At 39.0% G+C, this 72,089-nt stretch overlaps 1 protein-coding gene across 1 annotated transcript; it reads left to right on the forward strand.

Moving 5' to 3' along the window:
* The first annotated feature begins 27,028 nt into the window (after positions 1-27,028).
* LOC128664872 (uncharacterized) lies at positions 27,029-41,988 on the forward strand. Its single transcript, XM_053719669.1, is given in 3 exon segments — positions 27,029-30,112; positions 30,199-30,480; positions 41,977-41,988. Coding segments are annotated over 3 exon segments (3,378 nt in total).
* Positions 41,989-72,089: the final 30,101 nt, after the last annotated feature.

The raw sequence follows: 72,089 nt of genomic DNA on the forward strand, positions 1-72,089 counted from the left end.
ACAACCTAAAACGCGACCATATCTTCTTGGCTACACCCCCAAGCTACCTAGTCAGGCCCTCACTGACTCTACAAGGTGCACACATGATCCACTTTGACTCCACCCTAGGGTTGCCTAACCCAACCTGTGCACCTCCAAAACTCCCCTTTCCAGCTTCCAAGTCCCTGATATCAGCTGGGAAATTATGTAAAGTAGTATCAAGTTATTAATAACTGTTTGATAAATATTACTTCCATTTTTTTTAATAGTGAGTTTCTATGAGCCATCACATGTGGAATTAAAGTCCAGGAGGAGGCAAAATTACCCCACATAACAGACCTTTAATCCCTCCCACTTTCCCATGATTCCTTAGTCAATTTTTTACCTTGAAGTGATGATCTACTCATTGATTGAAAGGGGTTCTCTAAACATATTCGAGACCCATTATCCTCCTCAAAGTACTTTTAAACAGGGCAGATGAGTGTACAGAAAAACTCCCAATGTAGAAATGCCACTAGCCTGCTAGGTGAATTATGGCCATGCCGGCCAATCCCCTGGTCTAAAGTGTGCTGCTCCTTTTACAGATCCTTGACACCATGCTTGCACTGCCTTGGGTTGGCCCATCTATTGGTAATTGTATATATATTTTATAATACAATATTTATAATCCTACTGGTATCTTCTGTTCCTCTATACCCCTTCATTTCCTCTTTTGGCACAAAATAGCATGGCACATTATCAGTTGAGCTCACTTTATAATCTAGGCCTAAATTTCCTATCTACGTCCATTTTTGACAATGCCTTTTTGATTGAAGCCCATGTCTCCATATTAAGCATCTTCTAGCCACAGAGGTCTCCTGAAGTAACCCACTTCTTGTTCACTCCACTGAGATTGTGGGAAAAAGCTTTTTGAATTTAATAAAGGACCATTAATACACTAGATCTGCATAATCATCAAATGCAAGATAAAAAGACAATGCAATAGCACATAGTCTAAATGAGTAGTGGATTTTCTTTCTGACAAATTTCAAGTTATGTATATTCCTCTCCCACTGCATCATGTGACAGCCATTAGCCAATCACAGATGCATATACATATATTCTGTGAATTCTTGCACATGCTGAGTAGGAGCTGGTGACTCAAAAATTGAAAATATAAAAAGAATGTGCACATTTTGTTTATAGAAGTAAACTGGAACGTTGTTTATAATTTGCTGCTCTATCTGATATGAAAGTTTAATTTTGACTTGAGTGTCCCTTTAAGTTTCCTTTCAAATTTCAGACAAGTTGAATATTTAATTCAGGGATTTTGCTATTAATTTTTGCACCAATTATTTTTTACACGGTTGCCAGTACTTACTAGCTCAGTCACAGATTTTTGCAGCTCGGGGGACAATCTAGCCTTGATTTTTCTCATTTGTCATTGAGATGAAAGTCAGAATCCTTATTTTATCACTAGATGTTTCTTTCTTTAGAGAACTGTTTTTAAATGTAATTTATATCTAGCAATGATTTATATATATTTGTATGGGAATATATGCTTGATTTGTCAAATGTTTCATTTTTTTTTTAGGGTCTCCGTACGGAGATACAACTTTGATACCACATGATATATTGTCCCCGTATACAGATACAACTGTTATGCCACATTGATATAGCGTCGCCGTACACAGATACAACTGATATCCCACATGGTCTGACTACATATTATGAAATTATAGAAGAGACTCAGGTAACATTTATTTGAATATTGTTTCAACATAACAAGATAAGTTATATTTCATGTGCTAGGGCTAGATTCAGATTTTCAAGATATAATATAAAATCTCTCAATGATGAAAATGTTTATTTACAAAATACATTTAGTAACAATAGCCAATATGTAATACTTGTATATGTATATATATATATATATTATATATATATATATATATATATATATATACACAACACACAGAGAAAACCTAGCACTCACTTACAAGCTCTCAGCTAAGATTTAAAAGCAAAACTTGTGTTGTATTAATTTGTTTTGTAATTTTCCCTATGGTTCTTGCACCCAGACCTGTCTGGGGTTAACTGCTTGCGGCTCTGGGGACAGCACAGCTTCCTGTGAGTGCCAGTGGCACCCAGGGCTGAGCATGTTGCAGGGATATAGGATGTGTACCCGGTCCGGTATGAGAGTGCAGTTCCCTTCCGTGTTTTGTATATGTCTAGGGTGATTACATATTCCTGTGCACCTTTTTTTTTTTTTTTTTCAGTTTGTTTGGATTTGAAAGCTTGCATTGTGTGGCTGTTTTAGGGTCTCAGGTATTGGAAAGGACCTTGACGTAGGTACCTGAGCTTGTCCCATTTGGCCAGATGCGGTAACTAACCTTTCCAGTTTTGCCTTTTAAATCTTAGCTGAGAGCTTGTAAGTGAGTGCTGGGTTTTCTCTGTGTGTTGTATTAATTTGTTTTGTAATTTTCCCTATGGTTCTTGCACCCAGACCTGTCTGGGGTTAACTGCTTGTGGCTCTGGGGACAGCACAGCTTCCTGTGAGTGCCAGTGGCACCCAGGGCTGAGCATGTTGCAGGGGTCATAGGATGTGTACCCAGTCCGGTATGAGAGTGCAGTTCCCTTCCGTGTTTTATATATATATATATATATATTATATATACTGTATATGTATTCCATATATTGCACGGTTTGTGTCTATCTTTTGCACAGACACTGGCAGTTCTGAGCCTATGCTGTCTGTCAGAGGCGTAACTAGAAACTGCAGGGCCCAGGTGCAATAATATAAGAAGGGCCCCCCCACCCCCCTACCAATTTGATACATCTTTTTTTTATTATTATTATTTACATTTATACACAGAAAAAAAGTGTGAATCAGACTACATGTCTGCAAAAGGAGGTACCCTGTGCCCACAGTCTGTGAGATGGTCTGACCCCCTATTACTGTAATATAGTGAAATTGTTTAAACCCACCAATACTGTATATAGTGGAGTTAGTGACATAGTCTGTAATCTGCTGGTGAGATGGGCTGGCCTGACCCTACCCGCCCAGGTACTTTATAAAGTGACCACAGTAGTCAGTAACATGGTCCAGCCCCCCGTACTGTATATTAGGGTTGCCACCCGTCCCTTAAAATACAGAACACTTTAAGTTACACATGCTGCAGGGTGTGCAGGGAGGAATATGAGTAGTGCTGTCCAGAAACACAATACATGTTCCTCCATGCACACCCTGCAGCATGTGTAACTCATAAGTGTCCAGGGAAACATGGCTGAGGTGGCAACCCTAACTGTATATAGTGGTACTGTATAGTGACACTGTTTACCCCCTGCCCCCAATTCTGTAATAACAAGGTCTGTAATTTGCTGGTTCCACAAACATACACCACACACATACATGCATAAATACACACATAAACACCAATGGGTAAAACCTGAACACTAACCCTTGTAATCAGAGACACTAGTAAAGCATCATGTCACACTCACATGATATCAGTGCAGGCAGTGGCAGGTCAACATTTTTATATAAAAAAAAAAAAATTAAGCTGGGCCCCCACCCTCAAAACCCAGTTGCAGTTGCAAACTCTGCACCCCCTGTAGTTTCGCCCATGCTGTCTGTTTAACATACATATGGCTAAATTACAAATGTACGTCTATATATTGCTTTAATGAAATTGATATTAGCGCTTCAATGTGTAATACCAGCGCACGATAATGTGCACTGGTATTACAAGTTCACAGCAGTGTGAACGTGACTTCGCATTCGCATTGCTAGGAATCATTGCACTCACGAGAACACGCTTCCATAGGCTCCTATGGGAGCCTTGTTCTGATGAACTTCAGCACTAGCAAAGGGGGGTAAGTGGTGCAGCGATGGCAGCAATCAAGTATATATGTATATGCTGATTATATACTTATATTTATGTGTTAATATGTGTATACACATAATATATATGTATATAAGCATATACATATATATTTACTGGGAACACACAGTCCCCATAGACCGCAATGTAAAGGCACTTTTTCTAACCCCCACTCCCACCAACTTTAACCCCAAAATACTGGCTAGTAAATTTATTAAAAAATAAAGACACTGCCATCTTTATTTTTAATGAACTACACTAGACAGTATTTTAGGGGCATTTGGGGCAGATCTATAAAATTAACCAGAGATCAGATCTCTGGTTAATTTTATAAGCGCTAATTACTACCGTGAGCTTGCAGTAGCAATAACAAGCCACTTGTAATCTAGCCCATAGCATTCTACTGTATCGTCACTAGGAAGGTGCAATTTTAACTGCACTAATAACTGCACTATTAATATTTAAAGTTCAAATCTGAACCTGGTCAAAGTACAGACATAGGGGCCGGTTTATCAAGGGCCGAATGGCCCCTGATGCCCCTGTTTCCGTGCGAGCCTTCAGGCTCACCGGAAACAGCAGTTATGAAGCAGCGGTCTTAACTGGTCTGTTGCCTCTGAGGCTGCAGACATCAATCCGCCCGATACTATACTACTTTTTTTTATTAGTTGATTTGTTTTATCTGGTACCTCCTATAAAAAAATAAAAAAAAAACAATTGTTTGGTTTAACAAGTTATATATATTTGTATTCAAATGACAGTAACTGAAGCAGTGAAACATTAAATTGAAAGAATAAAATAGATAAGACACATTTTTTGTCATTATTATTAATTGAGGTATCACCTTAAAGGGGCAGTATACACACATGTTCATATAACTGCATGTAATAGACACTACTATAAAGAATAATATGCACAGATACTGATATAAAAATCCAATATAAAACCGTTTAAAAACTTACTTAGAAGCTTCCAGTTTAGCTCTCTTTAAAAGGTTACTGGAACATCCACTGCAAGTGGGAAATAACAGACACTCCCCCCTCCCTCTTCCTTTGTATATGAAAAGACCCTTTACACAACAGAAGCAAGCTGGAGTAGGTATACATCGGTATTCTCCTAAAACTTTGGGGCTTGGATAGGAGTCTGAAATCAGAGCAATGTTATTTAAAAATAAGCAAAACTATCCATTTAAAAAACCCAAAAAAAACTGTATGGACTATATAAATGTTGCATCTACAAGACATTTATGCAAAGAAAAATCTAGTGTATAATGTCCCTTTAAATGATGAGAGTTTTTTCTTAGAGAGAAACCCTAGATTTGCAAAGTACAGGAGTGTCAGAATGGATTAGCAAATCTGCAACAATAAAAAATGCTTTCTTTTTATTTATTTTTTTATAATTTTTCTCCCCTCTGATCCTCCATCTTCCACTGTGATCCGTCAATCACAATGCTGTTTACATGGATGGGTGTGAGTGTGTCCAAGTGTAGTTGGTGGTTAGACTGAGACTGTGCATGATATAAGCATTGCACTTCTCTACACTCCCCTACTAAGGAACCGGGGGCGGGGGAATACCTTCTTAAAATATATTAGTATTTAAAAGTAACATGACATATAGAAAGCCCTGGGTGCTCATCAGCACTCACAGACAGCTGTAAAGTTTTCAAGAAATTAAGGAAGTTAACTCCAAACAAGCCAGGGTGCCAAAACAAATTTATTAACACAACACATAAAAAGTTTGGCACTCTCTTGCAAGCGCATAGCTAGATTAAAAGCAAAATGGAAGGATTATTTACATTAATTTGGCCAATGGTGATAGGCCCTATACCGCTCAAGGTCTCTACCTCGCTGGGTCCCTAATCTACAGCCACACAATGCATGCCTTTAACCAAACACACTGAGATACAAACAAGGGTGAAACAGGCCTTTTTCCCTAGACACATGCAAAACATGGAAATAAACTGCACTCTCAAACTGGGCTAGTTACACATCCTATGATTCTGCAAAATACACAGCCGTTGGTACTCACTGGCACTCACAGACAGCTGCACAGCTTTTCAGCTTTTCATAGAAAGTCTGGCACTCTCTTGCAAGCACACAGTTATATTAAAATCTTTTAATTTAGATGTGTGCTTGCAAGAGGGTGCCAGGACTTTCTATGTATTGTGTATAATTTTCCTTATGGGCTTTGCACATAGACTTGTCTGGGGTTAACTGGCTAAGTCCCCAAAAGCTGTGCAGCTGTTTGTGAGCGCCGGTGAGCACCCAGGGCTGTGAGATTTGCAGGATCATAGGATGTGTACCCAGTAGGGTTTGAGAGTGCAGTCCCATTTCAGTATTTAGTATTTCATAGTAAATATCCACATTCAAAAATTGTAAACATGTTTTGGACCTTTCCCCCCCCCCTGGTTTTTTTTTCCGATATGCATTAGTTCTGTAGGTAAGGTTGTGATATTCTTGTGGTCCTCTGTTTAACTTTCTGTCAGCCAGTACCAGTTCAACAAATGCTAGGATTGCTAGAGAAGCTTCAAAACAAAATGGTTAATTTAGTTTTTTTAGAATAAAGGCACATGTGTGCTCTCTTTTTGTATTTGCAGTCTTTTAATGCTGATCAAAACTTTTAAACACGCATGAGTTGACCACAGTCCTTTAGAAAAACATATTGAATTATCTTTTACAAAAATCCCCATAGACTTTAATGGTGAATTTTGAATACAAATCATTAGATAAACTTACTACAGGATTTTGATCACCCCCTCATTTAGTAAAGAGCAAGCATGTGATATCATGCACTTACATTTGAATAAAAAAGATTAAAGAAAAAATTAAGATAACCCTTTACTGGAACTAAGGGGCATAGCCTAAACCCTGAAAAACAGCCACAGACCATTGTCCCTCTTCCACCAAACTACTTCTGGTATCTGCAACACATGATTCTTCCATCGGTCTGCTGGATAGTGAAGAGTAATTCATTATTACAAAAAGTAGTACATTTCCACTGCTCCTGAGTCCAATGGTGGTAGGCTTTAGACCACTCTTGTTATGTTGATGTAAGGCTTGGGTACAGCTTCTCAGCCATGGAAACATATTTTATGAAGTTTCACCACACAGCTGATGTTGCTTCTATCTAGAGGCAGTTAAGAACTCTGTAGTGAGTGATGCAACATATCATTTTTAGTGTGCTACGCACTTCAGCACTCAACTGCCCCCACTCTGTGAGTTTGTGTGGTCTAAAACCTAATAGGGAAAGAGAGATGAAATATCCCACAGCATACAAAATGGAAATAGGTAAAAGTGTGAGTACCTGTAAAGACGCAAACCTACACAAACACTTGTTAGGTATCCCGGTCTTAATGTAGCCTACTCACCCCTGGGAAGTCCAGAGTCTCAACGCATCATATCAGGATAACAAACAGGTTGTCACTTCTATCATGTAGCTCTAGTAAGCCGTCAGAGGAAGCATCCTCTGACGGCTATCCAGTGATCTGTATGCCTTACTGGGCTGAGCACTTACTCAGCACAAAAATCCACTTCCGCCCTAGGATTAGAGCCCTCTGGGGCCCATTTATCAAGCTCCGAACAGAGCTTGTGGGCCCGTGTTTCTGGTGAGTCTTCCAGACCGCTGCTTCATAACCCTGTCCACCTGCTCTGATGAGGCGGACAGGAATCGTCGGAAATCAACCCGATCGAGTGCAATCGGGTTGATTGACACCTCCCTGCTGGTGGCCGATTGGCCGCGAGTCAGCAGGGGGCGGGCGTTGCACCAGCTTGTGAGCTGCTGGTGCAATGTTAAATGCGGAGAGCGTATTGCTCTCCGCATTCAGCGAGGTCTTGCGGACCTGATCCGCATGTCGGATCAGGTCCGCAAGACCTTTGATAAATAGGCCCCTCTGTCTGAGATCCAGTATATGGCACTAAGCTGTAAGGAGATGACGTCAAGGTAGGCGTGTCAGCATGTGGAGAGGGGTGGTGGCTTTCTTCGCCAGTTCAGGTACTCACAGCAAGAGTTATAAAGCAGGAACCGAGTAGCTGGTGGTAATCACAGAGAAAAATATGAAGAAGCGGTCTTGCTTGAAATAAAAGTTCCTTTATTAAGCATAAAAAATGTTTTAAAAAAAACATGCAGGTTCAGAGTGCAAAACGAGGGTGAAAGCACTAGACGGTTGACATGTTTCGGTAGTGGGCCGTAATCATAACCTGTAGTGCTTCACCTTACAAGTGAATATAAGGGATAAGACTCATTCTAATTGGTTAAAACTAATTGATTAAAACACCCTCAGGTGTTGTGCAGTGAAATAAATTAACCCTAAATGCTGCATGAGCAAATGAAAGGACTGGTAAATACATACATAAAACACGTAACAGGAGCACAAAAGCTATAATACAATATTTAATGTAGTAATGCATAGTATATGTTAATAACAAAGATTGGATTACACACACCGTCATGAATATGAAGAATAAATAGATAGACAGTGCACAGTGTGGCATATATATATATATATATATATATATATATATATATATATATATATATACTAAAACAATAAATAAATAAGAGGGATGTAATGCTGGAAATGAAAATAAGATAAACAAGAGAAAAGACAGAAGGCACTAGATATCATACTGTCCATCACTGAAGTAGTAAGGAACAATAGGGGCACAATAATCTAATCATAATGGATATATGTACATAACTTAGTTTAATGATATAAATTGATATAAATTGTAAGGTGAAGCACTACAGGTTATGATTACGGCCCACTGCAGAAACATGTCAACCGTCTAGTGCTTTCACCCTCGTTTTGCACTCTGAACCTCTTTTTAAAAACATTTTTGATGCTTAATAAAGGAACATTTATTTCAAGCAAGACCGCTTCTTCATATTTTGCTCTAAAACTAAATAGCACTTACAGTTTACCAGGGCAGATCTAGCAGGGCATAAATTTCACAAACTGACATGGCAAAGGTGGCATTCAATGGCAATGCCATATTAAAAGTCATTGAACCCCTCAGTACGACCCATTGTACTGCCAATGTTTGTCAACTGAGATTTCATAGCTATGTGCTGGATTATATGCCCCTCTTAGCAATGGGTGTGGCAGAAACACTTGAAATCAATAATTAGTAGGGGTGTCCACATACTTTTGGCAATATTGTGTATGTTTATAAGTAATTTATATAATACTTCATAAAATGTGATAGATATTATGTGAGTCATTAAAATGTGCCAGCATGTTTTTCAAAGCAAGTGCATTTTAGCAGGTTAAGAGTAATATCATACGGAAGGATCACTTGTTATCCAAATATGAGCCAGGTCAAGGAAGGAAGGCAAGGAAGACTACAAGGACCATACAGCCAGATTACGAGTTTTGAGCGCTATAGGGAAATTAACGACCACCACAAAAGCTGCGGTATTTAACCTCCCTATAGCGCTGCTATTACAAGTTTACAAAAAGCAGGCTTGGCTTGCTCAGCTGATATGGTGGCGTTGAGCTCCATGCTTCAGCCAAATAGAAGCGCTGCTTTGACATGCTTGTGCATGATTTCCCCTTAGACATCAAAGGGGAGAGCCAGCAAAAAAAAAGCCTAACACCTGCGATCAAGGAAACAAAAGCTCCGTAACGCAGCCCCATTGATGTCTATGGGGAAAGAAAAAGTTATGTTTAAACCTAACACCCTAACATAAAAAACCACGTCTAAACACCCCTAATCTGCTGCCTCTAACATCGCCTCCCACTTACATAAAACTATTAACCCCTAATCTGCCGCTACGGATATCGCCGCCACCTAAATACACTAATTAACCCCTAATCTGCCACCCTTAACATTGCCGCCACCTATATTACAGTTATTAACCCCTAATCTGCCACCCCCAATGTCGCCGCCACTATACTAAAGCTATTAACCCCTAAACCTCTGGCCTCCAACATCACTAACACTAAATAAATATATTAGCCCCTAAACCGAACCCTAACCCTAACGTAACCCTAACCCTAAGCATAACCCTAACCCTAATCTAACCCTAACCCTAAGCATAACCCTAACCCTAATGTAACCCTAACCCTAACACCCCCTAACTTAAATATAATTAGAATCCATGTAAATAAAACTTTAAATTATTAACTAAATAATACCTATTTAAAACTAAATACAAACTTACCTGTAAAATAAACCTAAGCTAGCTACAAAAAAACTAATAGTTATTTTGTAGCTAGCTTAGGTTTTATTTTTATTTCACAGGCAAGTGTATTAAATTATTAACTATTTAATAACTACCTAGCTGAAATAAATACAAAGTTACCTGTAAAATAAAACCTAACCTGCCTTACACTAAAAGCTAACATTACAATAAAATAAATTTAATTAAATTAATTAAATACAATTATCTAAATTACAAACAAAATAAAAACTAAATTACACAAAATAAAAAACAAATTATCAAAAATAAAAATGAATTACTCCTAATCTAATAGTCCTATCAAAATAAAAAAGCCCCCCCAAAATAAAAAAACCCTAGCCTACACTAAACTGCCAATGGCCCTTAAAAGGGCCTTTTGCGGGGCATTGCCCCAAATAAATCAGCTCTTTTACCTGTAAAAGAAAATACAAACAACCCCCCAAGAGTAAAACCCACCACCCACACAACCAAACCCCCCAAATAAAAATCTATCTAAATAAACCTAAGCTAACCATTGCCCTGAAAAGGACATTTGGATGGGCATTGCCCTTAAAAGGGCATTTAGCTCTTTTACTGCCCAAACCCTAATCTAAAAATAAAACCCACCCAATAAACCCTTAAAAAACCTAACACTAACCCGACGATCCACTTACAGTTTTTGAAGACCGGACATCCATCCTCATCCAGGCGCAATAAGTCTTCATCCAAGTGGGCCGAAGTCCTCATCGAAGCCGGCAAGACGTCTTCATCCAGACAGCATCTTGTACCTTCATCCATCCGGCGCAGAGCGGGTCCATCTTCAAGACATTCGGCGCGGAGCATCCTCTTCTTCCGATGGTCAACATAGAATAAAGTTTCCCTTTAAGGTATGTCATCCAAGAGGGCATCCCTCACATTCCGATTGGCTGATAGAATTCTATCAGCCAATAGGAATTAAGGGGGAAAAATCCTATTGGCTGTTGCAGTCAGCCAATAGGATTGAGCTTTCATCCTATTGGCTGATTAGAATAGCCAATAGAATGCAAGCTTAATCCTATTGGCTGATTGGATTAGCCAATAGGATGAACGCTCAATCCTATTGGCTGATTGCAACAGCTAATAGGATTTTTTTCCCCTTTAATTCCTATTGGCTGATAGAATTCTATCAGCCAATCCGAATGTAAGGGACGCCATTTTGGATGATGTACCTTAAAGGGAAACTTCATTCTACGTTGACCATCGGAAGAAGAGGATGCTTCGCACCGCGCCGGATGGATGAAGATACAAGATGCTGTCTGGATGAAGACTTCTGCCCGCTTGGATGAAGACTTCTGCTGGCTTTGATGAGGACTTCTGCCCGCTTGGATGAAGACTTTTGCCGCCTGGATGAGGATGGATGTCCGGTCTTCGAAAACTGTAAGTGGATCGTCGGGGGGGTTAGTGTTAGTTTTTTTTTAAGGGTTTATTGGGTGAGTTTTATTTTTAGCTTAGGGTTTGGGCAATGTAAAAGAGCTAAATGCCCTTTGAAGGGCAATGCCCATCCAAATGCCCTTTTCAGGGCAATGGTTATCTTAGGTTTATTTAGATAGGTTTTTATTTGGGAAGTTTGGTTGGGTGGGTGGTGGGTTTTACTGTTGGGGGGTTGTTTGTATTTTTTATTTACAGGTAAAAGAGCTGATTTCTTTGGGGCATTGGCCCGCAAAAAGCCCTTTTAAGGGCCATTGGCAGTTTAGTGTAGGCTAGGGTTTTTTTCATTTTGGGTGGGCTTTTTTATTTTGATAGGGCTATTAGATTAGGAGTAGCTCATTTTTATTTTTGATAATTTCGTTTTTTATTTTGTGTAATTTAGTGTTTATTTGTTTTGGTAATTTAGATAATTGTATTTGATTAATTTAATTTATTTTATTTTATTGTTATGTTTTAGTGTTAGGTTTTAGTGTGAGGCAGGTAAGGTTTTATCTTACAGGTAAATTAGTATTTATTTTAACTAGGTAGCTAGTAAATAGTTAATAACTATTTACTAACTAGTCTACCTAGTTAAAATAAATACAAACTTACTTGTGAAATAAAAATAAACCCTAAGATAGCTACAATATTATAACTATTAGTTATTTTGTAACTAGCTTAGGTTTTATTTTATAGGTAAGTATTTATTTTTAAATAGGAATTATTTAGGTAATAATGGTAAGTTTTATTTAGATTTATTTTAATTATATTAAAGTTAGGGGTGTTAGGCTTAGGGTTACATTAGGGTTATGCTTAGGGTTACGTTAGGGTTAGGCTTACGGGCGCGGCCAGCTTCAAAAACGTTCTCGTGCACGATATCCCCATAGGAAACAATGGGGCAGTTTGAGCTGAAAAAAATCTAACACCTGCAAAAAAGCAGCGTTCAGCTCCTAACGCAGCCCCATTGTTTCCTATGGGGAAACACTTCCAAAGTCTGCACCTAACACTCTAACATGTACCCCGAGTCTAAACACCCCTAACCTTACACTTATTAACCCCTAATCTGCCGCCCCCGCTATCGCTGACACCTGCATATTTTTTTAACCCCTAATCTGCCGCTCCGTACACCGCCGCAACCTACGTTATCCATATGAACCCCTAATCTGCTGCCCCTAACCCCCGCCGACCCCTATATTATATTTATTAACCCCTAATCTGCCGCCCCCAACGTCGCCTCCACCTACCTACAATTATTAACCCCTAATCTGCCAACCGGACCACACTGCTACTATAATAAATGTATTAACCCCTAAAGCTAAGTCTAACCCTAACACTAACACCCCCCTAACTTAAATATAATTTAAATCTAACAAAATAAATTAACTCTTATTAAATAAATTATTCCTATTTAAAGCTAAATACTTACCTGTAAAATAAACCCTAATATAGCTACAATATAAATTATAATTATATCAGCCAATCAGAATCAAGTTCAATCCGATTGGCTGATCCGATCAGTCAATCAGATTGAGCTCGCATTCTATTGGCTGATCGGAACAGCCAATAGAATGCGAGCTCAATCTGATTGGCTGATTGATCAGCCAATCGGATTGAACTTGAATCTGATTGGCTGATGGAATTGTAACTTAGGTTAGGATTTATTTTACAGGTAATTTTGTAATTATTTTAACTAGGTAACGATTAAATAGTTATTAACTATTTAATAGCTATTGTACCTGGTTAAAATAATTACAAAGTTGCCTGTAAAATAATATTAATCCTAAAATAGCTACAATATAATTATAATTTATATTGTAGCTATATTAGGGTTTATTTTACAGGTAAGTATTTAGCTTTAAATAGGAATAATTTATTTAATAAGAGTTAATTTATTTCGTTAGATTTAAATTATATTTAAGTTAGGGGGGTGTTAGTGTTAGGGTTAGACTTAGCTTTAGGGGTTAATACATTTATTATAGTAGCGGCAAGGTCCGGTCGGAAGATTAGGGGTTAATAATTGTAGGTAGGTGGAGGCGACGTTGGGGGCGGCAGATTAGGGGTTAATAAATATAATATAGGGGTCGGCTGTGTTAGGGGCAGCAGATTAGGGGTACATAGGTATAATGTAGGTTGCGGCGGTGTACGGAGCGGCAGATTAGGGGTTAAAAAAAATATGCAGGTGTCAGCGATAGCGGGGGCGGCAGATTAGGGGTTAATAAATATAATATAGGGGTCGGCGGTGTTAGGGGCAGCAGATTAGGGGTACATAAGTATAACGTAGGTGGCGGCGGCGTAGCGGTCGGCAGATTAGGGTTAAAATTTTTTAATAGAGTGGCGGCGATGTGGGGGGGCCTCGGTTTAGGGGTATATAGGTAGTTTATGGGTGTTAGTGTACTTTAGAGCACAGTAGTTAAGAGCTTTATGAACTGGCGTTAGCCCATAAAGCTATTAACTCCTGTTTTTTTTCTGCGGCTGGAGTTTTGTCGTTAGAGTTCTAACGCTCACTTCAGCCACGACTCTAAATACCAGCGTTAGAAAGAATTGAAAAGATAGGATACGCAATTGACGTAAGGGGATCTGCGGTATGGAAAGTCGCGGCTGCAAAGTGAGCGTTAGACCCTTTCCTGACTGACTCTAAATACCAGCGGTAGCCCAAAACCAGCGTTAGGAGCCTTTAACGCTGGTTTTGACGGCTAACGCCAAACTCTAAATCTAGCCGAGTGTTTGCAATGCGGGAGGGCAGCGGTTTAGGGGTAAATAATTTTATTATAGTGGCGACGATGTCGGGAAGCGGCGGAATAGGGGGTTAATATTTTTTTAAAGTGGCAGCGATATCGGGAGCAGCAGATTAGGGGTTAATACATTTATTATAGTGTTTACAATGCGGGAGGGCCTCGGTTTAGGGGTAAATATGTAGTTTATGGGTGTTAGTGCACTTTGTGACAGTTTAGTTAGTTTTATGTTACAGCTTTGTACCATAAAACTCATAACTACTGACTTTAGATGGCGGTATGGATCTTGTCATTTTAGGCTGTACCGCTCACTTTTTGGCCTCACCGCAAAACTCGTAATACCGGCGCTATGGGAGTCCCATTGAAAAAGGACTTTTCTTAAAATGCGGTACTGATGTTGCATGACTGCCAAAAAGGTGTGCGGTACACTTATATCGACAAGACTTGTAATAGCGGCGTTAGTGAAAAAGCATCGTTATGAAGCATAACAATGCTTTTTCACTCATAACGCAAAACTCGTAATCTAGCTGATTGTTATTGCTGATAATAAGAGACTGAAGGCAGGGGACACTAAAACCTGGATTATGGTAGTACTTTTTAGGTTATTTAGTTTTTTCTTTAAAACTATTGGAGTTGTTTCGGGGCCATGGAGTCCTTTGCTATAGGAGGTTCTTCATGTTTTAGGAGGTATTAAAATTGGTGTTATGTAGAAGAGTCCCTTGATATTTAAGGATATTTGATTGGACAATTTCTGTAGGGCCATTTCTTGGGTAATGGGGACTTTGCAATGGGTGGAGGTTGTGGTTCAATACGCTGGGGACAGAGCTATGTAGAGTGGATCTCAGTTATTGGAAGCACAACAGTGGGACTTGTGTTTGTTGTTGGAGATACGTCTGGATTAATTACCATTGGTCTCAGTTTTACTTTATTGTTATGAGGAGGTTGAGGGAATCACAGGAACCACATAGCACAGGCCCCAATATGTTATAGGTTTTAGTGTAAACTAAAAATGGCAAATTATTTTTGATTCATCCTATGCCCTATGGCAGGTGCGACTAAGGAAGGGGTATTTGCAAGCATTCTAACAGCTCACAAATATTAGTGATTTACATGATATACGATTGCTATTATTTTTGTCATCTGCTGTTGAAAGGAATAGCTGTTGTCACTTGGAAGCTGCTACAATGTAAATATTGTATAAAGTTTAATCTTAATCTTATTATTAGCCCCTTTACACACAAAATAATCAATAAATTGTGCACAAAATCTTCATGCACAGAAGATTTAGCCAATTGCTATGTCATCTTGCAATGTTGAATGCTTTCCACGAGTTTACTACCAAAATACAGTAAATTATAGGAGTAGATAAAACCTTCCATTTGCAGATTTTTTTGTTACATAAATGTAATATCCCTAAATCCTGGAGTACTCTTTTTTTTTAAAATCATCAATGTAACAATTATTTGAAATAGTATTGTATTCACCAGCTGGTTAAATATACCATTCTATTAGTCTCTATATTAACCATATATAATATAATTATTTTTTACTAAATATTTCTTATATTTTAAAGACAATCCATTCATTGGCACCTTCTGATACTACGAATTTCAAACCAATATCAGTGGCGAACATTGTCAGAATAGTTTTGGTGGTTTTTCTCTTGCCCTTGATAGTTTTTGTCTACAAATGTAAGTATCTACAGAACTAGTTTTGTTTCTTACAGAGTCATATGATATATATTTTAAAACATGAAATTCAATGTTTCTTTCTATTTTTCATATATTTTTTAAACAGGTACCCTGAAGAGTGTGCAGGAAATTAATTTGCCATAACTGCCACTGTTTATTTTCCTGATCTGCTTGTTGTAATGGATTTTTCACAAGTTTGCTGAACATAGAAGCGTAGATTTTGATAACATAGTATCATAGTAGATGAGGTTGAAAGAAGACGGAAAGAAAATGGAAAGAAGACGGAAGTCCAGCGAATTCAACCTACACAGAGCCTTACTTCATTTACAATAAAGAAGCTGCCAATTTGACATTAATAGAATTAGAAAGCTGACCCACTTAACACAAGCAATCATATCCCTGAATTCTGTATCTAAGCTATTTTTAAATGTATCTAAGTTATTTGTAGTCGCTGCCTCCTTGGTCAATGAGTTCCACAATTTGATTGGTCTCACAGTGAAAAAACATTTATGTTACTGGAGATTAAATCTATGTTCCTTTAGCCTTAAAGTATGACCTCCTATCACAAACAATTGCCTTGGAGAAAACAGCGCAACTTCCAACTCTGTACATGGGCCTTGAATATATATATGTAAAGTAATCATATCACTTCTCAAGCGCCTTTTTCTAGAGTTAACAGACTGAATTTTGCTTAATGTTCCTCATAGCAAAAATCCTCTATTCCCCTTATTAGTTTTGTAGCCCTTCTCTGAAATTTTTCTTATCCTGCAATATCCTTTTTATTTCAAATTGGTCCCCAAAATCTCCCTCCATATTTAAAGTGTGGTCTTACCATGGAGTTATATAGTGACAGCATTGTGCTTTCTTCTTTTTTCAATACATACTAATATCTATTTGCTTTAGTAGCTGCTGCCTTGCATTGCACGCTTAGCTTGTTATCTGTAAGTACACCTGGATCCTTTTCCTTCTTTGTTTTGCTAAGTCTAGTCCAATTTAAACAATAGGCAGCCTGCATATTTTTACTTCCAAAATGTAGAATCTTACATTTATCAATATTAAATCTCATTTGCCATTTACCAGCCCATTCTTCTAATATTTGTAAATCCACTAGCAAAGCAATTACATCCTGCACTGACCTAATCACCTCACACAACTTTTTAATCATCTGCAAAAATTTAGATGTTGCAATTTAATTCTGCCTGCAAGTAATTTATTAAAAAAAAATTAAAAAGACAGGGCCCATAACTAATCTTTGGGGGACCCCACTAATTACTTTTGTCTAATCTGAGTATGATCCAATCTGTCTTTTTTCAGTTTTTTTTTAACCCATGAGCTAACAATATCAGCTATTCACAGTCCCTTATTTCTGTACAATAAGTATATCACATCAGCTGATTCATCTTTATCTATATTTTATATGATAAGAACCAAAAGGTCCATTAAGTTGCCCATATTTCTCTCTAAATCAATATGCCCACACAGCTCCAAACTAGTTTAACTATTGGGACTAGCCGGTAACGTTATTTTCAAGTAATTGGAAAATATATTACTTCTTTCCACATCCTCACAGAGATCAGTGTTAGCTCAGTATTACAGTAAATAATTCATGGAGACTAGAGAGGATATTGTATTAGACAGTCACGGTGCCAGTTTTGTAAGTTTCTCCCATCTGAACAGAGTGGTTTTTGTTAATGTGTTGGGCTGGCATTTGGCAAGAACCTGTCCTGTGCATATCTATTATTTTTATTTGGCAACAGAGTCAGCTGCCAAATTAAAATAGATATGCTCAGGACAGGTACTTGCCAATGAAATGCCAACACATTAACAAAAACCACTGTTCAGATGGGAAAAACATACAAAACTGGCACTGTGACTGTCTAATACAAAATCTGAGTTTGGGTATCCATTCCTCAATTGTCTCTCATATTTCCAACTTAAAGGTACAGTAAATGTTTATTTCTATACACCTAGATCACGAGTTGTGCGTTACGCTTAAAAAGCAGCGTTAGCCGGTCCTAATACTGCTTTTTAACGCCCGCTGGTATTACGAGTCTTGCAGGTACAGGTGTACCGCTCACTTTTTTGGCCAGACTTGGAAATACCGCAAATCCACTTACGTAAATTGCGTATCCTCTTTTTTCAATGTGACTTGTATAGCGCCGGTATTACGAGTCTGACAAAAAGTGAGCGGTACACCCTCTCCTGTCAAGACTGGTACCGCATTTTAAAGTCAGTAGTTAAGAGTTTTATGGTACAACGCTGTAGCATAAAACTCTTAACTAAAGTGCTAAAAAGTACACTAACACCCATAAACTACATATTAACCCCTAAACCGAGTCCCTCCCGCATCGCAAACACCAAAATTATATTTTTAACCCCTAATCTGCCGAACCGGACATCGCCGCCACTATAATAAATATATTAACCCCTAAACCGCCACTCTCCCGCCTCGCAAACATTAGTTAAATATTATTAACCCCTAATCTGCCATCCCTAACATTGCCGACACCTACCTTCATTTATTAACCCCTAATCTGCCGCCCTCAATGTCACCACCACTATACTAAATGTATTAACCCCTAAATCTAAGTCTAACCCTAACTCCCCTAACTTAAATATAATTAAAAGAAATCTAAATAAAAATTACTATAATTAACTAAATAATTCCTATTTAAAACTAAATACTCACCTGTAAAATAAACCCTAAGATAGCTACAATATAAGTAATAGTTACTATGGCCTCTAGTTATCATGGTCTGGCAGACCTGATCCGACAGCGCGGATCAGGTCCGCCAGACCTCGCTGAATACGGCGAGCAATACGCTCGCCGTATTCAGCATTGCACCAGCAGCTCACAAGATTTGCTGGTGCAACGCCGCCCCCTGCAGACTCGCGGTCAATGGGCCGCTAGCAGGGGGTGTCAATCAACCCAATCGTACTTGATCGGGTTGATTTCCGGCGATGTCTGTCCGCCTGCTCAGAGCAGGCGGACAGGTTATGGAGCAGCGGTCTTTGTGACCGCAGCTTCATAACTGCTGAAACACGGGGCATCAAGCTCCATACGGAGCTTGATAAATATGCCCCATTGTATCTATCTTAGGGTTTATTTTTATTTTACAGGCTAGTTTGTATTTATTTTAACTAGGTAGAATAGTTACTAAATAGTTATTAGCTATTTAATAAACTACCTAGCTAAAATAAATACAAATTGACTTACACTAACACCTAACACTACACTATTATTAAATTAATTCCCTAATTAAATACAATTAAATACAATTAAATATAATTAGCTAAAGTACAAAAACAAACAAACACTAAATTAAAGAAAATAATAAACAAATTACAAGATTTTTAAACTAATTACACCTAATCTAATCCCCCGTAACAAAATAAAAAAGCCCCCCCAAAATAAAAAAGCCCTACACTACACTAAATTACAAATAGCCCTTAAAAGGGCCTTTTGCGGGGCATTTCCCCAAAGTAATCAGCTCTTTTACCTGTAAAAAAAACTACTAACCCCTTGAAGATCACCATACCGGGAGAAGTCTTCATCCAACCGGTCCGAAGTCCTCAACGAAGCCGGGAGAAGTCTTCATCCAAGCCGGGCGAAGTGGTCAACCAGACGGGCAGAAGTCTTCATCCAGATGGCATCTTCTATCTTCATCCATCCGGCGCAGAGCGGGTCCATCTTCAAGACATCCGATGCGGAGCATCCTCTTCATCTGACGGCTAAGACTGAATAAAGGTTCCTTTAAATGATGTTATCCAAGATGGCGTCTCTTCAATTCCGATTGGCTGATAGAATTCTATCAGCCAATCGGAATTAAGGTAGAAAAAATCCAATTCCAATCAGCCAATAGAATGCCAGCTCAATCCTATTGGCTGATTGCATCAGCCAATAGGATTTTTTCTACCTTAATTCCGATTGGCTGATAGAATTCTATCAGCCAATCTGAATTGAAGGGACACCATCTTGGATGACGTCATTTAAAGGAACCTTCATTCAGTGTTAGCCGTCAGATGAAGAGGATTCTCCGCGCCGGATGTCTTGAAGATGGACCCGCTTCGCACCGGATGGATGAAGATAGAAGATGCCGTCTGGATGAAGACTTCTGCCCTTCTGGAGGACCACTTCACCCGGCTTGGATGAAGACTTCTCCCGGCTTCGTTGAGGACTTCGGACCGATTGGATGAAGACTTCTCCCGGTAAGGTGATCTTCAAGGGGTTAGTGTTATGTTTTTTTAAGGGGGTATTGGGTGGGTTTTAGAGTAGGGTTGGTTGTGTGGGTGGTGAGTTTAATGTTGCGGGGGATTTGTATTTTTTTTTACAGGTAAACAAGATGATTACTTTGTGGCAATGCCCTTGTAAGGGCTATTTGTAATTTAGCGTAGGGTAGGGCTTTTTTTTATTTTGGGTGGGATTTTTATTTTGTTAGGGCGATTAGATTAGGTGTAATTAGTTTAAAAATCTTGTAATTTGTTTATTATTTTCTGTAATTTAGTGTTGTTTTTTTGTACTTTAGCTATTTTTTATTTAATTGTATTTAATTGTATTTAATTTAGGGAATTAATTTAATTATAGTGTAGTGTTAGGTGTTAGTGTAACTAAGGTTAGGTTTTATTTTACAGGTCAATTTGTCTTTATTTTAGCTAGGTAGTTTATTAAATAGTTAAAAACTATTTAGTAACTATTCTACCTAGTTAAAATAAATACAAACTTAGTTGCCTGTAAAATAAAAATAAACCCTAAGATAGATACAATGTAACTATTAGTTATATTGTAGCTAGTTTAGGGTTTATTTTATAGGTAAGTATTTAGTTTAAAATAGGAATAATTTAGTTAATGATAGGAATTTTATTTAGATTTATTTAAATTATATTTAAGTTGGGGGGGGTTAGGGTTATACTTAGGTTTAGGGGTTAATAAATTTAAAATAGTGGCGGCGATGTCGGGGGCGGCAGATTAGGGGTTAATAATATAATGTAGGTGTCAACGATGTTGTGGGCAGCAGATTAGGGGTTCATAAGTATAATGTAGGTGGCGGCCGTGTCCAGAGAGGGCAGATTATGGGTTAATAAGTATAATGTAGGTGGCGGCGATGTCGGGGGTGACAGATTAGGGGTTAATAAGTGTAAGATTAGGGGTGTTTAGACTCGGGGTTCATGTTAGGGTGTTAGGTGTATACATAACTTTTATTTCCACATAGGAATCAATGGGGCTGCGTTAGGAGCTAAACGCTGCTTTTTTGCAGGTGTTAGACTTTTTTTCAGCCGGCTCTCCCCGTTGATTCCTATGGGGAAATCGTGCACGAGCACGTTACACCAGCTCACCGCTAACGTAAGCAGCGCTGGTATTGGAGTGAGATGTGGAGCAAAATTTTGCTCAACGCTCACTTTTTGTCTGTTAACGCCGGGTTTGTAAAAACTAATACCAGCGTTGTCTGTAAGTGAAGGGTGAGCATAAACTGCTCATTAGCACCACATAGCCTCTAACGCCAAACTCGTAATCTAGCCAATAGTCTTTATTTTCTGTACTACTGTCTGTATTCCAAGCCAAAATATCACACGACACACTGACAGCATGAGAGTAAGAGGACTCTCAGTTCTTGTCTTAACGTTTCTGTACTAGCTGTTCACCATGCAAGTCCTGGTGAATATTTCCTAAAAAAAAGTCACAATACCCTGACCAAAAAATATTGTGGCCAAAAAACAGCCTAAAACCTTACATTATTCTTTTCAGCATATATTTTGATATTTCTTGACAAGTACATTTGATGATTTATATTACCCATTCAGAATGGGAGTGCAGGGATTGATTGAATTATTTTAAATATATATTTATGTGTTAATATATGTATATACACATAGTAACACATAAACATATATGTATATACGCATAGTAACACATAAACATATATGTATATACACATAGTTACAAATAAACATATATGTATATACGCATAGTAACACATAAACATATATGTATATACGCATAGTAACACATAAACATATATGTATATACACATAGTTACACATAAACATATATGTATATACGCATAGTAACACATAAACATATATGTATATACACATAGTAACACATAAACATATATGTATATACACATAGTTACACATAAACATATATGTATATAACATAGTTACACATAAACATATATGTATATACACATAGTTACACATAAACATATATGTATATACGCATAGTAACACATAAACATATATGTATATAACATAGTTACACATAAACATATATGTATATACACATAGTTACACATAAACATATATGTATATACACATAGTTACACATAAACATATATGTATATACACATAGTTACACATAAACATATATGTATATAACATAGTTACACATAAACATATATGTATATACACATAGTTACACATAAACATATATGTATATACACATAGTAACACATAAACATATATGTATATAACATAGTTACACATAAACATATATGTATATACGCATAGTAACATATAAACATATAGGTATATACACATAGTAACACATAAACATATATGTATATAAACATAGTTACACATAAACATATATGTATATACACATAGTAACACATAAACATATATGTATATAACATAGTAACACATAAACATATATGTATATAACATAGTTACACATAAACATATATGTATATACACATAGTAACACATAAACATATATGTATATACACATAGTAACACATAAACATATATGTATATAACATAGTTACACATAAACATATATGTATATACGCATAGTAACACATAAACATATATGTATATAACATAGTTACACATAAACATATATGTATATACGCATAGTAACACATAAACATATATGTATATAACATAGTTACACATAAACATATATGTATATAAGCATATACATACAGTAACTCACGTGTGTATCCAGGATTAGCAACTTCCTCAATAGTTACACAAGCAGGCAACACAGGCACAAATTCTGCTTAAAAAGCTTTTATTACCAAGAATAGTGTTGGCCCAAAGCCATGACGTTTCAGCTCCCGGTGGAGCCTTTATCAAATGGAGGCCAGAAGTGACATGGTAATAACATAATTTATGTAAGAACTTACCTGATAAATTAATTTCTTTCATAGTGGCAAGAGTCCATGAGCTAGTGACGTATGGGATATACATACCTACCAGGAGGGGGCAAAGTTTCCCAAACCTCAAAATGCCTATAAATACACCTCCCACCTCACTCATACATTAGTTTAATGTGTAGCCAAGAAGTGAGGTGTAAAAAGAGTAAAAAGCATACAAAAAGAGGAATTGGAAAAAATAAAGTGCTTTATACAAATAATCATAACCACAAAAAATAGGGTGGATCTCATGGACTCTTGCCACTATGAAAGAAATGAATTTATCAGGTACGTTCTTACATAAATTATGTTTTCTTTTGTAAGGAAAGTGGTTGCAGTAATTGCTCATATAACACTTGCTTAAACTTGTGAGACTTTGCCTTTAAGAGAGTGTGAGCATAAGACACTTGCACTAACTGGTGTGACTTTGCCTTTAAGAGAGTGTGCCTTTAACAGAGTAAAAGACATTAATTGCTTCAAGTAGATGACACTGAATTTTGCTAAGTCATGCTACAAGTGGTAAACAACCGATGGATGCTGATGATAAGAAGTCAAAACCCAGACAGAACAAGGGTGTAACCTTGGCAGGGGTCACTTACTGACATTAAGGAACACATTGGTATAGGGGCTAATTCCATGGTAATATTGTTAATTATTATTAGGTGCAATAGGCTAAGTAATATTAATTGCAATAGGCTAAGTAATAAAGCCATTATTGATGTTTAGCTATTAATTATATCTATGGAAAGATTGTTAAAACTATTATTGATGTATTTGACAAAAGTAACTGCATAAGACCACATAATTAATGTTAGGCAGAAAAACATGTTTGTTTGAAACTGAAGATGACGGCATCGCAGTTTAGTAATACGTCAGAGATAGTACCTGGGCATGCCCTGATAAGCTTGGTTGAGGCTAAGACAGACTGGCCAGATGTCTTGGGCCACGGCCAACCTCAGAGGGTGTGGTCTCAGGATCTGTGGAGTTGCGCCAAAACTGTTACACAAGTGAACAGTATAAAGAGGGGTACATCTGGGCAATCGGATCAATTGTCATGTCTGATGTCTGAGTCAGTCTGAGAGTCTGAGTGTCTGTGTATTTGTGGTGTGTGTATTGGAGTGTATTTTTGGGACCCGTGGATGGACGCATCTTCGGTGTTGTTTTTTCCCGCTGATCGCCTGTTTTTCTCCTGGTCCAAAGATTGCCCAGATGTCCCCTCCCATTGCGCCCCAGAAGCGGAAGGATAGGATGATGCAAACAGAGATCACGGTGATGTATTAATTTGTTTGTTTAAAACTAGCTAGACTTGTTTTAGGGGTAATACAACATAAGATTGTTATCAGTCGTTGCGCAGGCAACTAAATGTAACTGAAAACTGTATAGATAGTTGTATCTAGAATTGTTTATATAAGCATTGCAATTGCATAGAGTGTTATAAGTATGAATAGTGGTTTGTGGTATTTTGTTTCCATGATTATGTTGCAGAATAAACCATCATTGTTATTATAAGATTGTGAAAACCTGTGTAATGTGTCAGTCATTTCCTTGCTGAAAAGTGATATATGATAACATCATATCCTGAAAAAAGAATCACATAACATTATTGGCGTAGTCGGCAGGATACATAATTGTTTATCACTTGAGCAAAGAAACTGACAGTTTTCTTACTGAATGTGCAGAGCTGATAGACGCAGCTCCGATCGAAAGTGAAACCCCTTTGTAAGATAAAATAATAAGCCAGAAAAATATATAGTTGTATCTTGCACGGTCAGGAGTATAAATATATATGTTTCTGGATTAGTTAGAATTGAATTGTTAATTCCTCAAATGAGCCATGAAAGCTGTGTAAATAAACAGATATTTCATGGACATAGTCACAATTGTCACCTTGGAATGAAATTAATTGATATTGCACAGGTATATACATATTAACGTATATTGTTACTGTTACTGTGAATTTATTGATTGATGTCAGCAATAATTGAAGGTATTATGAAAATGTTTAGGAAGAAAGCACAAACGGTTACCCCTTCACGGCCTCAAAATATTGTGGCTTGGCAGGGGACCCCATATCAGGAATTAGCAGGGGAAGTCTTGTCTGGGACTGACCTCCCAGATAACGCTGAATTTTTTGACAAAATAGAACCTTGTGAAGTGTTGAATAGATTACAGAATGTAAAAGTTAAGACAGATTCAGACACAGAAAGGTTACATAAGAAATTATGGGTGTTATTACAGGCATACAGAAAGACACACGAGCAGTTAGAGGAAGCTGTAGAGCAGACGGTGTGCCTGCAGAGTCAGAATAAATTGCTATTAAAAAAGAGCCAGTGTTATGAAGATGTAGCTCAACAGGCTGTGGTTAAGGTAGCCAGGGCCAAAGTAAGCGGAAGGGTGGTAGGTTGAGCAAAGGTAAGTTACAATCAGTATTACAAAGCGGGGCTAATTGGGACCCTGAAAGGTGGGACGGTAATATTTGGGATAGTAGTGATCCTGGAGAGGAGTGGGATGATAGGGACCCTCACAGGGTGACAGCTCACCCTGTTACACGGCGTAAGGTCTATCATGGGCCTGAGGGTGCAGAAAGAGTAGACACAGTAGAGGATTACACGCAGCAAGAGGTATAAGACATAATACGGCAGTATCAACAGAAACCGGGAGAGGACCTCATAACTTGGCTCGTGCGGATGTACGATCAAGGAGGTCATAACGTGACATTAGATAGTCAGGATGCCATGAAATTCATACAGATCACTAGCGATCATGCCATACAACAGGTCCTGCGAATTGGACCTGGCCTGGCCGCTGATGGTATGTTGACGCAGGCATCGTTGTTGGTTCAATGTGCATACGGTGCCAGGGACAAATATCCCACAGAAGGGGATTGGCCCACTGAGGATAGGACATGGCATTCCATTAAGGAGGCCATCCAATTATTAAAGGAATTGGCTATGAAGCATGCAATATATAATGGACACCTGTATGCCCCATATCGCGAGCTATTAACCAATGCCATGAGAAACTATTTGATACGTGGGGCTCCCCGAGCATATAAGTCAGTAATCATGACGTTACTGATAAATCAGACAGGGAATCCCATTTATGAGGTAATGGATGCAATAAGACAAATAGGGGAGCTAGGGGAATGGGATGCCCCAGTAAAGCCTGATAAAGGCAGCGGGCCGCCCCCTCTTAGAGCCAATGCTCCTCCCCGACTGTCAAGGAAAGAGATGTTCACAGAACTCCTCAAAGCAGGGGTAAAGAAGGAACAAATAGATGGGATAGAAACTAAGGAAATGTGGAAGTTATATCAACAGCATGTGGGCAAAAGGATAAATGTGCAAAAGGAAAAGTCTGGTGACCTCATAACAGGTACCGCAGTCGCCCCTTCTGCCCCCACGCTAGATGATATACAAAGGGTTACCACAGGGGAAAGCAAAGAGACCAAGGAGATACTGCAGCTGATATGTGATCAGTTGGAAAGTATAAAAAAGGATAGTAAAGAAGCAGCAACTAAGACCCGGTTATATCCTAGATTGCCTTTGCCTCTGGGATATGGTTACCAGGGAGGGATGAGAGAGAATCAGGTCCCCATGGCCCCGGCTAACACCCCAGAGGCCCAAGGACCTGAGTTGGATGTGCTATCTGTGGGTGATCTGGAAGAATTCTTCCAGAACCCATAGGAATCAGGTCAAACTCCCAGTATCAGGGCCGCCTATTTTGATCATCGCCCCCATGTGGAACTAGAGATCCACTGGAGCAAAAATAATGTACAATGTGAGCGGGCTTTGATTGATACGGGAGCGGAGGCCACACTGATACAGGGAAATCCACGGGCTTTCAAGGGGGAAAAGACAATAATTACCGGGCTGGGAGGGAAAACTATAGAGGCAACAAAAGCATGGGTAGATTTAAAGATAGGGCATCTTCCTAAACGGCGATGTTCTGTTTTAATCGTACCCATCCCAGAGTACATAATTGGCATTGATGTGCTAAAGGGAGAAACATTGCGGTTAGAGGATGGAATGTACAGCTTTGGGGTAAGGCCTTATGTGTCCATCAAAACCGTTACTGTAGGAAAATTGTTGATGCCCCCCATACAGGTCCCAGTGGCCTTGAAGAGGGTATACATTCGACAATACCGAATACCGGGAGGGCATAAAGAGATAGGTGACACCATCAAAGATCTAATAGCTGCAGGGGTGGTGAGACCTATCACCACATCTTGGAATAATCCCGTTTGGCCGGTCAAGAAAAGTGATGGGACCTGGCGTATGACTGTGGATTATAGGGAGTTAAATAGTAATACTCCCCCATTAACTGCAGCAGTACCAGATATGGTTACGCTGATAGAAAATATACAGCGTCACCCTGGAAATATGTATGCGGTCATTGACCTGGCAAATGCCTTCTATACAATACCTATAGAGGAGCAGTGCCAAGAGCAATTCGCATACACCTGGCAGGGATGGCAATTCACGTTCACGCGCCTCCCAATGGGCTATGTCCATAGCCCCACAATCTGCCACAGGATTGTGGCAGAACACATGGAGGAAGTTACTCTGACCCCCAACGTGCAGGTCACACATTATATAGATGATATAATGATACAGGGACCTGATGAGCAAGTAGTGCAACAAGTGTTAGAACAGGTGATAACCCACTTAAAGAGGAAGGGGTGGGAAATCAACCCTGCCAAAATACAAGGGCCAGGAACCTCAGTACGATTCCTGGGTATACAGTGGACAAATGGCCGTAGGGAAATAACCCCTAAAGCCAAGCAGAAAATAGTGGAATTTACATCCCCTAAAACCAAAAAGGAAGCCCAGCGCTTTATTGGGTTATTTGGCTTTTGGCGGCAGCATATACCCCACCTGAGCCAAATACTAGCCCCCATCTACAAGGTTACCAGGAAAAAGTATAGCTTTGAGTGGGGGTCTAAGGAGGAGTTGGCTTTTGAAACTGCAAAACAGGCCATCCAAATGGCGATGGATCTGTGGCCAGTAAAGGAAGGGCCAATAGATTTAAATGTGTCTGTCCACAAGGAACATGCTAATTGGAGCCTTTGGCAGAAACAAGGGAGAGGGAAAGTCCCCCTTGGTTTCTGGACTAGGAAATTGCCTGAGGCCGGTGACCGATACACGCCCTTTGAGCGCCAGTTATGTGCTTGCTACTGGGCTTTAGTAGAAACAGAGGAGCTAACGTTAGGGCATGATGTATTCTTGAGGCCTGAGATTCCCATAATGAACTGGGTAATGGGCAGTCCTAAGACCCATAAGATTGGACATGCTCAGGAATCAAGCATCATAAAATGGAAATGGTACATACAGAACAGGGCAAAGACAGGTCCCAAAGGGGTTGCCGCACTGCATGAAAAGGTTGCTGAGCAACCCCTCCAGGGGACAGCCCCCATTCAGGAGACACCAACAGAGGAGTCTCTAGTAAAATGGGGTGTGCCATATGATCAACTGTCAGAAGAACAGCAAGCCCATGCTTGGTTCACTGACGGATCAGCAAAATATGTGGGTTCACAGAGGAGTTGGAAAGCAGTAGCCTACAATCCTGTGACCAAACAGATGCTGGTGTCTACAGGGAAAAATGAAAGTAGCCAATACGCTGAGTTAGTTGCTGTCCATCAGGCCATAGCCTGTGAACAGGGCGAATGCCACGTATACACCGACTCATGGTCAGTGGCAAATGGGCTAGCCACCTGGCTCCCCACCTGGGAATGAAAAGACTACCAGATATACTCAAAGGAGGTGTGGGGGAAGCAGATATGGCAGGAACTCAGCAGACTGGTTAAGGAAAAGACAGTGACTATTTACCATGTAGATGCCCACACAAATCAGGATTCACTAGAACGGCTGTTCAATTCTATTGCAGATGAGGCAGCCAAAGTCTCCACTGTGGAAAGTGAGGAGGTGGATGAGGAGGCTGACAATAAGGGTGTGGCCCAGTGGGCCCACCAAAAAAGTGGACACCTTGGAGAGAGAGCGACTCATAGGTGGGCATTGCAAAGGGGTATCAAGCTATCTATGGAAGTAATAAAAACAGAGATAGCAAATTGTCCTGTATGTCAGCATGTCAGGAAGCGACAGATTCCTGGCATGGTGCAAGGACATATCAAAAGAGGCAAGCTGCCGGGCCAGATCTGGCAGATAGATTTCATAGGACCTCTTCCCTCCAGCAAAGGCTGCCAGTACGTGTGCACGGCTGTGGACACGTACTCAGGCTACCTCATAGCCCACCCATGTAAGCAAGCAACTCAGATAAACACCATTAAGACCCTAGAATTAATCACAAAATTCTATGGCACTCCATTGCAGATACAGAGTGATAATGGTACTCATTTTACAGGACACATGGTACAGGGATATAGTGCAGAAAGGTACATACAATGGATATACCATATACCCTATTATCCCCAAGCAGCAGGATTAATTGAGCGAATGAATGGTTTGCTAAAGCAGCAGTTAAAGAAGCTAGGGGATGGTACCTTGCAGAAGTGGAGGGACCATCTTGAGGAAGCAATTAATGTGTTAAATAACCGTCCTATTACAGAAAGTGAGACCCCACTGTCTAGGATGATAAGCAGACAGGAGTACACTGAGTGTCGAGATCAACATGCTGTGGTAAAGTGTTGGGAAACTAGCCCTGGGGGTTTAGCGCCCGATAAATTGCTCCCTCCTAGTGGCGGGATATACCTGACCATCCAGGACCAGGTAACAATATCCCCTGAGAGCTCCCAAACCATATCAACAGGGATAGGGGTCCAAATACCTGACAAACATGTGGGTTTCATAGTTCCAATGCCCTCTCTCATAGTCAGAGGTATTAGCATAGTGGAGAAAACGCTAGACCCTGGAAGAACTGGGGAAGTGAAGCTCACCCTCCTCAATAGAGGAAAGGAACAGGGAGACATGTCAGCATTAGAAGTAGTAGCAAAGCTTATAGTTACTCCCACCTGCAACAGTGAGATAGCGGAACAGGAAACTGCAGACACTAGGGGAAGGGTGGGCATAGGGGCTAAGGTCTGGTTGAAACAAGAAAAGGGCCCCCCCGTGCCTGCAGAGGTGATAGCTAAGGGAGATGACAATGTGGTAATTGTGGTAAAGCAAGGGAGCAATGATTGGCTGCATGTGCCTGCGGGCAAGTGCTATTTACGGAATTAATTTGAAGTATGTTTCCTTCCTAGATTCTTGTTGGCATGGCTGCTATTGTAACCGGTGCTCTGTTGGGACTCCTTTTGGCTGCATGCGTAAGCCAAGCACTGATGAGCCAGAGGATGAAACGTGAGGTGTCCGGTGCCAGCTATCACACCTTCTATGAGGGAAGCATGACCGTTCCGTATTGCACAACATGGGCATCCTGCTCCATTCCATTCACCTTTGATGATGACGTAAAAAACATGAAAGGCGCCTGTCTGACCAAAAATGAATATGGAAATTGGATGCTCCTTACCAAGCGAGAAATGGTGGTATTTGAACTATCAGAAGAAGAGACAATTACCTGTGACATCCCTTCCTTCACTGTACATTGTGTAACTAAAGATTTTTGTTCTGCTGCAGTGACCAGGGAAGACTGTAAGGACTCTAAAAAGGATGAGAGCTGGACAATTGTTTTACCGGATGAGAACTTAATATTTGAATTGCAAGAAGGGGTTGGGTTAATTTGTGAAAATCCCAGTACGCCTTCCACTTCCCCAAAACTAACAGTGGGGATTCAGGAACGCATTTTAGGTTGTAAAACATCCACTGATACACAGGTTCGTGCTGTAATGTTAAACATATCATACACTGATGGGGAACCAGAGGGACTGACATATGTGTGTAAATATACAGGAAAGGAGTCATCTGAACCTCTTTTAATGTATATCAGGAGACCTGTAATGGATGGGAAATTATTAAACAACCGACACAAGGGAAAGAGGGACCATGCACGGCACCATCTAGGCTCCCTGCATGCCTCCTCATGGGAACTTGATAATACCTTTGTAAAAACTGCCAAAGATGTGTTTAATGTGACAAATTTTCAGGGACCATGTTGGGTATGTGGGTTTGTGCCTCACGGGCAGACTAGGGGTTACCCTTATCTAGGTGTACCTTTAACCATGAGTATGCTTGCCGATATGATTGGGAATAAGACTGTGTGGAATTTTACAGGTCTTAACACACCAGGTAGGGATGACTTGCTGGATAAGTTGCATCTAGCTAATAATGTGACTACAGGTGCTATTATGTTTCAAAATCTAGATGGGGATATATATAGTACTAATAACCTAACCCAGCTACCTGACATGATAATGTTAATGTATAACATAGGACGGCTAGTTAAAAATAGGACAGGGGTATTCAACATTAAACTGAAATTCTATGACTTTTCATATTTGACATATGCCCATGAGAAATGGAAGACTAAGTTTGGTGAGCCCAGAGACCTTATTAAAGACTGGTACCAACTCAATAGGGAAACACTAGCAGGTAACACACGGACTAAGGATGGGAGGAAGCGACTGAATAGGATATGTCCTCCTTTTGTTAAACTGCCAGTGGGATATTATTGGTTGTGTGGGAGGTGGGCAGTAAAGGTAATACCTTGCACCCATTATGGCCCATGCTTTTTAGGATATATATTCCCTGCTTTTAACATAACCACCACGCTTCCACCACCTATATTGCATAGAACACGAAGATACCTTGACCTGGACAAATTACACAATGGAGTTAAAATTAGTGAAGGTATGCGCCTGCTTGCAACATTTGTCCCTCATTATGGGGCTGCTACAGCCCTCACTAGATTAAATACGCTAGCTGATTTAGTGGATGAAGCTTTTAATGTAACTAGAGATGCAATAGAGCTCTTAGCATTAGAACAGGAACAAATTAGGATGGTGGCATTGCAGAATAGAATGGCTCTAGACTATCTCCTAGCTGCAGAAGGAGGAGTTTGCCAAAGAATCCACCAGCAATGCTGTGTGTACATAGAAGACAATACAGGTAAAATCAAACATGACCTACACAGACTAGAAGAAGTGCAAAAGCACATACGTGAGGTACATGATGATTCATTTAGCAAATGGCTTAAAGACTTTGACTGGACTTTTGGACTGGGGGGATGGCTTGGAAGCTTAGGCAAAACTATAGTTAAATGGCTATTAATAAGTCTGGCTTGCTTGTGTGGGATATTCATTATAGTAAAAATGTTTGGATGTTTCTGTAATACATTAGGTAGGATGTGTTTTAAACCAAAAGACAATATTACTTGAGTGTTTTAAGTATTAAGGTATGTGTTTAGAAACAAGCAAGGTGTCACATGACCAAGGGGTGGAATGTAAGGAAAGTGGTTGCAGTAATTGCTCATATAACACTTGCTTAAACTTGTGAGACTTTGCCTTTAAGAGAGTGTGAGCATAAGACACTTGCACTAACTGGTGTGACTTTGCCTTTAAGAGAGTGTGCCTTTAACAGAGTAAAAGACATTAATTGCTTCAAGTAGATGACACTGAATTTTGCTAAGTCATGCTACAAGTGGTAAACAACCGATGGATGCTGATGATAAGAAGTCAAAACCCAGACAGAACAAGGGTGTAACCTTGGCAGGGGTCACTTACTGACATTAAGGAACACATTGGTATAGGGGCTAATGCCAATTTTAATATTGTTAATTATTATTAGGTGCAATAGGCTAAGTAATATTAATTGCAATAGGCTAAGTAATAAAGCCATTATTGATGTTTAGCTATTAATTATATCTATGGAAAGATTGTTAAAACTATTATTGATGTATTTGACAAAAGTAACTGCATAAGACCACATAATTAATGTTAGGCAGAAAAACATGTTTGTTTGAAACTGAAGATGACGGCATCGCAGTTTAGTAATACGTCAGAGATAGTACCTGGGCATGCCCTGATAAGCTTGGTTGAGGCTAAGACAGACTGGCCAGATGTCTTGGGCCACGGCCAACCTCAGAGGGTGCGGTCTCAGGATCTGTGGAGTTGCGCCAAAACTGTTACACAAGTGAACAGTATAAAGAGGGGTACATCTGGGCAATCGGATCAATTGTCATGTCTGATGTCTGATGTCTGAGTCAGTCTGAGAGTCTGAGTGTCTGTGTATTTGTGGTGTGTGTATTGGAGTGTATTTTTGGGACCCGTGGATGGACGCATCTTCGGTGTTGTTTTTTCCCGCTGATCGCCTGTTTTTCTCCTGGTCCAAAGATTGCCCAGATGTCCCCTCCCATTGCGCCCCAGAAGCGGCAGGATAGGATGATGCAAACAGAGATCACGGTGATGTATTAATTTGTTTGTTTAAAACTAGCTAGACTTGTTTTAGGGGTAATACAACATAAGATTGTTATCAGTCGTTGCGCAGGCAACTAAATGTAACTGAAAACTGTATAGATAGTTGTATCTAGAATTGTTTATATAAGCATTGCAATTGCATAGAGTGTTATAAGTATGAATAGTGGTTTGTGGTATTTTGTTTCCATGATTATGTTGCAGAATAAACCATCATTGTTATTATAAGATTGTGAAAACCTGTGTAATGTGTCAGTCATTTCCTTGCTGAAAAGTGATATATGATAACATCATATCCTGAAAAAAGAATCACATAACATCTTTCATGTAAGTGGCAAAAGTCCATGAGCTAGTGACGTATGGGATATAATACCTAGGGTTTGGAAGTCCACGAGTCACTAGACAGGGAGGGATAAAATAACAACAGCTAAATCCACTGAGAAATGAAATCCAAAAAAATTATTGTTTCTTTAAAAATTTCAAAAAAACTCAAATCAAAGGCACTAGAATCAAACTGAGACAACTGCCTGAAGAACCTTTCTACTAAAGGCTGATTCTGAAGAAGCAAACACATAACAATTGTAAAATTGAGTAAAGGCATGCAATGAAGACCAAGTGGCTGTTTTGCAAATTTGATCAACTGAAGCTTCATTCTTGAAAGCCCATGAAGTGGCAACTGATCTAGTAGAATGAGCTGTAATTCTCTGAGGCGGAGACTGCCCCACCTCCAAATAACCTTTGTAAATCAAAAGTTTCAACCAAGATACCAGATAAATAGCAGAGACTTTCTGACCTTTCCTGGAGTCAGAAAAAATAACAAATAGACTAGAAGTCTTTCTGAAATCTTTAGTAGCCTCAACATAATATTTCAAAGCTCTTACCACATCCAAAGAATGTAAAGACCTTTCAAGAGTATTCTTAGGATAAGGACACAAAGAAGGAACAACAATTTCCCTATTGATGTTGTTAGAAATCACAAGTTTAGGTAAAAATTTAGATGAAGTCCGCAAAACAGATTTATCTTGATGGAAAGTCAGATAAGGAGACTCACAAGAGAGAGCAGACAATTCAGAAACTCTTCTAGCAGAAGAGATAGCCAAAAGAAATAACACTTTTCAAGAAAGTAATTTAATATCTAGAGAATGCATAGGCTCAAAGGAGGAGCCTGTAAATCTTCAAAACCAAATTGAGACTCCAAGGTGGAGTAATAGATTTAATAACAGGTTTGATGCAAATCAAAGCCTGAACAAAACAGTGAATATCAGGAAGCTTAGCAATATTTCTATGAAATAAGACAGAAAGAGCAGCAATTGTCCTTTCAAAGTATTTGCAGACAACCCTTTATCCAAACCATCCTGAAGAAACTGTAAAATCCTAGGAATTCTGAAAGAATGCCAAGAATAATTATGAGTGGAACACCATGAAATATAGGTTTTCCAAACCCAATGATACATTTTCCTTGAAACAGACTTACGAGCCTGTATCATAGTGCTTATCACTAAGTCAAAGAAACCTCTATGACTAAGTACTAAGCTTTCAATTTCCATGCCTTCAAATGTAGAGATTTGAGATCCTGATGGAAAAACAGCGCTTGAGACAGAAGGTCTGGCTTTAAAGGAATTGGCCAAGTCTCGCAACTGGACATCCGGACAAGATCCGCATACCAAAACCTGTGAGGCCATGCTGGTGCTATCAGAAATACATGCGATTGTTCCATTAGGATCCTGGAGATCACCCTTGGAAGAAGAACCAGAGGCAAAAAAATATAAGCTGGTTGGTAAAACCAAAGAACTGTTAAGGCATCCACCATCTCTGCCTGAGGATCCCTGGACCTGGAAAGGTATCTGGGAAGCTTTTTGTTTAGACGAGAGGCCATCAGATCTATTTCTGGAAGACCCCAAGATGAAAAAACACATCTGGATAGAGAGAGACTACTCCCCTGGATGTAAAGTCTGATGGCTGATATAATCCGCTTCCCAATTGTCTACACCTGGGATATGAATCACAGAAATTTGACAAGAGTTGGATTCCGCCCAAGAAAGTATCCAAAATAATTCCTTCATTGCTGAAGGACTGTGAGTCCCTCCTTGATGATTGACATATGCCACTGTTGTGATATTGTCTGTTTGAAAACAAATGTAAAGTTCTCTCTTCAATAGAGGCCACACCTGAAGAGCCCTGAAAATAGCACAGAGTTCTAAAATATTGATTGGTAACCTCGCCTCTTGAGGTTTCCAAACCCCTTGTGCTGCCAGAGACCCCCAGACAGCTCCCCAACCTGTAAGACTTGCGTCTGTTGTGATCACAGTCCAGGTAGGATGAACAAATGAGGCCCCTTGAACAATAAGGTGATGGTCTAACTACCAATTCAGAGAGAGTTGAGTGTTGGGACTTAAGTATATTAGTTGTGATATCTGAGTATAATCCCTGCACTATTGGTGCAACATGCAAAATTGTAGGGGCCTCATATGAAAATGAGCAAAGGAGATCACGTCCAATGCTGCAGTCATGAGACCTAAAACTTCCATGCACATAGCCACTGAAGGGAATGATCGAGACTGGAGGTTTAGACAAGCTAAAACTAACTTCATTTGTCTCTTGTCTGTCAGAGAAAGAGTCATGGACATTGAATCTATCTGGAAACCTAAAAAGGTGACACTTGTCTGAGGAATCAAGAAACTCTTTTGTAAATTGATCCTCCAACCATGTTTTTTGAAGAAACCACACTAGTTGTTTCGTGTGAGATTCTGCTAAATGAAAAGATGGAGCTAGTACCAAGATATTGTCTAAATAAGGAAACACCGCAATACCCTACTCTCTGATTACAGATATAAGGGCACCGAGAACCTTTGAAACGATTCTCAGAGCTGTTGTTAGGCCATGCGGAAGAGCGACAAATTGGTAATGCTTGTCTAGAAAAGAAAATCTCAGAAAACGATAGTGTTCTGGATGAATTGGAATGTAAAGATAAGCATCCTGTAAGTCTATTGTGGACATGAAATGACCTTTATGAACAAAAGGCAGAATAGTCCTTATATTCACCATCTTGAAAGTTGGGACTCTTACAAAACGATTTAAAAATTTCATATCCAGAATTGGTCTATACGAATCTTCTTTCTTTGGGACAATGAATAGATTTGAATAAAAACCCAAACTCCGTTCCAGCAGAGGAAATGGAACAATCACCCCTGAAAGCTCTAGGTCTGAAACACATTTCCGAAAAGCCTGAGCTTTCACAGGGTTTGTTGGAACATAAGAAAGAATCTTCCCATGGGAGGTCTTATTCTGAAAACTATTCGATACCCTTGAGAAACAATATCGTGAATCCACTGATTTTGAACAGAATCTGTCCAAATGTCTTGAAATAATTTCAATCTGCCCCCACCAGTTGAACTGGTTTGAAGGCCGCACCTTCATGCAGTCTTAGGGGCTGGATTTGGTTTTTTATAAGGCTTGGATTTATTCCAATGGTCTCCAATTAGAGCCAGAGGCCTTAGGGGAAGGAGAGGTCTTTTGTTCTCTATTCTCATGAAAGGAACGAAAACGATTGGGAGCTTTAAATTTACCCTTAAATTTCTTATCTTGGGGCAGAAAAACTCCCTTTCCCCCGGTGATAGAGGAGATAATAGAATCCAATTGAGAACCAACTAAATTACTACAATGAAATGATAAAAATAGTAATCTAGATTTAGACACCATATCAGCATTTAAGCCATAAAGCTCTTCTAGTAAGAATAGCTAAATACATAGATTTAATATCACTCTTAATGACATCAAATATAGCATCACAAATGAAATGATTAGCATGATGAAGTAAAAGAACAATGCTAGACAATTCCCTATCTGATAACTGTTGAGCTAAACTGTCCAACCAAAAAATTGAAGCAGCAGAAACATCAGCCATAGAAATGGCAGGTCTAAGAATATAGCCAGTATGTAAATATGCTTTTCTAAGATAGGAGTCAATCTTCCTATCTAAAGGATTCTTAAAGGAAGTACTATCTTCCATAGGAATAGTAGTACGTCTGGCAAGAGTAGAAATAGCCCCATCAACCTTAGGGACTTTTCCCCAAAACTCTAAATTAGCCCCAGGTAAAGGATATAGCTTTTTAAACCTAGAAGAAGGGTTAAAAGAAGCACCAAGTTTAGACCATTCCTTATTAAACATATGAGAGATAGCAATCAAAAGAGAGAGAACAGCACTCCATGAGATAGAACAGAAGCGAGAATAACTTCCATGCATGTTCATTTTTATTGTAACTCCTCAGGGTGCACATTCTTTTTGCACACTATGCCCCTTCACAGAGATAAAATATCCAGTAGCATATCAGTCTGACCCTGCCCAAAGACAGTCCAGCGCCGAAATACCAGGCAATTCTTCTCTGAACAAGGGAAGCAACAACCCCAGACGATCGTTTCGGCCTCCGATGGGCCTCGTCAGTGAGGTGCAGTTGTATCTCTCTAAGGGAAAGTGTGTATGGAGTCCACGTCTGGTTTCCCCATTACTCTTAGGGTGACCCAAGAGCAATTTGCATAAAAATCAAAAGAGAGAGAACAGCACTCCATGAGATAGAACAGAAGCTAGAATAACTTCCATGCCTGTTCATTTTTATTGTAACTTCTCAGGGTGCACGTTCTTTTTGCACACTATGCCCCTTCACAGAAAAAAAATATCCTGTAGCATATTAGTCTGACCCTGCCCAAAGACAGTCCAGCGCCAAAATACCAGGCAATTCTTCTCTGAACAAGGGAAGCAACAACACCAGATGATCATTTTGGCCTCCTATGGGCCTCGTCAGTGAGGTGCAGTTGTATCTCTCTAAGGGCAAGTGTGCATGGAGTCCACATCTCGTTTCCCCATTACTCTTAGGGTGACCCAAGAGCAATTTGCATAAAAATCAACAGCACTCCATGAGATAGAACAGAAGCTAGAATAACTCCATGCCTGTTCATTTTTATTTTAACTCAGGGTGCACGTTCTTGAGAGATAGCATCTGGAATAGGAAACACTTCAGGAGTAACCTCAGAAGTTTTAAAAACAGAATTCAAACGTTTGCTATTCTTGTTATCAAGAGGACTAGATTCCTCAATACCCAAAGTAAGCAATACTTCCTTTAATAAAGAACGAATATATTCAATCTTAAAAAGAAAGGTTGATTTATCAAATTCAGTCTCTGAAGTAGGATCCTCTGAGTCAGAGAAATCCTCATCAGCAGAAGATACTTCAGTATGCTGTTGATCAATACAAACGTCATCAGATTTATGAGAAGCTAGGAGAGACCTTTTACGTTTATTTGAAGACGGAATAGCAGTCATAGGGGGATATTTAGCAAAGCCCCAATTATGCTGCATTCGCTGGCACCAATACGCTTGCCTAACAAAGTCTAACATCAAAGCCGCGGCCCTGAATACGATCTCCATATTTATAAAAAAAGTCAGACAAAATGCCGCCCACCAAGTATGGGGCGATAAGCATTACCTGTAGAATTAAAAGAAACTAATTCTAAACTATTAATTAAACTACCCTAACTATTATACTTGCGGTTGACGGCTTGATAAATATCCACAATAGTTCTCTATGGCTGCAACAATATAACCTTTTATATGTACAGGAATATTGTGTACATTAGACTGTGAAGGTTTAATAGTAGATGTATTTTTACTTATAGAAACATTATCAGCATGTAATAATTTTTCATAACAAGTGCCACATATTTGAGCTGAAGAAGTAAGATCAGCTAATGTACAACATACACACTTAGCTTTGGTAGAATTGTGTTCAGGCAGATTGGTTCCCACAGTAACATCAGAGGCAGGATCAGTTTGAGACATCTTGCAAAATGTAACAAAAAATAAAAAATAACATTTAAACAAAATATCCAATTTCCTAAAAAGCAAGCAACCTAGCCCTCTATGAATCAAATGAGAGCAGAGAGCAAAAGCGGGAGAGAAAAGAATGGCGCAAATGCAGAGAAAAAAGCTTTTGCAATAAAAAGTTACATTCTGCGTCATTGCGAGCCTAAGCAAGAAAATTAAAAAAAAAAAGCCAGACTCCAAGTTACAACTAACTGGAACCCCAGGTAAACCTAAAAACTCCCATAAACATAATTTCCATGCTGAAACTGTTAGACTGCAAAGGGAAATACATAGACCTGACTCATTGCAAATATATACAATATACATTTAAAACTTTATAAGATAAAGTGCCAAACATAGCTGAGAGTGTCTTAAAAAATGATATATACTTACCAGAAGACACCCATCCACATATAGCAGACAGCCAAACCAGTACTGAAACATATTAGCAGAGGTAATGGTAGAGGATTATAATGTCAATCTGTAAAAGGAAGCAGCAGATGAATCCCTGCAACTGATTTACAGAGAGCCTTAGAATAGATTTCCCATAGGTGAAAACATGGCATCATCAGGCAAAACTCCCTTCACGTCCCTCAGACAAACACTGTACTTTGAGAGGAACTGGGCTTCAAAATACTTAGAACCGCCTATCACAGAAGAAAATGAAGCACCACTTGCTTCACCACCTCCATGAGAGGCAAAGTTTGTAAAACTATGGTATGAGTGAGGAGGGAGGTGTATTTATAGGCATTTTGAGGTTTGAGAAACTTTGCCCCCTCCTGATAGGAATGTATAACTTTACCCTCAAAATACTGCCTAGTGCAGTTATTTTTTTTTTTTATTCTTTTTATTGAAAGAATTTTCATTACAATACCAAGACAAAGTTTTAGTTGGATTATAAACAGCATATACAGTATAGTACATGAAAATTCCAACTCTCCGTATTCAGCATTGCACCAGCAGCTCACAGAGCTGCTGGTGCAACGCCACCCCCTGCAGACTCGCGGCCAATGGGCCGCCAGCAGGGAGGTGTCAATCAACCCGATTTATACCCGATCAGGTTGAATTCCGGCGATTCCTGTCCGCCTGCTCAGAGCAGGCGGACAGGGTTATGGAGCAGCGGTCTTTAGACTGCTGCTTCATAACTGCTGTTTCTGGCAGAAACAGGCCAGAAACAGCAGTTACGGAGCTTGATAAATGGGCCCCAATATATAGTTGCCATTTATTAAGAAAACCTCTCAATCTATTTGGGTAATCCATTTTAGTATCCCATTGTTCTATCCAAAGCTGTCTCATTGTTGGTGCAGTTCTAACTGTCCATAATTCTAATATAAATTTACGTGCCAGTAAAATAATCACTATTAGTAGTTTCTGTCTTTTATCTGTTTTTTTATCCCATTGAAATAAACAAATTTGAGACAGCCCCAACAAGACATCAATTCTGAGCTGTTGTTTAACCCAATATTGTACTGTGCACCAGAAGTATTTAATCTTTGGACATGAGTGAAAATGATGTGTATAGTCTGCATTTTTCCATAGACATTTGACACATCTATTAATACAATCATGTTTCCATTTTACTAACCTATGCAGGGTTATATAATCATAGTGTAACATCCTCAATTGAGATTCTCTAAGAGGAATAGAAAGTGTTGTTTTTTTAACCTGATTTAAACTATTTGCGCCGGGGTTATATTCTCTGCAACATACATAATGAATCCTTAGCAAAGTCCATTTGTGATTGATTAAAAATCAAAATATCCCAAAAGGACGGGTCTTCTCTTATTAAACCCATAATATAATGCTTTGTTTGTAAATATGCATAAAAATGAGCATGGTGGTAACTCAAATCGATCTTGCAGACCCTGAAAAGACTGCATCTCTTTATTTAGAGGGTCTATACAATCACCAATAACCCTTAATCCTTTCCTCTTCCAAAGTTAAAAAGGGGCTAGTGTCTATGCCAGCATACTAAATTAAAGAGGAGAGGAGACAAAGGGCATCCTTGCCTCGTTCCTCTATGCAGATTTACTCCTGGGGAGAAGATCCCATTTATCAAAATATAGGCAAGGAATTTAATAGACTTAATTACCTCCACTGAATGACATTTGCCCAGTAATATAGCAACACCCCTTGTGGCCCTAGTATAAGAAGAGAATACTACTGATCCAACCCAGTCCCTGCGTAATTTTTCATGCTCTTGATCAGAGGTGTGTCTCTTGTAGAAAAGCCACATCTGTTGTTTTTTTGTTTTTTTTTCCAAACAAGCTTTATTGATAATGATATAGCATTAGACAATACACATAATCTGAAAACAATAAGGTTTCAAACATATTATAAAATAGTAAGGTTATACATTAACCATTTGTCTCATTATCTTTCAAAGATATAATCTCAATAAGCTTGCAGTCCTTTTTTTCTTTTTTCCCCCCCAAAACAAATTAACAAAATAGATGAACATAGTAACATCATATCATATCTGAGGTAACCATATCTCTGGTTTAACATATGGGTTGTTAGTTTAGAGTAATAAGAAATAATCAGATAACTTTGTGAGGTACATTCACAATTAATTATGCAACTGATATGGGGAGTGTGTTTGTGGAGTGGGTATAGTCATCCCAATAAAAAGCCGTAGCACAGTAAAAATCTAACCGGTTGGTTTTTTGGTAGTGGTATCTTTCCAAAGACAGAAGAGAAGTTACATTCTGTCTCAAACTTTTTATTTTAGGTATCAACTGTTTCTTCCATAGCCTTGATTAGCGCCACTGATCATTATGATTAATAGTGTTGATCTATATTTGCATTTAATTTTAGGTGGTTTATTAAACAATAGGGTCAGAGGATCATATGGGATCTTGTGTGATAAGGCTTTCTCAATTTCTTTGTGTACTTCCTGCCAGTAAGGCTGTAGCATAGGACAGTCCCACCAAATGTGGAACAAGGTACCAATCTGGTTACAGGCTCTCCAGCATGAAGGATCTGATTGCTTATAAATTTTAGCCAATCTGCTTGAGTTGAGATACCATTGGCCTAGTATTTTCATGTTGGTCTCTGTTATGCTCATTGATGAAGGTGATTTACCCATTTGTTTAAAGATAGTGTTCCAAGTCTCAAGCGGGATATTGAAGCCTAATTCTATTTCCCACATCTTGGTATACGAGGGAAGTTTTCTGGAGTGGATGCCTATTAATATTTTATATATTTGCAGAAAATAGAAGACAGAAGCTCCACATGGCCCAATATTGTAGGAAATATTTGGATTGAGATAGGTGTAAGGATTGCACTCACATGAGATATGTCACCCCTAGTGGTGTAGATGAAGCGGTCTGGGATCACAAACAGTCACCCAGAAGACTGACCTCCAGTGGATGTGTGGTATTCTGTAGAAAACAATACAAAGCACAAGAGAGTGCCAATATGGCCTAGTATTGCTAGGACAAATGTGTTGTAGTAATAAATATATGAAAAGCACTCACATTTGTTAAAGCACCTCCCTTAGTGCTATAGGGGCAGACTGGGATCAATCTGGTCACCCAGTAGACTTGATCAATGGCATCCAGGAACTCTCAGGGGTCCATAGACAGATGTGAGGAGTAGATGGTATAGCAAAAAGCAGGCAGCAAGTGGTAAGTAAAATAACGTACTTTATTTAAAAGAGTAAAACTGCAACGCGTTTCTCAGCCACCAGTGGCTGTTTCATAGGCACTCTTTTGTGCTTTCTATTGTTTTCTACAGAATACCACACATCCACTGGAGGTCAGTCTTCTGGGTGACTGTTTGTGATCCCAGACCGTTTCATCTACACCACTAGGGGTGACATATCTCATGTGAGTGTAATCCTTACACCTATCTCAATCCAAATATTTCCTACAATATTGGGCCATATGGCGCTTCTGTCTTCTATTTTCTGCAGATTGCTGATTTTGGGTCGTGGCCTTGATCCTCTACAGACAGCTGCCTGATTGTGTCCTCTCATCTACCTATACTGAAACTTACTACAGTTTATTTAAAGACTTTATAAGTTCTATTATCTAGTTTGTATCTTTGGAATTCATGTCATTTTGAAACTTTGGATATACATTGTCTCTAGTGATTTAATACCATAATTTTGTAGACTGATACCATTATATCATTGTTATACACTTTTTTTTTTTTTGTAAAATATTTTTTATTTATTTTCAGAAAATAAAAACTTATAACAAGACATAGGTATTTCATTTATGCATTTTTCAGTGATAGAAACCTACTCATTGTCAAAAACAGTAAACATATATAAACTAAAAACAACAATCGCAGTTGCTGTATTCCTCAATCGTCATTATGTCTTTTACCAAAGGACACCGGTTCTTTTTCTTTTATTAATCATCTTTTATCATTGTAACCATAACTTTTACCTTTGTTATATTGAGTCGACATCATACCACTCTATCTGGTGGGCTAAAAGGATATTAGAGAGAGAAAAAGGAAAGGAGGGTAGTAAGTAGGGGGGGGGGGGGGAAGGGCAGGAGGGAATCAATCTATTCTCTACTCAATAAAAAAAAAGGCTTGTTTCTCCCCTCTAGGTATTGAAATGTTTTTGTTTAATTGTCTCCCAATAAAATTTTATATCTAAGAATGTCTCTAGTCTTTGGGTTCTAAAATAACCGTATTCTTCTAGTATTAGTGTTTCCTCAAAGTGGTGTAGCCATTCAGTCATTGTAGGGGTTGTAGGGTTTTTCCAGTTTCGGGCTATGGTTGTTTTAGCTGAGTTAAGAATAAATTGGAGTAGGCGTTGGCGAATTCGGCACATTTTTGGAATAGGTAAGTTCAAGAGGACCATAGTTGGTTTCAGTGTAAAGGTAGGGGTAAATAAATGCTTTAATAAGGATTCAAGTTGGTCCCAGAATGTACGAATTTTTGGGCAGTTCCACCAAATATGTGACATTGATCCCTTTAGACCGCACCGTCTCCAACATCTATCAGACGCAGTAGGGTATATGCTTCTCAGGCGTGATGGGGTAAGATACCACCTTGCTAGAATTTTATAATTTAATTCTATGATTTTTGCTGATGTGGAAGAAGTTTTGGTTGACTGAAAAATTCGTGTCCATGTGGCATTATCTAAGTCTATGTCTAGCTCTTTGTGCCAATTGTGTGTATATGAAGGCAACTCTGGACCCGAGCCTTTAAGCACTATGTGTTTTGCTATAGTTAGTGTGTGTCTAAGAGCTCCCTCGGCTAGACATTGTGTTTCAAAAGAAGTCAACGGTCTCGTCCAGTCTTGTTTGTGTTCAGATGTCTCTATCAAATGTATCAGTTGCTTATATTTTAGCCATTGTGAGAAAGCTCCGTTTAAGTACCCTGCTAGGTCATTCCTCTGTTTGACTTTAGTGTTAATTAACAGGTTGTGTATCTGAGTTGTGTAACCTATCTCAAGTCTGTTTGGCATAGCTTTTGTGTATTCTAGACCCCCCAAGAATTCTGCATTTGGTGAAATTGGAGACATTGGTGAGCGTGGAGTGGAGATATGTCTGTATCGTGAAATCAATTTATCCCATACAGAGAATACATTTTCAAATTGCGGGTATCTGATAGCAGGGTCGGGTCTGTGCGTCTTAGGGATCCAACATAGTGCCCCCACATTTGGAGCTTTTAAGATATGAGAGTCTATGGTTACCCAAGCTTTAGTCATCGTGTTCCTATGCCAGTCTAGTATTCGTTGGAGTGCTATAGCTTTGTAATATGTGTCTAGGCATGGGAGGCCTAATCCTCCTTCAGCTTGAGGTTTGTATAGTGTATTTCTTTTTATTCTAGGTTTTATTGTTCCCCAGATGTATTTATTAAGTATACCCTGCCATCTATTAAGAAAAGGTGTGGGGAGTTTAATCGGAATAGCTTGCATGACATACAAAATTCTCGGGAGGGTTGTCATCTTCAGTGTTTGGACCCTACCTAGCCAGGAGAAGGGCCCCCTTTTCCAAGAGTCTAAGTCAGCTTGGGTGGAGTTGAATAATTTGGAGTAATTCAATTTGAAGAGGAGTTTATTATTTGGGGTAAGATTTATTCCGAGATATTTTAATGCGTTTTTTTGTAATTTGTAGGGGCAGTAGGTCATCAGGGCGTTTAGATCTGACCTAGAGAGGTTAATATTTAGTAATTCGGATTTAGAATAATTTATAGAGAAATAGGAGAGTTTCCCAAACATGTCAAATTCCTCTGTGACTGCTCTTATGGAGGTATGTGGCGTGGTGAGGGACAGGAGGATGTCATCCGCGTAAAGTGATACTTTGTATTCATTATTTCCCAAAGAGATTCCTTTGATGTCTTTATTTTGTCTGATACGGGCCGCCAGGGTTTCTATACTAAGGACGAACAACAATGGGGACAGGGGGCAACCCTGTCGTGTGCCATTACCTATGCGGAATCCTTCTGAGAGCGTCCCATTGAGTCTGACTTTGGCCGTTGGAGAATTATATAATGCTCGAATTCTGTTGATAAGAATGTCCCCAAAGCCAAATTTCTTGAGTGTGGCAAATAGGTAATCCCAATTTAACCTATCGAAAGCCTTTTCGGCATCTGTAGATAGGAGAATGGTATTTATCTTATTTAATTTGGAGTGTTCCATCAGTTGCAGTGCCCTAATGGTATTATCCCTAGCCTCCCGTCCCTCCACGAAACCCGTTTGATCCATGTGTATTAAAGAGGGGAGTATGGGACTCAGTCTGGTAGCTAGTATTTTTGCTAGAATTTTTAGGTCTGTATTTAATAATGAGATGGGTCTGTAGTCTGAAGGGGAGTCTAATGCTTTCCCTGGCTTTGGTATAACTGTAATATGTGCTTCTTTCATTAGGGTTGGGAGTTGGTTATTTTCATCTACCGTGTGATAAAGGGTTAGTAGTGGGTCCACTAATTCTTCTGTAAAGGTTTTATAATATTTGTTTGTTAGACCATCTGGGCCCGGACTCTTGCCCGAGGGCAGGTCTTTGATAGCCTTTATGATTTCCAAAGTCGTTATTGGCGAGTCCAGAGCCGTCTTTTGTTGTGGAGTGATCATGGGTAGGTCTACCGATTCTAAGTATGAGAGTATATTAGTAGGGGAGGGGTGTTCCTTTTCTTTTGATAAGTTGTATATCTGTTCATAGTATTTCTTAAAGGATTCTGCTATTTCTGGACTGTTATATTTCTTGTTTCCTTCACTGTCGTTAACATGATATATGTGATTTATAGCTGTTTTCTTTTTTAAAGCTTTAGCCAGTAAGGAACCCGCTTTATTACCCCCGTGGAAATAAATCTTTTTAAGGTAAAGTGCTTTCTTATGTGCTTCCCTTTGTAGGTGTGTGTTTAATGCAGACCTTGCTTTGGTGAGAGTTTCTAGAGATTCTAGATTGCTTGGGTTCAATTTATGTGTGTGTTCTGCTTCCTTGAGAAGCTGTGTTAATTTCCGATACTCTGCATTCCTATCCCTATTTTTCCTTGCTTTGTGTTGTATACAACAACCCCTAATAACCGCCTTATGAGCTTCCCATAGAATTCCGCTGTTTTTTACTGAATTGGAGTTTAGTTGAAAGTATTCCCTCATTTTTGTTTTTATGTCTTTGGTTATCTCTGGGTCATGAAGTAATGATTCGTCTACCCTCCAAAATGCCGCTCTTACAGGCTTATTGTGCCAATCTAAATCCATTGTAACCGATGCATGGTCTGTCCATGCTGCTGGGCTTATCTCTGTGTGTGTAGCGAGATGTATATGACTATGGTCAATAAGAAAATAGTCAAGTCTAGAAAAAGATTTTTGTGCATGTGAATAGTGGGTATAATCTTTTGTTAGGGGGTGTTGCAGTCTCCAGATGTCTACCATGTTGTTATGTCTAAAGCATTCTATTTCTGTTGGGGCCTTGACTAGTGAATGCATTTTCCTCTTCTTCATAGAAGAGCTATCTATTTGGGGGTCAAATGTAATATTGAGATCACCTCCAATTATAACTATACCTTTCCCTAGTTCTAATATTTTGTCATTTGCTTTCCTTAAAAATTTCCTCTGTCAGGAATTAGGTGCATATATGCACGCCAAAGTCACTAACGTGTTAAAAAGTAGCCCTATGAGTATGATAATCCTACCCTTATCGTCCTCGTATTTGTTTTGAAGGTGAAAGTGTATGTTCTTATGAAAAATAATTCCAACTCCAGCTGCCTTCTTGTTTGGGTGCGAATTAAAGAAACCAGTGGGGTATTCCCTGGATGTAAATCTGGGGGTATTTAACCTAGGAAAGTGCGACTCTTGAATGAATATAATATCTCCTTTTAATTTGTGGAAGTGTGCGAGTGCCACTGACCTCTTTGTAGGTGAGTTAAGGCCCTTACAATTTTGTGTTAGACATTTAATTTGACTTAGTGCCATCCTGGTTTGAATAAGGAATATGTATGATCTCTGTTAGTGCTTGCATGTTGGAAAGCGTCACATTTTAGTATGTAATACGTTGGTCCTACTAGTCTTCCACTACTGGCATCTCGTCTAGATAGGGAGTTGAGAAAGTAGAGTTTGGGAAAAAGTCCTTCTTTTATCTGTAAAGGATAGCTTAGCCACTTACCCAGTGAGTTGGTATGAGTCTTTATGCAGCTATTAAACTTTATATCAGCGACTGCAAAATATAGAACAACAATCTTAATAATAACAATCATGAACAAACATAACTTAAATAATCTCAAACATTCAACAACATAACTATACCTGGTCCTAGCCAAGTTTTTCCTTGACATAAGTGTCACTATATATTTCGGGGGTACCTTAAGTTCAAGTATTAGAGTACTTGATTTATATAACTGGGGGTTTCATTGTATTGAATTGAAGTAGTTAATATATTTTAATCATTCTTTCATTCCTGTGTTCTATACAATTTTAGCATAAACATTTCCTATATTTCTTGTTGGTATTCTTAATTTATTATGGTAGCTAAGAACCCAGGTTCACATTACAGGAGTTGAAATCTTGAATATTAATTCTTTAGGTAGTAAATGATGCGAATCTCTAATATATATATAAACATATTTAAGGGAATATTGGAGCATCTTTAACTATACATATTACCAGTCCCTTTTCAGTCTTATTTCTTTGTACAATCTTCTGGTTTTCTAATATCCTTCAATTCTCCTCTGCTGGATGTGGGAGAGTCGGTGTATTTCTTTGTCTTTTACGGGTCACTGTTTGCCAGTGAGAGCGTTGTGGTTGTGGAGCGTCCGGTGTATAGTTCTTTGTTGATGTCATTTTCTCCCGTAGGCGAGGCATTGTGGGAGAGGGTATCTGCAATGTTCTGCAAAATTCTTTTAGGTCCTCAGGGCTTCTGTATGTTATAATCGTGTTGTCCTTATTTACTTTAAGGCAAAAGGGGTATCCCCACCTATAGGGAATTTTGTGTTCTCTTAAATGTTCCGTTAGGAATCTTGCCTCTCGCCGGTTAGCTAGGGTCATTGGGCTCAAATCTGCGTAGATCTGGATGGGTCTTCCTTCGAACAGGAGAGGGGTGATTTTTCTAGCTGCTTGAGCTATTATTTCTTTTTCCTGATATTTATGAAATTTTAGGATTATATCCCTGGGTGGTTCAGAGTCTTTTGGTCTGGGTCTCAGAGCCCTATGTGCTCTGTCTAATTGATATTGAGTTGTAGCGGGGTCATTAGTTAGGTGCTGGAACAGTTTCTGTAGATAGTGTGGAATTGTGTCCCCTGTCACTGACTCAGGAACACCACGAATCCGTAGGTTTTGCCGTCTGCCCCTATTATCTAAATCTTCTAGTTGGCTTTTGAGTTGCTGTATCTGAATATCTTGTAATGAGAGGCATCTGGAATGCCCATCTACTATGTTAGTTACATCATTAGTTTGTTCTTCAATATATTCAAACTTTTCATTAAGTTCTGTAATATATTTTTTGACTTCTGCTAGGCCATCTTTTAGAATTTTCCCAACCTGCATCAATAGTGTATTAAAGTCCTCCTTAGAAGCAAGTGAGGTGAGGTCTGCTCTAGTGAGTGGCGCTTCACTTTCTTTTTCAAGAGTTAGGGGTTTTGAGGAGGTGGATTTTCCTCTTGGTCAGAATCCATCTCTTGTTCCTGCTCTTGTGAGGTGCTGAGAGCTTTAAAATATGTGTTCATTTTAGTTGCTGAAGCTGACACATGTTTGTTTGTCTTTTCTCCCTTATTTTGTTTTCTTGCAGCCATGCTGTACTGTTTTAACTCTGTTCTCTGCGCCTCTCAGTATCTCTATGTGATGCGCAGCTATTTTTCTTTAAGTAGTTAAGGCCTTATTACTCAGTCCCTCTTGTGAGTGTATATTGATAAGCCTGTTAGATTTCCCTCTAGAAGCTGTTCTTTGGTGTAGCGTGTAGAAAGCTTTAAACCCTGTGTTGCTTTGTTCATACAGTCATAGAGGTAGATTAGTAAGAGATGAAGGCTAAGTGTGATATGGCGTATGTGGCCGGGTTCACTTTCGGTTTGAATTTTGTGGTCTGCCTCCCCTTATTAAATATATGCGCTATTCGCGCCCTTTTACCTTGATCTGCTGTATTTTATAGTATGTTGCTTGCCGATCGATCGGGCTCCAGGTGCTGTCTCTTGTGAGTATTTTCTACTCCTTTCACTCTTCGATGCTGTATGTAGTGTTTAGCTTACTGGGAGTAGTAGCCAAGATCGAGGCCCAGAACGGGATTGAAGCGGCTGCTATTTCTAGTGATCTTCCGTGTGTAGATGCGGTCCGCTTCTTGTATAATGTCTCCAGCAGATGTGCTTATGTTAGGGGTGCTTTTTAGCTACTTCAAGCTGATTTTACATGCCACTAATTAGTCCCCAGTTAGATTTTGTCACGGAGCTCACGCTACATGCGACTGCTCATGGCGGCAGTCGACTCCGCCCCCCTTGTTATACACTTTTTATCACTGTTGTTATTACTGTTTTTATTGTTTACCATTATTATCTTAACCACTACTATATCCAATAAGGGCGCCCCCTATCACTATTATTTCAGCTCTAATATTTTATATATTGCTGAAAGTATTCCTTTCATGGGGGTTTTGGACCAGCATAATATTTCAAAGGGATACAGACTTCTGACTAGGACATGCTTATCCCTATTTTGTGTGATAAACTGAGACAGTTGCAAGTATTCAAACCATCTATTAAAGAAAGGGATGTTTCTGTCTGCTAAGGCTGCTTTTGTTAATAATGTCCCATGCTCTAGCACAGAATGACATGGCAAATAGGTAGATATGCTGTGTGCCCTATCCATCATCAAGTTTTGATGTGTGGGAAGCTCCAGATTATGTAACAAGGGTGTAAGTGGTGAAGGAATTGTTGAGATTCTTCTCTGTGTTCCTGTTAGGGTATCCCATGTAGCCAAAGTGTCCCAAATTAATGTCGGAGTGTGAGATGGGATATTCCTAAATTGCCTTTGCGTCCAACAGATGCCCCCTATGCTTTTTTTGTTTGCTAAATCGAGTTTTAGTTTTACCCATTCCTTACTTTGTGCATTCTTGCACCAATCTAGAATTCTAATTAGTTATGTCGCTTGTTTGTAAAAGCTAAGGTTGGGGACTCCGAGCCCTCCTCTGTCACGACTTCTGTATACCGTGGGTTTAGCTATCCTAGACTTTTTGTGTGCCCAGATAAATGCATTGGCTAAATTCTGTGCTGTGCTTATATAGTGTTTGGGGCAGTTGAATTGGTAGCATCTGGAATAGATACAGAAAGCGGGGAGTATACTCATTTTATAGGCTTGGATCCTACCTAACCAGGAGAGGTGCTTGGTTTGCCAAGTATTCAGATCTGTTTGAATGGATTTGAGGAGTTTTTGATAATTCAATGTAAACAACGCACCCGGGGTTTCGGCAATTTGTATCCCAAGGTATTTCAATGAGAAATGTTGCTGAGTGAACTAGTATAACGTTTTTATCTGTTGGCTCGTCTGATCAGAAAGTTCAACTCCCAGAAACTCTGATTTAGATGTGTTAACTTTAAAATTAGACAGTGTACTACAGGTTTCAATTTCTAGCATCAGTGTGGGGATGGACAATTGTGGGTGGGTTAAGGAAAAAAGAACATCATCAGCATAAAGTGTTGTTTTGTATTGCGAATCCCCTATTTGTAAGCCACATCTGTTTTTAACCTTCTCAAGTGTTTAATTATAGTATGGCGTTTGATGGGGGAGTTAAAACCCCCCACATTCCATGATGTAATTTTAAGTGGCATACTCTATGCACAGCACGAGCCAATGCTTAAACCTAAGATCCCGAAGAGAGAGTAGAGGGAGAGGAGGGAGGGGTGAGCGTAAGAGAACAAAAAAAACAACAACACCCAAGTGAATAGCAAAATTTTCTGTGTATGAAAGACATTAGTCTTATATCACCTATTGATTAAAAATAAATTAATTCCTATATAAAAAAAAAATAAAAAAATGCACATCTAATTGTGCGCACAAAAGTGATAAACAATACAATAATCTTCATTTCTAATAACAAAACTAACAATTCTGATGGCTCCCCATACAAACCCAACCTTGTGACGAGCATAATAAAATAAAAATTGTGACAGGAAAAACAAAACAAAAAAACAACAAATAAAAAAAACAACATTTCTACACATCTTTACATTTCTGTCCATAAAAGTAATTAAGTTGTTACCCCAAATGTTGCAGTATGATCTGCCCATTCTATTCTAAACTAGTGGTACTAATTGTGCGAGGGGTTTCGCTAGAATCAGATTCTAAAAATTTCTGTGCATCTTGCAGGGAGTCAAAGAATTTAGGGCCCCTAGAGGTATGATTTTTTTTTATTTGGCTGGATACAGTAGAAAGGCTTTTGTACCCTCCTTATTGAGATTTGTGCATAAGGATGAAAACTCCTTGCGTTTCTTTGTTAGATCAATTGAGTAATCCTGAAAAATAAGCAATTTAGACCCCTCAAATATAACAGATACAGCTTTTCTATATTCTTGCATTATGGCGATTTTCAATTGAAAGTGTAGCATTTTAACAATGACCTGTCTAGGATGTAGTGTACCACTCTCATTCTGCTTTTCAGGTCCAATTCTGTGAACACGTTCCTCACTGCCTCTGAATCTATCCAACGGGAGATTCAAATGCCTAGGTAAAGTATTTTCAGTAAAATGAATCAACTCATTTGCTTTAATAGATTCAGGCACCCCTAATATACGGATATTGTTTCGTCTTGATCTATTCTCCAGATCTTCAAGCCTCTGATAGAGAACTTGATTATGTTTAAGAAGAATCTCCATTTTATAAGTATGTACCGAGGAGATCTCCTCCAAATCTGAGACCCTCTCTCTAATTCTGTCAATCTCGTAGTGATTTGTTTAATTTCTTCCGTAATATTATCTAAACCTTTTTGCAAGTTATCTATTTTATTGATAAAAATAGAGGAAATTTTCTGTACAATATAGTGAGGATCTTTATCTACACCCATATTATCTGAGACTAATATTGATGATTCATTTAACCCTTCAGAAGGTTCCCTCTGCTTTCTTTCAATGTTTTTCAGTTTAGTAGGCATTTTTTTAGCCTAATAATGTATCCATATGCAAACACCTTGACCCACAGAATACAAGTAGTGATGTTGCGAATTGTTCGCTGGCGAATAGTTCCCGGCGAACATAGCATGTTCGCGTTCACCGTGGCGGGAGAACATATGCGATGTTCGATCCGCCCCCTATTCATCATCATTGAGTAATACTTTGACCCTGTACCTCACAGTCAGCAGGCACATTCCAGCCAATCAGCAGCAGATCCTCCCTCCCAGACCCTCCTACCTCCTGGACAGCATCCATTTTAGATTCATTCGGAAGCTGCATTGTTAGTGAGAGGAGGGACAGTGTAGCTGCTACTGATTTAGTAGGGAAATCTATAGCTAGGCTAGTGTACTCAGTGTCCACTACAGTCCTGAAGGACTCATCTGATCTCTGCTGTAAGGACAGCACCCCAAAAAGCCCTTTTTAGGGCTGCTTTTTTTTTTGCAGTTGCCTGCCTGCCAGCGTGTGTGTCAGGCTCACAGCGTATACTGTGCCCACTTGCCCAGTGCCACCACTCATATCTGGTGTAACAGTAGTGTAGATTTAAAAAAACAACACTTTTTTGACTGTGTTAAATAATAGCAGTCAGTTTCCTTCACACGTGTGCATTTCAGTGCCTGCCTGCCAGGGCACAGTGTCACCCCAGTGCAACTCATATGTGGTGTAACAGTAGTGTAGATTTTAAAAAACAACACTTTTTTGACTGTGTTAAATAATAGCAGTCAGTTTCCTTCACATGTGTGCGTTTAAGTGCCTGCCAGGGTACAGTGTCACCCCAGTGCAACTCATATCTGGTGTAACAGTAGTGTAGATTTAAAAAAAAAAAACACTTTTTTGACTGTGTTAAATAATAGCAGTCAGTTTCCTTCACATGTGTGCGTTTAAGTGCCTGCCTGCCTGCCTGCCAGGGCACAGTGTCACCCCAGTGCAACTCATATCTGGTGTAACAGTAGTGTAGATTTTAAAAAAACAACACTTTTTTGACTGTGTTAAATAATAGCAGTCAGTTTCCTTCACATGTGTGCGTTTAAGTGCCTGCCTGCCTGCCTGCCAGGGCACAGTGTCACCCCAGTGCAACTCATATCTGGTGTAACAGTAGTGTAGATTTAAAAAAAAAACAACACTTTTTTGACTGTGCTAAATAATAGCAGTCAGTTTCCTTCACACGTGTGTGTTTAAGTGCCTGCCTGACAGGGTACAGTGTCACCCCAGTGCAACTCATATCTGGTGTAACAGTAGTGTACATACCTGATGTTTCAAAGCACATTATTCCAAACAATTTAGGAATGTTAGGTGATTTATGCCCTTTATGGATTAAAACCAGACTCTGCATCAACTATGTAATTTTCCATGGGAGTTTTGCCATGGATCCCCCTCCGGCATGCCACAGTCCAGGTGTTAGTACCCTTGAAACAACTTTTCCATCACTATTGTGGCCAGAAAGAGTCCCTGTGGGTTTTAAAATTCACCTGCCTATTGAAGTCTATGGCGGTTCGCCCGGTTCGCCCGTTCGCGAACAGTTGTGGAAGTTCGCATCCGCAATTCGCGAACGCAAAATTTTAGGTTCGCGACATCACTAAATACAAGTATTGATTTTAAAATGTGACAAGATAACAGTGCACTAACTAAGCAGCATTCAGATTAATAATTAATCTTTTTTATTCTTTGGTAAAGAGATTAGCAACTTTCAATGTGGTAGTCTACAATCCTCATCTATTGCACTATTCAAACTTTCCAGGGATAATTAACCCCAAAACATAAGGCTAGCTAGAGCCTAGAATAAATTGTGCAACCATCTAACACCCTGGGGCATATTTATCAAGCTCCGAATGGAGCTTGATGCTCCGTGTTTCTGGCGAGACTGCAGGCTCGCCAGAAACAACAGTTATAAAGCAGCGGTCACAAAGACCGCTGCTCCATAACCTGTCCGCCTGCTCTGAGCAGGCGGACAGGCATCTCCGGAAATCAACCCGATCGAGTAAGATCGGGTTGATTGACACCCCCCTGCTGGCGAATTATTGGCCGCGAGTCTGCAGGGGGCGGCGTTGCACCAGCAGTTCTTGTCAGCTGCTGGTGCAATGCTGAATACGGCGAGCGTATTGCTCGCCGTATTCAGCGAGGTCTGTCAGACCTGATCCAAACTGTCGGATCAGGTCCTACAGACCTTGATAACTAGAGGCCCCTATCTCAACCTTTCATATGCCTGTGTATCACTTACATATGCACCCTTGCCTAGTATCAACACCCAGGTGAGAACAATACAATTATTGTGTGCATTAGAGTCCGCCCACTTTAAATAAATGAGAAGGTGTTGAAGTCACATTTCAGTCAGAGGTGTAAATATAACATTTTTCCTTCTTATTATTGAGTATAATTTTAAGCTTTGCTGCTTTTTTTCCCCTTTATCCCATAGAAAAGTCAGGAGATGAGAACCCTTAAAACTTTTCTTTGATAACTTGCTCCTGTGTTATTCTCTATCTCTATTGCTTCTTTTTCTTCCGTCCCCCCTCTTTGGTCTTGTTTTTTTCCTTTCTACTGTTCAACTGATACAATTAGTTAAATACAGTTAGTGAGACTTTCCAACAAATACAGTGATCCACAGAGGGTACAAAACAAGGCCAGTATATACTCATCTGCAGGAAGTTACTCCGGTATATCAACCTCAGCAAAGGCAAAAAATTCTCCAAGAGAATTTGCTTCTGTAGCCAGGACAAGCAGTAAAATTCTGTGGCCTTAGATAGCTTTGCAGATTGCCATCTTCTTCTTACCAGAAAACAATATTTTTATACTGCCCGCAACCAACAGACACAGCCCCGAACTTAGAGCAGGCTCTTGCAGTTCCTCACGCAGCACCAGTGGAAGGAAAAGTACAATTGCACAACTCCTTGAGTCTTGCTTTTAATAAATGTAGTTGCGCCTTTCAAAATTTGACCAGGTTGCTGCTGTATATAGCTCCACTAACCAATTCGGATACAGGTCTAATAGCATGAATCGTAATTTCGAGTGTCTACCTCTCTCACGCAGCACCGGTGGGAGAGAGTACTTACCTGGTTGCACAGACCTGTATCTTATTTTCGTAGAGGTAAGTCTTTAGGGGGCTAATCAGTCCTTCAGTGCAGTAACTATGCACTCTGAGCCGCCCCAGGACATAGGGTTTTGGCGTGGTGTGTCCCCGCCAATATCTCTGGAAGGTAGCTCTCCTACCCAACGCTACGTGTCCTGCATCTAGGCTCCTCCTCTGGACTAGTGCAGTTATTTTATCGAAAAATAAAGATGCTGCTATCTTTATTTTTTTCAATAAAATACACTACATTGTATTTTGGGGGCATTTGGGGCACATTTATAAAATGAACCATAGATCTAATTTTATAAGCGCTAATTGCTACCGCAAGCTCGCGGTAGCAATAACCAGCCACTTGTAATGGCTGGTTAATTATTGCAAATTTGATAGCTTGCGGGCGTGAGATAATTTAGTGCTCCACTTATAATCTAGCCCTAAAAGAACATTGCACTCAAAATTTAGTTTTCTGTAAAACTTTTAATTGTGAATAGTGGAAATTTTTAAATGTATTATTATTATTTATTTTGCCTGATTTCCTGTGATATAAATCTGAAAATTGTAGTAGTTCCCACTTCCCCATGTTGTACAGTGATTTATTGATATATATATATATATGCAGGAGTATATATATATATATGAGCTCCTGATTGGCCATTGTAATTGAGATATGATGAACATATTTAAAAATAATTCAAATCTTTCTAATAAGATTATATTTTTAAATGCTTGATAACCATTCATTTTGTATGGAAACATGTATGCAATACAATGATTCATTTCTAATGCATATGTAAAAATTGACTTAAATGTCCCTTTCATTTTCAGGTGGAATAATATTTTTCTAGTGTTAGAGTTCCTACTAGATTGCTGGTCTATCAGGTCTTGTGTCTTGCCAGGATAAAGATTATAAGATTTATAGTCTTTCCATATCTGCTGTATTTGTTGTGGAATTTAAATACATGATCCCCTGTCTAAACTCATTGGCCTATATTACAACTGGAAATTTTAAATGTTTCTGTGATTGTTTATTAAAATAAATATTTGAACAGTGATTTAATATGGTATATGACAAGGTGTTGAACTGAAAAGGGCTCAAAGGTGTATATGTACATGTATGGATTTGTACACAACTGTGCAAAGGTTTTAGGCAGGTATGAAAAAAATGCTGTAAAGTTAGAATGCATTAAAAAACAGAAATGTTAAGAGTTAATTATTTTTTTATCAATTAACAAAATGAGTGAGTGAGTGAATAGAAGACAAATCTAAATCAAATCAATATTTGGTGTGACCACCCTTTGCCTTCAAAACAGCATCAATTCTCCTAGGTATACTAGTGCACGTTTTTTTTTTAAAAAGAACTCATCAGGGAGGGTGTTACAAACATCTTGTGGAACTAACCACAGTTCTTCTGTGGCTTTTGTCTCTTTAAGTAATCACAGACAGACTCAATGATGTTAAGACCAGGGCTCTGCAGGGGCCATAACATCCCTTCCAGGACTTCTTTATGGTGAAGATAGTGCTTGACTTTGGTGGTATGTTTGGGGTTGTTGTCATGCTGCAGAATACATTTGGCCAATCAGATGCCTCCCTGATGGTATTGCATATTGGATAAGTATCTGCCTGTAATTCTCAGCGTTGAGAAGACCATTAAATCTGACTGAATACCCAGCTCCATTTGCAGAAATGCAGCCCCAAACTTGCAAGGAACCTCCACCATGCTTCACTGTTTCCTGCAGACACCCATTCTTGCACCACTCTCCAGCCCTTTGGCAAAAAAAATGCCTTTTGTTAAAGCCAAATATTTCAAATTTTGAGTCATCAGCCCAGAGCACCTGCTGCCATTTTTCTGTACCCCAGTTCCTGTGTTTGTGTGCATAGTTGAATTCCTCATCCTTGTTTCCACATCGAAGGCATGGCATTTTGGCCTCAAGTCTTGTATGAAGACCACTTCTGACCAGACTTCTCCCTGACAGTACTAACCCCCTGCTAAAGGCAGAGGGTACAAAAGCTGCTTCTATGATAACTTTGATTAACATGTCTAAAAGAACACATGCTAAAACTATGAACATTGTAATTAAAACATCACAATCAATATTTCTGGAGCATTCTGTTTTGAACATGCAAAATAAATAATACATTTGTAGTAGAATATGGTTTTAATTTATCAGAAACTAATGATGTAACTTTTAATAACTATATAAACGTATAAAAGACCCCTTGCTAAAGGCTAAGGGCAGACAAGCTGTTAAAATGAAAACTGGGATTAAATCAATATTCATTAATACATTATTGTATAAAACAAGACAGAATAGGCAATTTAGGCATGTTAAAGCATTTTATATGGTAAATCACAACATAAAATCTTTTTTATTCTGAAAGAAGACCACATGCTACTATGAGTTTCCCTGCTGCTATGAAAACTGTAATTAAAACATCAAAATCAATTTTCCTCTGTATAGTGTTGTATGATACAAATGAGAATAATCACTTTAAGCAGGTTAAAATGATGGTAGGATTTACTAGCACTGAAAATAAAGGTGACGTTCATTCATAGATTTAAAAAAAAAAAAAACAACTGTGTAAAAGTCACCTTTATTTCGCACTGTGTTTACTGCTAAACTAAAAGCCTCTGTTAAATTTTTTTCAATGAGGTGACATTTCCATCTCTTAGCCAACAGCCTTGCTAGCCTTATGGCATTGTGCAGTATGCTAGCATGGCTATTGGCTAAGAGGTGGAAACGTCAACTCATTGAAAAAAAAATTGAGCCGTGCCATGGGTGGCTGGAGGCTTTTCGATTAGCAGTGAAGCCACAGCGAAATGAATTATTTTTTTTGTAAACTCGTGAATGAAAGTTACCTTTATTTTTAGTGATGGGTAAATCCTAGGATTTTTGAAACGCTTTTATCATCACTTTAACCCATGATGTATTTAAAAGGTAAATGTTACAAAAATGTGTCTGAGATGCTGATGTGCTGATGTGCTGATGTGCTGTTGTTAGCCATTTTTTCACAATTAGGACTAGATTCCAAGTAGAGCAGTGTTTTGCTCTTTCCCTCGAGTGTAAATTGGGTTTTCGTGATCTCATTTACGCGAGCATCGCACTTGGTGGTTTGCATTCGTATTACAAGTTTGTATTACAAGTTGTAAGTAGGAAGTTTGCGTTTGTGTGGAATTAACGCGAGAGCGGAAAATATTGCAACCTGATTTCCAGCAGAACCACATTTGCGCAAGACTTGTTTCACGATAAATGCCCTGCTTGTTCCTGAACAGCGTTACTATATAGGATGTCTAAGGATGCTCTTACAATGTACACATTGTACTCCGGCGCGCAGCGGGTCCATCCTGAAGACATCCGACGAGGAGCTCCTCTTTAATACAGTCTCCGCGTAAACTGGCTTTGAATGCAAGTGACTTCATTCAAGATGGCTTCCCTTTCATTCCTATTGGCTGAAAGGTTCCAATCAGCCAATAGGATTAGAGCCGCTTAAATCCTATTGGCTGTTCCAATCAGCCAATAGGATTTGAGCAGCTCTCATCCTATTGGCTGTTCCAATCAGGATGATTTCTTTGGGGCAATGCCCCGCAAAAAGCCCTTTTAAGGGCCATTGGTAGTTTATTGTAGGCTATGTTTTTTTTTAATTAGGTGATTACCTTTCCAACGGTGGGTCTTGGGGGTCTGTAGCCACTTAGATGCCTGAGATACAGGCTTCTAAGCAGCATGCCCCCTTTTCCTATACTTAACATTGTCATTTTGTTAATAAAGTTGCGCGGTGACGTCATCACGTCATTGCACGTGACATCACCACGGAAAACGGGAAGCCCTGGCGATGCCTGTCACTATACAGGCACAATCCCTGGGGTAGGAGCAGGTGGGAGCCCCCAGATCTCCCTCAAGATTGGAGAGTGCTCGCGATGGCTCTGAGCCGTCGTTAGCACCAGTGTGGGAAACTCTGCGACGGCTCAGAGCCGTCGTTAGCACTCAAATGGTTAAGCGCTCTAAATAAAAAATGTTAATGTGATCTATGATCCTATATAAAAATAATTTTATGTGATATGTGAATATGATTTAATAAAAGCTGCTACTTTTGTGTCTTCAAGATCGAACAAAGTCTGAAAGACAAAAGAGAGGCGCCTCCTTGTGTGCATCAATACGGACTACAAATCTCTCCCCAAAACGAAAAGCCCCCAAAATCCAATGTACTCACAAAAGATACAGCACACAAATGTGCTGTTAGAGGCAGACTGAGGCTTTATAGTGTTCCAGCTCGCTGGACTACCGCTGGCCGTAACAATGTTTGTGCTTCTTCCAAGTGCTTTATAAAAGCTGCAACAGACTGGTCAGGATCCACTCATGTGGGGTTTAGCAAATCCGTTTCAGACGATCCAAAAACCAGTTTCAACAAAGAAACCAATGGCACTACTTATGAGTTAACAGTAAACCTTTATTATAACCCGTTAAATAAAGAGAAAATTCTATATTCTCACTAGTACAGTATTTCAATCTGGCTGTAATTTACTTCTACTCATAGGGGCCCATTTATCAAGCTCCGGATAGAGCTTGAGGGCCCGTGTTTCTGGAGAGCTTGCAGGCTCACCAGAAACAGCAGTTATGAAGCAGCGGTCTAAAGACCGCTGCTCCATAACCTGTCCACCTGCTCTGAGGAGGCGGACAGACATCGCTGCAATTCAACCCGATCGAGTACGATCGGGTTGATTGACACCCCCTGCAGGGGGCGGCGTTGCACCAGCAGTTTACAAGAGCTGCTGGTGTAATGCTGAATATGGAGAGCGTATTGCTCTCCGCATTTAGCGAGGTCTGGCGGACCTGATCCGCACTGTCGGATCAGGTCTGCAAGACTTTTGATAAATATCCCCCTTAGTATTGTCAGTTAGAAAAATATAGCCTTATACCATTCAAGCATCTTCTAAGCGATACATCGTTTAACACAATAGTTTCAATCTGGTTATATTGTGTTCGATGAGTTTGCATAAAGATGCACTTGTTTTAAAGTTTTAAGGTAATTTGTTTTTTAATGGATCTCTTTACACATATCCTTGTTAGTAAGAGAAACCACTTTTAGGATACCTCAGAGACGATTTGTTTGAGGGTTTGTAGTTTTATTAGTCTCTTATTGGTTAGAGCCTTTTTGACGGCTTGTAACAATTGTTTCTTGTTTATGTACTTTATACAAAAGTTTCCAATGGCAGTAGCATAATAGTTCATCCAACCCACATTGGTAAATGCAACTGCTTATAGTGGTACATATATTAACTACAATCCCTCTAGATAATAGTAATAATGAGGTTAGTCGTCCTTTAATAACTATTGGCTGTTATCTTGTTGGTTAAACTTATTCTGTTATATAAAGGTTTAAATTACCCCACTAGTGACTCACTGCGGTTTATACTTAGTACACATTAAACTAATGGTATTAGTTCTGACTTAACGTTAGTTCAAGAACCACCAAATAATAGCAAAGTTACTCCTAGTCCAAACTCTATCGTTTCTGTGAATTGATTTACTAATCATTATTGTAGTAAATTGTCACCATTGACTACAGTAAAAGAAGGGTAGCTTAAAGCTAGCTAAAAACACAGGAGCTCCTAGGACTCCTCACCAAGACCCTGACCTTACTGACATGTTTCTCCATAAACCGGCTTTTTCAAAGGATCCAAAAACCAGGCTTGACGAAGTGATTAAAAACATATACACTTTATTTAAAATACTGGCATGTAAAATTCAGTGCACCACAAGTACAATGTGTATAAAATATGATACGCGTTTCTCAGCCCTACAGCTGTTGCTTCAGGCATATTTGTTAATCCCTTCAATTGCCATTTAAACCTAGCTAGACCAATCATTACGTGGAGAGTTACGTCACTAGAAGCGTATTAGTTGCAGGTGTGCAAAGGTATTTATTTTAACGTAACCTACTGCAATTGGATATGTGATAGACTCATTCAATACATTAAGAAAACATATTAGTTAAAATACAAACGTATACATTGACACATTGTATATTTAAAAAAAAAAAAAGAAATTAGTTATAAACGTGCAATTTAAATATCACTACTTTAAGAAACAGATCTTATCCAGTAGATGTGATATAAAGATTCTCCCTCGCATGTTTTTTCTGCTATTTGTTTAAAAAATATTATCACCTGGGCGGATCCAGTACTCGTGGAGGATGACTAAACATTAAGTGAGCTCCGTGTTATCTAACTGGCAAAAGATCTGGAAAATATCTCATACGGTCTAGATAAGCTCACAAAACTACGTATGATCACGATTAGCACAGGATCTACACATAGAAGTGCTTCAGATCACAATATGATCAATGGAAGCAACTTAAAAATAACGCACTTGACCAGCTCAATATGCGATAGAGAGTCGTAAAATGGTGCACACAGTTCAGACCTGATGGGTACAGATTTTGCACCCGACATTCTGTGCCTGCAGTCCTCATAAGTCACAAAAGCTGAGCTACTCAACTCAGCTTGGATGTAATGGCAAGGGCTACAGCACTGATGCATGGGAACTCCAATTACCGAAACTTCAGCACAGCACTGGATCCTAAGAAATTAACAGATGCATAACAGCCATTATTTGAGACCTCTGCACCGTGAGTAAGCATGTCAGCATATATATTCCAGCAGATAATGCATTAGCAGCCTGGTTAATGAGGTAGTCTATCTATCATTACTAGCAAGCACTCTCAGTTACAAACAACAATAAACTCTCAGTAAATAAAAATATTGACAAACCAAGCCTTAAAGGTATATGATCACACACAAGAGGCCTGAAGGGTAACACTTTTCCCCATATCAACAATGCAAGATTTGATGCTACATGGAGTGAAGTAAATAACTTGAAACCAATATAATAAAGTTTACTGCACAATCATTGCTAATTTTTCTCTGGAGCATTGAATTGGGTAGTTGGGGCAAATCAAAACAGCTGGGTACATTGCACTGAAAATGTCACCCCCCCCCAAAAAAAAGGCGGAAAAGCACAATAAAACACCTATCAATCAAACTCCTTCAGTGAACAATTTTTTAAAACTACTAGATACAGCTACTAATACTGAGAGTGCCTCTTCATCACAAGTAAGGTCTATGGGGCCGAATTATCAAGCTCCAAATGTTTCTGCACAAGCCTTAAGGCTCGCCGGAAACAGCAGTTACGAAGCAGCGGTCTAAAGACTGCTGCTCCATAACTTGTCTGCCTGCTCTGAGGCTGCGGACATCAATCCACCCAATCCTATACGATCGGGCTGATTGACACCCCCTGCTAGCATCCGATTGGCCGTGAATCTGCAGGGGCGGTATTGCACAAGCAGTTCACAATAACTGTTGTGCAATGATAAATGCTGACAGCGACAGTATAATGTCCACTCGCACTTTCTTAAATCGGCCCCTATATCCCCTACATCTGATTCTGACATAGAAACAAAATAATGATCCTGAGATAATCACTATACCAAAGGTCTTACTGGATTCACTTCCTTCCAAAAAGGACTTTTCTACACTAATGGAACAAGTCAAGCTCTCAGCTCTGTATTAGAGAAGAGATCTCTGATATAAAAAAGAACTAACAGAAGTGGGCCACAGGGTGGAAAAATTAGAAGATTTCTGCGATTCTGTCTCTACGAATATAAAAGCCATGGGACAACAACTCCAATCACATGACAAACATATACAAGAAATGGAAGACAAAATCGAGGACCTCTAAAACAGGAATCACAGAAATAATATAGGATTTAGGGGCATCCCCGAAACCCTCACGCCACAAGAATTCATATTCCTAAAAGGAGAAGGTGACAATATACCAATATCAATAGACAGGGCCCACAGAGCCTTAAGACCAAAACGAACAGAACCAGTTACTCTAATAAAGATGAACTAATGAAACAGGATAGATTAAAACAGCCTAGCAGATGTAAAGAAGCAGATCTTCAAATATTTGCGGACCTCACAGCAAGAACTCTACAAAAGAGAAGATAACTGCAACCACTAACAGCAATTATTTGAAGAGACATAATTTATTGTTGGAGATTCCCATTCCACTTATCCATAATGTTAAAGGGAAGGAGAATAATATGCAAGACACGAGGTGACATCACGGATGTGTGTAAACAGTTGGAAATACTGCTCCTAGAATCCTGTGAAGAAACCACATGCCCACAATGCACACAGTTGCCACAAAGACCAGAATGGCAGCGATATCATCTTCCAAAAGATCAAAGAAAACACCAATTGACACCTACTTGAAAGGGAAATCCTCAATTCATGAGACTGGAAGTATCCTGTAAAAGAAAGGAGGGCAATCTCTCAATAGTATATTTAAATCTGTTTGAAGTATTATCATTATTATCCTATGTGCCTGGATAGAGAGAGATATCCAGTAAGTATATAAGTTAATACGATTTTTGTTCTCTATGTTGTATGTTCAAAGCCATTGGCAAAAATGGAATGGATAGTTTTAACATGTAATCAAACTATTTAACTTTGGTTTACATTTGTTATAGTTAGCTAATTAATAATACTGAAGCAAACCCGTAAAACATGTTTCTCTAAACTCTTGACCAGTTAAGGGTAATTTCTACATTAGTTTTATGCTCCTCAGAGAGTATTATAAGAATTTGTTAATTCAATTAGTTCTCATTTTTTTGTTTTTTCTTTATGTTCTTTTTTTATCCTGATTGTTACTATATTGAAATGTTGCATTATCACCAGGCTATGTTATGTTGCTATGAAATTGCATCCGATTTAGATATCAGTAAAGAGTACCACTACTAGACCCAGTGGAAACAAGCATCTATCCTACTACACTTGTCTATACACATTTTTCATTATGGCCAACAATAAATATCATTACACAAAATGTCAAAGGTTTTAATTGTCCCAATAAAAGAAGAATCACCTTATTAGATCTCCATAGACAGGGTGGCAACATTTTACTTTTGCAGGAGACACATTTTAAAACTAAACACATGCCAAAGTACTTCACATCAAACTATACACAGCATTTCCACAGCTCAAATGACAAAAAAATGTAAACTGAGTTAGCATTCTGATACACAAGTCATTACCCTTCCAACTACTACAACTAGACAAAGATAAAGAGGGAAAGAATTTGGGGATTAACTGCCTTCTATATGAAAAACCAATTACAATTGTAAATATTTTCTCCCCAAATCGAGACCAAGATAGATTTTTTAGCAAAATCACAAAACAAAATCATGGACATCTCAAAAGGTCCAGTGGTTGTAGCAGGGGATCTCAATATACCTTTAAACCCATAACTTGATTGCACAAACCCTGAACCCAGATTTCCACGTAAATTAGATAAACACATATGGCAAGATATTAAGACTTTAACACTACATGATACTTGGAGATATCAGCATCAACAGTTAAAAGACTATACTTTTTTCTCACATCCGAATAAGAGCTACTCTAGATTAGATTATGTACTGGTTGACCACCTTGCAATATCATATGTAACTTCAACAGCCATTAAACAAACGGTATGGTCAGACATTCATTAGTGTTGGGTAACCTTTTATGACCTTCGGCACCCTACAAAGATTTTCACTGTTGATGATACACTCTTACATGACCAAGAGAACGGTAAAAAGTTGAGGGAACATTTACATAATTATTTTACAATTAATGCTCAGCCAGATTCCGATTTAGACAAGGGCTTGATATGGGAAGCTCATAAAAGCTGTATTAGAGGAGAGCTTATAAAATTAAAGGCAATTAGAACTAAACAAGATAGAACAACTAGTGATGTCGCGAACATAAAAATTTGGGTTCGCGAATGGCGAACACGAACTTCCACAACTGTTCGCGAATGGGCGAACAGGGCGAACCGCCATAGACTTCAATAGGCAGGCAAACTTTTCTGGCCACAATAGTGATGGAAAAGTTGTTTCAAAGGGACTAACACCTGGACTGTGGCATGCCGGAGGGGGATCCATGGCAAAAGTCCCATGGAAAATTACATAGTTGATGCAGAGTCTGGTTTTAATCCATAAAGGGCATAAATCACATAACATTCCTAAATTGTTTGGAATAACGTGCTTTAAAACATCAGGTATGATGTTGTATCGATCAGGTAGTGTAAGGGTTATGCCCGCTTCAAAGTCACAGACCAAACTCCCCTTTTAACACACCGCAAACAACCGCAAACAGTACATTTGCACAACCGCAAACTCCCCATTAGGCACAAGGTTGGATACCAAGCTAGCCATGTCCCGTTCTTGTCCTCACTGATGTCATTGAAGGTCTCTTCCTCCACCCAGCCACGTACAACACCAAGGGTCCCCGAAAGGTGACAACAAGCCCCCTGGGACGGATGCTGTGTTTGGTCTTCCACCTCCTCAAAGCCACCTTCCTCCTCTGACTCCTCTTCTTCAGACTCCTCTCTCTGCGTTGCCTCTCTCTGCATTATTATAAGGTGTGTTAAGTAGTACTATTCCTATCAGTTTAATCCCTGTTACGTCCCCTATCAGGGGACGTGTACATGGCATCGATTTTAGGAACCGGGAGATGGAAAAAGATGCTTGGTCGGTCCTCCTACTTTAAATTTGGGGCACTGCGCGTGCAATCTAATATGCCACCAGATAGGAGTGGTGTGTTAAGTAGTTCTATTCTTATCAGTTTAATCCCTGTTACGTCCCCTATCAGGGGACGTGTATATGTCATCGATTTTAGGAACCGGGAGATGGAAAAAGATGCTTGGTCGGTCCTCCTACTTCAAATTTGGGGCACTGCGCGTGCAATCTAATGTGCCACCAGATAGGACTGGTGTGTTAAGTAGTACTATTCTTATCCGTTTAGTCCCTGTTACGTCCCCTATCAGTGTTGTTTTTTTTAAATGTACACTACTGTTACACCAGATATGAGTTGCACTGGGGTGACACTGTGCCCTGGCAGGCAGGCACTGAAACGCACACGTGTGAAGGAAACTGACTGCTATTATTTCACAGTCAAAAAAGTGTTTTTTTTTTTAAATGTACACTACTGTTACACCAGATATGAGTTGCACTGGGGTGACACTGTGCCCTGGCAGGCACTGAAACGCACACGTGTGAAGGAAACTGACTGCTATTATTTCACAGTCAAAAAAGTGTTTTTTTTTTAAATGTACACTACTGTTACACCAGATATGAGTTGCACTGGGGTGACACTGTGCCCTGGCAGGCACTGAAACGCACACGTGTGAAGGAAACTGACTGCTATTATTTAACACAGTCAAAAAAGTGTTGTTTTTTTAAAATGTACACTACTGTTACACCAGATATGAGTTGCACTGGGGTGACACTGTGCCCTAGCAGGCACTGAAATGCACACGTGTGAAGGAAACTGACTGCTATTATTTAACACAGTCAAAAAAGTGTTTTTTTTTTTAAATGTACACTACTGTTACACCAGATATGAGTTGCACTGGGGTGACACTGTGCCCTAGCAGGCACTTAAATGCACACGTGTGAAGGAAACTGACTGCTATTATTTAACACAGTCAAAAAAGTGTTGTTTTTTATAAATGTACACTACTGTTACACCAGATATGAGTTGCACTGGGGTGACACTGTGCCCTGGCAGGCACTGAAACGCACACGTGTGAAGGAAACTGACTGCTATTATTTAACACAGTCAAAAAAGTGTTGCTTTTTTAAATGTACACTACTGTTACACCAGATATGAGTTGCACTGGGGTGACACTGTGCCCTGGCAGGCACTGAAACGCACACGTGTGAAGGAAACTGACTGCTATTATTTAACACAGTCAAAAAAGTGTTGTTTTTTTTAAATGTACACTACTGTTACACCAGATATGAGTTGCACTGGAGTGACACTGTGCCCTGGCAGGCACTGAAACGCACACGTGTGAAGGTTATTGACTGCTATTATTTAACACAGTCAAAAAAGTGTTGTTTTTTTTAAATGTACACTACTGTTACACCAGATATGAGTTGCACTGGAGTGACACTGTGCCCTGGCAGGCACTGAAACACACACGTGTGAAGGAAACTGACTGCTATTATTTAACACAGTCAAAAAAGTTTTTTTTTTTTTAAATGTACACTACTGTTACACCAGATATGAGTTGCACTGGGGTGACACTGTGCCCTGGCAGGCACTGAAACGCACACGTGTGAAGGAAACTGACTGCTATTATTTAACACAGTCAAAAAAGTGTTTTTTTTTTTTAAATGTACACTACTGTTACACCAGATATGAGTTGCAATGGGGTGACACTGTGCCCTGGCAGGCACTGAAGCGCACACGTGTGAAGGAAACTAACTGCTATTATTTAACACAGTCAAAAAAGTGTTTTTTTTTTTAAATGTACACTACTGTTACACCAGATATGAGTGGTGGCACTGGGCAAGTGGGCACAGTATACGCTGTGAGCCTGACACACACGCTGGCAGGCAGGCAACTGCAATTAGATTACACAGGAAAAAAAAAAAAAAGCAGACTGATGTTCTAGCCCTAAAAAGGGCTTTTTGGGGTGCTGTCCTTACAGCAGAGATCAGATGAGTCCTTTAGGACTGTAGTGGACACTGAATACACTAGCCTAGCTATCGATTTCCCTATTAAATCAGCAGCAGCTTCACTGTCCCTCCTCTCACTAAGAATGCAGCTTCCGAATTAATCTAAAATGGATGCTGTCCAGGAGGTAGGAGGGTCTGGGAGGGTGGGTCTGCTGCTGATTGGCTGGAATGTGTCTGCTGACTGTGAGGTACAGGGTCGAAGTTTTACTCAATGATGACGAATAGGGGGCGGATCGAACATCGCATATGTTCGCCCGCCGCGGCGAACACGAACAAGCTATGTTCGCTGGGAACTATTCGCCGGCGAACTATTCGCGACATCACTAAGAACAACATATAATCTCTTAGCCAACAACATTTCGGAACTAGATTACAATTTTATAATGCAACCTACGGATGGAAATTTCATCCAGCAATTAGCTAACAAAAGAACACAAATGGGTGAATATCTCCAGATCAAATCACATAGATTACATATTTTCACTCAACAATGATTCTTTCTGGAAGCTAATTGCTAAGGTAAATTATTAGCGAGAATGTTATAAAAGCGTTCCCACAGATCATATATTTCTTCCCTCACATCCAATGCAGGTGTTCATCTAGAGGACACATGAAAAATAGCAAAAGATCTTCAAACCTTCTACAATAGATTATATAATCTGCACCCAAATAGGAACCAGATATCCCATAAGACATTATGTGAAAAGCACCTGGCTGATAATAAATTCCCCAAAATTCCAGAAGAAATTATTAATTCATTATAACAACACATTGACGAAAAAGTGATCCAATTAGCTATAGCCCCGGGTCCAGACTGCCTGACAAGAACATATTATAAAACATTTACACTCATAATAATTATAGAGAAAATTTTAATTCTTACATAAGTTCATTAAATATCATTAAGCAAGATACAATAATTATTGTTATTGCATCTTAGTATGTGAGCTTTTTCTCTTGTTTTTTTTTTCTTTTTCTCGGTTTCTAAAATCACAGTACATAATTATATTGCGTCAAAGGTATTACAGGTCTCATTTAGTTTATACACACAATTGCAAGGGCACTATTAAGGCAAGCTCCTCGGTTGCTTATTGCTTCAGATACTATATATCTATGTATCAATATATTATATTTATTGTGAGGACTGGTGCTAACATTTGACACTGATGCTGTGAACAATAGGGAGAAGAATCCCTGGAAGGAAATGCTTATAGTAGCACTCTCTGCCCAGACTGATGGTAGAGGCAAAGAAAACGTTATTTAAAATTTAACTTTTATTAGATATGTTTAGAAGATGGGGCAATACAAACATTTAAAATTGATCTATCGTGAGCTGCTATCTTAATTGTACTATAAGATCTGAAAATAATGGGTCTGGCCTTATTGGTATAGTCTGTTTATTCAGATCTCACTATAAGGTACTCAATAGGTGGAATTCTACAGAGTGGTGATTGCCAAGAAAAATAATATATGTATAGGTAATTCAGTTATCTCGCACTGTCATGTTCAGTGTATACCTCTGTGGTTTAAATTATTTACCACGTTATAATATCTTGGTTAAATACCTGTTATCTGTCGTTGGTTATTATTTATTTAACTGTTATATATAGTACTCTGGTGTACCCACATCAAGCATTGGGTGTGTATCTACCTATAATATATGTATAGGTAATTCAGTTATCTCGCACTGTCATGTTCAGTGTATACCTCTGTGGTTTAAATTATTTACCACGTTATAATATGTTGGTTAAATACTTATCTGTCTTTGGTTATTATTTATTTAACTGTTATATGTAGTACTCTGGTATACCAACATCAGGCATTGGATGTGAATCTATCACTTTGCATCACTTATCTATATTCCATAGCAATTGTTCAGTAGTTGATTAGAATCTACTATCATTGTTGGCTTCTGGCGCACTATAGAGTTAAGTGTTTAGTATGTGTATATGTGGATATTCAATGTTGTTCATTAGTTGGTTAGAGTCTACTACAATTGTTGGCTTCTGGCACACTGTAGAGTTAGGTGTTTAGTATATGTATATGTGGATATTCAATAATAAATCCAAGTTACCATTCTTAGGTTCTAGCACTCTGGTAGCATAAAGTGTCTACTTTATATATGTGCAAGTATTTAGTGATGATTTTCCAAAGTTATTCTTTATTTTGCGTGTTATTACAGTGAACTTTTGTACTCCATGTAGAGGGTTAATTTTAATGCCCTTGTACTTGTGGTGACTTTTAATAAAGTTTTAAGTCTACTGCCAGAGTCAAGCTTACTGCATCTGTATTCATGGAATGAATAAACATCTATTGCTTGACACTAATATTCTTGGTACTCAGCCCCGCACTGCAATAAAAAATGATATGCCTAATTGGAGTTAACTATTGAAAGAATGTTGCCATTGAATTATCAGTGTGTCCACATTTGTGATGTTAGCAAGATTTTGCTTCAATAAATTCCACAATAGTTGATTTATATTCACTTATGTTGTTGCGTGTTAAACTGAAAAATCTCCTCTCGTAATCCGGATGTCCCGCCTCTACTATTCAATGATTGGTTCGCATCGCCGTCTGAGTATCTCAAACGGCCTATTGGGATTCATTTTCCGAACAGACCCATTTTTTCTTTTAAGGTCGATTTGTTGTGTTGCTCTATGTTCCATAAAGGTGGAAATGTCTCGTTATACGGAAAGGTTTTGATCAGGCTTTGCTTTCTCATCTCCTAAGTTTGGAGCCTATTGCCCTTAAGATTTCTCAGAGGGCAAATAATATCTTACATACATTTGGTAAATGATGGAGATTATTTGTGCAAAATGAAAGTGAAAGTTCTGTATTGGATGTGATTTTATCAGTTCCTTGTATTGATGCTGTGAATGATGTAAATCACTTGCCATGTATTTGCTTTTTATTTTTTATTCTTTATGTTATATTAGGTTTGAGGTCCCCTGTAAGTGTCGTTATTATTTGTGCCACATAATTGATTTATAATCCTGTCATTTTCCTTCTATATTGTGGGTGTGTCAAGTATGCATTATTATTTGTGCCAAATAAATGACTTATGATCCTGTCATTTTACTTATATACTGTAGTGTGTCAAATGTACATTTGTTTTGGTATTTGTGTGCTTTGCGTTAAGTCTAAGTTAACTTTTTATTTGTACTTATATTAAATAAACTGATTGTCTTTAACTAAGACACATTATGAAATGTCAGTAACTTGCAATCTTTCCTTTGAAAATTTACTAAATGAATTTCAATTTTTATTGTAAATAGTGGCTAACTCCACGCTTAGAGATTAGTGTACTGATGCCAAAGTGGTAATAGCACATGATTTAGAGATGTAATTACGGAGCAAACAGTGTGTAACATTTAAGCACACATCGCTTCAACAGTTATCCTTTATAGTGTATAAGTGTGAAATCAACAGGATGTATATGTGAGCCTAATTTATGATTTAATCAGTAGACATAGATCAACGCTTAACTTTAACAGTGGGCATACAAATCCAATTTAAAAATACGTAAAACTAACCAATCAGGTGGGACCGGAGGTGGTGTCATCAGTTTGTAACAGTGGCAACACTGTATTTACTGTTACTTATAGTGGTTATCAACTAAAGCTCCTTAAGTACATAGCACATTTGTGAAGTGATTACTGGAGAAACACATGTCCATATTTTAGTGGCTAACTACACACTCAGATATCAGTGTACCGATAACGCTACAACTAGATGATTCATACAAAATTGAAAT

This window comes from Bombina bombina, chromosome 6, assembly GCF_027579735.1.
Source record: "Bombina bombina isolate aBomBom1 chromosome 6, aBomBom1.pri, whole genome shotgun sequence".
NCBI lineage: Eukaryota > Metazoa > Chordata > Amphibia > Anura > Bombinatoridae > Bombina > Bombina bombina.